Raw genomic sequence first — 71,663 nt, forward strand, 5'->3', positions numbered from 1 at the left:
TTTAATTAATGCTCAACACACATACTGGGAAACACTGGTGCCTTCACTAATCGATGTTGCTGTCTCTCTGCACAAACTTGGTTCGCTGAATTAAATAATGGCACTTTCTTTTCCTTTTCACAAAACCTTTTCAAACGGCTTTCCTCCTCATGACAGATGTGAGTTGAGAGATGCTTTCTGTGTAGTGTTCTTAAGTAGTTAAACGAAGGGCATTATCTTGATGCTTGCAGACCCCATTTTGCACAATGCTCCCAATCCATGACACCAGATGTGAGGTGCAAGATGCTTTTATATAGAGTGTTCTCTCCTAGCGTAAAGCAGGTGACACCTTACTTATGCATTCATGGACACTTTTGAAAAACTTGCCACCTTCCTAAGAGAAGACTTGACTTGGACAATGGTGTCTATTCGGTGTTCTGACTGAGATTTGTGAAAATTGCCCTTTCCTTAAGGTTCATAACACTTTTTGGAAAACTTGGGTGTGTTCATCGGTCCTGATGTTGGTTCGATGTTGCCTTCTATCAACACTGAGTTGGTTCTCACAACTACTTAGATAGGACCTCTCCTTCTGCTTTCACTTGCACTTCTGCAAGTACTTCTTCTTCATTACAGAAGATGTGAGTTGGAAGATCTTTCCCAAGGGTGTCCTTACCTGAGCATACAGCATGTTCCTTACGTTTTCATACACACTTTTGGAACATACATCCATCCTCATGAACGTAGATATGATTTGGAATGTTGTCTCTAGATGGTGCTCTTTCACATCTATGGCAGTTTCCTTAAGGTTCAACACATGTAATGGGAAACCCTGCTCTCTTCACTGATCAACGTTGCCGTCTCTCTACCCAAACTTGGTTCTCTGAACTGACTGATGGCACTTTCTTTTCGTGTTCACACAACCTTTTCTAATGGCTTTCCTCCTTTTCTTTGGAAATTTTGTTTGGAAATTTTAATATGCCTTTCTTAATATTTGATAGAGCAGACAAAACTCGGTCACAAATGTGACCTAATTGACGTCTATGGAACATTCGATAATAAGTGCAGAATACATTATTTTCCAGCGGTCATAGACTATTTACCCAAACAGATGATATGTTGGACCATGAATCATGTCTACATTTTAAAATACTGAAAATAACTAGATTTTATTCTTAGGCCTCCAAGGAATAGAGCCCGAGTCCTCATCAAAGAAGACCAGGCAGTCCCTCTATGTTTAAAAATTCAATGTAACTTTGCTGCATATCTTAAGGGTCAGAGAGGGGATCGCAGTGGATATTTGCCACCTTTTCTACATTAGGGCTCACACACAATGGCCCTTTGTCTCTGAAGAACACTGACTATCCTAACGTAGACAGGACTTAAGCCTCCTATCAGAGTTCTGCATGTGCCAGCCACACCTGGCAGCCTTGGCCTGGGCCCACCACCACCTCCCTCCAGCTTTCCTTCTTGGTGGCATTGAGTTAAGGGAGTCAGCATAGCCATATGGAGATGAGAAGCTCCCCGCTCCTAGTGATGATGGTGCTATTGTCCCCACCAGTCTATCAACATGATTTCTGAGAGAATTACGACACAATAGCAGCTTCTTGACCTTCCTTAAGGTTTAAAAATCATCTTGTGAGTCATCTTTTCAAAAAACGGTTTCACCATGTGTTCTTTTCTCTGGAAAAGAAATAGACCCAATGGTAATTATGGCTCCTGAGCACCTGCTCTTGGGAGAGTCCACACTGGCTCTGTGTAGCATTCTCCCTCTTAAACTTCTCAACTAGGGTGTATATAGAATGAGTCCCATTTCCTAGATGGATAGACAAGGGCTCAGAGATTATATGAATTACAGAGGATTTTAGTGTCAGAAACCTAAGTGGGATCTCCAAACTGACTCCAAAACCCTTGTTCTTCCATACAGGGTACCATTTCGCTCTTACCTCTGGTCTTGTTGATCTGGAAACCTAGGAAGTATTAGGATTTTCTTGTTGTGTGGCCAAATGGAACGAATTCGGCTGCCTTTTCACCTCTGCCCATCATGACCATGAAGATAATTATCTCAGTGGAGGACCTTTGAGTAAGAGACTTAAAGATCCCTTAGAATAGAGATACTATACTATTTTTTCTGATATTAAAGTGCCTGAAAGAACTATCCTTTTTTAATTGATGGAAGCTCTTGGTGGAAAGGTCGGAAAGACTATTTGAAAACACTCAGCCTCTTCTACAGAGTGAGACAATGCCTCTAAAGTTTGCTAAAATATTCCCTTACCTCTGATTATTTACTTCCCAACTATCGCAGTGTTTCTATGTTAGGATTACGATTTCCATGAGGCAAAAGTTGCGGAGAAAGAACTTAGTGTATCCAGGGGCACTTTCGTATTGTGACAGTGAGCTATTCTGTTGTATTCTGTAGTCCAAGGGAATGGTGCCAGACATCTCTAAGATGTCTAAAATTCTGACTGTAAATCTCTATTCTTCAGAGATTTGGGCAGGACAAGGGAGGAGTCCAGAGACCGTGAACGCCTCTATTACCTGTGTTGACCATCGAGCAGGTAACCTTCTGTAGGGGTCCTTTTGATGTCTCTGTACTATGGGAAAGGTGCTTTCATCTCAAGCTCCTCCATTTGGTAGTGGTGATAAGGATAAGAGTAATTTTTATCTCATACCATCTGTGGGCCCTGATCTTGACCTCCTAGGGAAACCCTCCTTTATCATTTCACCCAGCTCAAAATGACCAGGCAAACCCTCAAAGCATGGGCCCTATTTCTGCCCCCAGCACATATTGTCCATCTGTTTCAAAAAGAAAAAAGAGAACAAAAAAATGCCCTTGCCAACATCAAGGTGAGAACACAAAAGAACCTCTCTGTCCCCCGTAAGATTAAAGTCATACCGACTTGTACATACTGAAAAGATAAGAAAAGTCTGTCACTTTCTGGAATCTTCTGCCTCATCGTGATGGGTAACTGTACCTAACGCAAAACAAAACAAATATATAACCCTGCCCTAAATGTTCCTTCCCTGGAGCACTCCCTTCTTTGTGAAGACTGTGTCTCCCAGGCATCTGACCTGACTTGGGTTTGAATAAAACTCTCTTCATTTCTCTCTAAAATGTTTTAAAATGTTCCTTCCTTTAGTGTCGACAATAACACTATGTTTTCTTTTCAAGTGAAAAATAAATGTTCCTGGTTCACAACCATGACAGCACAGAAGGCCGGCTGTTCCTCCTGGCCCCTACCCTGCAGAACCAAGCATGTGTATATAGATTCCAGCACAAATGGGCTCATCCTAGAAGGATGCTTTGAAGGTCTGAGAAGCACTATCCACTCCATGGGTGAGACAAGAAGGCAAAGCTATTCCCGCTTGGAGCATTCCTTTTGGGGCTTAAAATTGCCTTGGACATGCATGAAAGCATTGCCATTTCCTAAAGCCCAAAGCTGGAACAGTCTGAGAGCAGCTGACCTAGCCAGAATCCAGGCACACACCTATAGGAAGGGTTGGTGCAGAAGGGAAGGGGCAGGGCTCTGAGGGTGTTCTGCAGCTAGAGGGGTCCGCGGAAGGGGCAGTGTATGTGTGTGTGTGTGTGTGTGCTTGGGGCCCTGCCCGTGATCACAGTCATGCCTGCGCTGGGCATTGAGCCAAGGAGGCAGGTCTTGGACCCCTTGCACTCCCAGAGTTGTGAGTCATGGGGCCGGTTGCCCCGCATTCAAGGGGCTGGAAACCGCACACTCCCAAACCAATCACCCCATGGGGGTGGAGCTACGTCTCTGTGGGCAAACCCAGAGCAGACCTAGGATGCAGACTGGGAATCAGGGAAGGGGAGCTCTGAGAGATTCAAAGTGTGGAGTTCCTGGCTGAGTGAATGCATGCTGTGTGCCTGTGTGGGGCATGGTCTGGGAGTAGGGGCACCCCGGGTGAGAGGTGGGGTTCTGGAAGGGCATGTGGAGGGAGTTCATTTGGAGATTCAGTTGAGTTTTCTTTTTCCCTTGATAGTCTCTTCTGCCTACTCTCTGTCAACTGGCCTTACATAGCAAACCCATGGACTCCAGGGCACCTGCTCAGCAGAGCTTTTGTGGTATTGGTCGCAGACATTCCAGGGTTTCACTTGTTCCCCAGGAAGAGCGAGAGTAAGGACCGCACGGTCCCCAACTTCAGTGTGGTGCCCCTGTCCCCCGACACAGTGCAGGTAATGGACCTTGAGCAGTTCCCCAAGTTCAGCAGGGTGTTCCCTGTTCCTTCAGGCACATGTGTGGCACTAGGAAACCCCAGAGCCGTTACCCAACTTCAGCATTGTGCTGCCTGTTCCCTGGGAATGGTGGCAATGGGCTGGAAGATAATTACTACTAAAAGACAAGTCTGTTTCCCCTTCTCCCAGAAACTGCAGCAGGCATGCTGGTTTTAGGTCCGAGGAGCCGCCTTCTCCCCACCTGACAACACTTCTCTTCTCTGGCTCTGCGAGACCCGAGGTTTTGAACGTCTGCATCTGAGTCGGTGAGGCAGCTTGACACAGGACACCAGCATTCAGAGAAAGCGGCAGGTCCATTTGGAGAAATGTCATATCCACGTCAGGACTGGAGGTAACACCTCTCATTAACCCACTATCTCCTGGGCTTTTCTCTTTTCTCTAGTTGAGCCATGAAGTAAAACTTAAGTAATATAGTTGTCAGTGTTCTGAATTTGGTGAAGGAGGTACTTAGTTTCTGAACTTAGAGCACTTTGCAGGGGATCCCATTTTCTCTGTTCATTGACTGCTTATGAATGTATTTTGAACAGCTGTTTCCTAGAAACACTCTTTCATTAGAAAGGGAAGGTTAGATTTACTCTTTGTGTATTTTTAAGATATACATCTAACATTGTTTATTCAGTTGGGCCTACGATATGGGTGAGTGGCCACCATTTAGGGTTAGATGGCTTTTTGTCGTCAGATACAGATATGGATGATGTCTTGTCATTTGTCAAAGGTGATGTTTCATCACTGATTAGTCTTTTCATCCCAAGAATTACAATGAGGGTCGAGGGAAAATTCAAAATTATTCAAAGCAGCCTTTTCCTGTTTAAAAGTTAAGCTTGACTGGGGCGCCTGGGTGGCACAGCGGTTAAGCGTCTGCCTTCGGCTCAGGGCGTGATCCCGGCGTTATGGGATCGAGCCCCACATCAGGCTCCTCTGCTATGAGCCTGCTTCTTCCTCTCCCACTCCCCCTGCTTGTGTTCCCTCTCTCGCTGGCTGTCTCTATCTCTGTCAAATAAATAAATAAAATCTTTAAAAAAAAAAAAAAGTTAAGCTTGACTATCTAGCTTTACTAGATGTATCAACTCAATATGTTGAGGTGCCATATTCTCTCTGTCATTTCTTTGGTGGTGCAGTCAGAAGGAGAGTCTTTGGGAATTCCTTTGGATAGAGTCATGCTGGTGGCTTCAAGGGGCCTGGTGACGGGAGCTCTGGGCTGAGTTCTGGAACTACTTGCTTGACGCTGGGTGAGTCAGGTTATCCCACAGAGTTTCTGTTTCCTCCTTATGAGATTGCTGGAAGGTGAAATAAGTCAAGCAGAGAAAGGCAATTTTGATACGGATTCACTCATTTATGGAACAGGAGAAATAGCAGGGAGCTCAGTAGGAGAAGGAAGGGAAGAATGAAGGGTGGGGTAAACAGAAGGGGGAATGAACCACGACAGACTGTGGACTCTGGGAAACAAACTGAGGGCTTCAGAGGGGTTTGGTGGGGGATTGGGATAGGCCGGTGATGGGTATTAAGGAGGGCACGTATTGCATGGAGCCCTGGGTGTTGTACGCAAACAATGAATCATGGAACACTACATCAAAAACTAAGGATGTAGTGTATGGTGACTAACATAACATAATAAAAAAAATTTTAAAAAGAAAATAAAGAAATTGATGGGAGGTCATATCTGTGGAAAGTCTTTTTACACAGAAACTGTTCTGCCTATTGAAGAGCAACTAAAAACGAGGTGATTTGGGCTCTATTATTCTGTAAATAATAATTTTAAAACTCCCTGTCCTAGGGATATGGTATTTTATTGCATAAGGAGGCCTGAGAAGGCTGCAATGAAAGATTGCGATCTCAGAACACGTTCATGTTCCATGCATACATCACTTAACAGTTTGCACAGGTAGGAAGGTAAGTGGAGATAAATATGAAAGAAAGGGAAAGAAGGTGTGAACCATTCATTAGGTACCCTTCTCCCTTTCTCAGGAAAGCCTTGGGCCAGTGTAATTTTGGGAAAGGAGGGGGAATCCTGGAGCTTTGCAGCAGATGGGGGTTCCAGGTCTGGGTAGAGGTGACGGGTCCCAGAGGAGAGCTGAGTGCATTCTGCAGCAGGGTATGGGCAGGGCGCGCTCCTGGGGTGGCTGTGGTCTCCCATGTGAACGTTGTGACAGGTGAGGGCTGTGAGCTGGTTCCTGGCTGAGGACAGTTGAGGCACAGGTGAAGAGCTGGCCGAGTCCCTTCTTCAGGGCCACCAGCCTCAGCCAGCACACACAGAATCATCGTTTGTCCCTGTCACTCCAATTCAGGCAGTCAGAGTTGCCAGGCCGAGATGTTTGCTGGAGCTTCTTTCCTTGCATGTGTGTGAAGTTTCAAACCTGAAGTGATGGACATGATGGGTCCTCAGAAAATCCGTAACTCTTTTATTTCCTGCTCTTATATCGACCAGTGAAGTGAATCGGACCGGCTAGTAGAAGGGGCTATCTGTGCGTTTTTATTTCCCAGTTTAATTAAAGAATGGGAAAACAGTCTTGTGAAATATTAAAAGAATCCTTTGTTGGTGTTCTTGTCCCCCCCGGGGTGGGGGTGCTTACCTGGAGACCCATCCAGGGCTCTGGAAGCTTGACCCGGTGAGTCACTTGCGACTTGAGCTGGGGAATTAATGAAGAAAACAGAATGAATGCTGGAGTTTGCCTGTATCGTTTGGACTCAGACACGCCCATGTAGCATCGGAACTCTTCACCCATGAGGCGTGTCGGGATCCCTGAGGTTGTGGGCTTTGCTTTATGGGCTGAGGTTTTGTCTTCATCCTTATCTGGACAAGAGCCATGCCATCTGGCAATGGAGATCCAAATCCTTAGGTGACCATATCATCATCATCATTATCATGATTATTAATTATTAATTATTATTATTATTTTAATAAGCAAGAGAGACATTGACTTTGAAATAAAATTATCAAAAGAAAGAACACAAGGTCAAATATATACGTGATGATTGAACTTGTGGTATCTCTCATTGGTGTGGGTCTTGTAGGGCTGCCCGAATGAGGAAGACCAAGGAATTCTATGTGGATAGAAGTGTGCTGTGCACAGGGAGTGTTTTATTCCATCATTTGACCTCTCTCTCTGAAGGGAAAATAGAGTGGTGACTGGAGCTTGGTTCTGATTGGAAGGCCTGGGAGGTCAGTGAATCGAAAGAGCAGTGTTCATGCTTACTTGGTTCTCAGTGCCCAGTGAGCGAAGTTTGGACGCTTGGACTCGGAAGCATTGGTGTTCAGGGAGGATGTTGTCCGAGTTTGCAGCACATCAAATCACTTGGCTGGTCTGCCTAATTGGGCCAGTTTCTGCCTTTCTAAGGGCAGCTTGAAAGTGGCTTGTAAACCTAGGACATTTGTGGAGTGTTCTGCATGGGACCACTGTGTGGGCCAGTGTAGACACAACCCAGGGAATTCCAGAGCTACCGATGAGCACGTTTGTGAGGCTGGAGTTTGCTTCTCTGTGAGAAGGATTGAGCTGGAGTGGAAAGAAGTCTCTGGGTCTTAGGACTCACTGAGCGGATCCAAGCCTGGCAGGGTGCTGAGATCAGATGTCTGTTTCCCAGGATTTTGGCCAGAGGGATATTTGGGCTCTAGGCAGCATCTCTGCTCAGGTTTCTTGGATGAGCACCTCAGGGAAGAGGAGTGAATGTGTGTGCTCACCTGTCATCGAGGAAGGTTTCTGGTTTCAGGTTTCGTGTACAGGTGAATTCCTCATATGGCTCCCTTACCTGATGGTGTTCAGGGTGCAGGAGGTGGATGGACCCCCTCGTCCCGGGCACCTTTTCCCCTGGACTTTGGACCAGGAAATTGGGAGCAGTAGGTGATGAAGCCATCAGTTGATGCCTCAGTTTCTTCCCTGCCAAGATGAACTGGAGATTAAAATAAGTGCTATGGAAATATAAAGGAGGAGACAGGACTGGGGGTGCTGAAGGGAAGGTGGGGGTGGTGTTTGGTATTCACATAGGGGTCAGGTGGTACTTCACTAGGAGGGTGATGCTTGAGTCAAGATCTAGGGAAGGTCAGTGATATCACATGAAGAGCATTCTAAACAGAATGGAAAGCATGTGCAAAGGCCCCAGGGAAGGAGCATACCAGGTGCATCCATGAGCTACAAGATGGCCCTGTGACCACAGGCGACAGCTTAGGACTTGCATCATCAAGGTGACAGAGTGACAGAAAGCCATAGCAGGGCTGTGACCCCATGGGACCCTGTTTCACTGGGTCATCCTGGCTGCAGGGTTGAGAGCAGATGACAGAGGGTTGAGGTTGGGCAAGGGAGGTCAATGATGACTCTTTTCCAGGAACTCAGGCAAGTGATGGGCTCCAGTGTGGTCCAGACAGGTGGCCTTGAAAGGAGTGGTGAGTCCTACGGTGAGTACGTCTTGAAGATGGAGCTCACAGGATTTGCCGACAGCTTAGATATTGAGGATGGGAGAAAGGAGGAACTGGGGTAGCTCCCAGCTGTTGTGGGTTGTCCTGAGCGAGGGGAAGGAGAAGGTATCTGGGGGTAGGAGGTAGTCCGCGTTCGGCATGCTGAGGAAGGTGCCTTTCTGGGTGGATCTGCTGAGGTTTGTTTCCAGGAGAAGCTTTCACATCTCCTCCCTCAGCAACGGTAAAGTATAAGTATTCCCCATTTTTTAAAAGTTCATGGGAAGACACTTGGCTTTTTGGAAAGATCTCCGTTATCACCTGGTTTCACTAATGGGAAGAAACCTGAAGAGGATGTTCCTTATGAAAAGAGTTGAACGGTGAGCTTTGCATTCAGCATCTGTTTGGGGAGAAGCACGACAGATGCAGCGTGCACCGTAACCAGCTCCTTCCTGTAAACCGCTCTCCGTGTCCAGCCACCAGCGCTTTGAATTCTGTTTGTGAGCATCTGCTGTGCTTTCTCTCCATTTATTTTCGGCATCCATTAGGAATTGTGTCCTGGGTCCTGAGAAATGCCAACAATAAGTAAATTTAGGAGTCTGAGCATGGTCACTAATTTTTCCATATTAATTAATGGTCATTCCTTCTTTACACCCTTTCTGCTCTGAAAGGTTTCCTAGGAGTACTGTACTTTCAAAGAGCTGGGGAACCTGTACCCCATCCTGCGGGGTTCACTTTAGTCTCCCTGCTGCACAGAACATTCCATGGCTGTTGGATTTTAACACACAAACCTGTATCTTTGACCACCTTCACCCTTCCCATCCTCCTCTGAATCAGGCACCCACAAATCTATTCTCCATATCTATGCGTTCAGTAATTTCTTTCCCCATGTTGTATGTACATGTGAGCATCTGTAATTGCCTTTCTGTGTCTGAGTTCTTCAGGAGGGAGCCCCATCAGTCATCTGATAGAACACTTTCATGGATCCCCTGTGAGGCAAGGATGATGCCCGGCCTTGGAGGGGGGCCACAGGTCCGCCCTCAGGATCCATGTCTCCCACTCCAGCCTTTTCAGAATGGACCTCTCACACCAAATCTAGGGTTAGGGGTAAGGCATAGGAGAATGAGAGTTCCAATAGGGTGGATGTATCCAGAATTTCCACGGTGGGGGCGGGGATTGATGGCATGGGTTGGGGTGAGTGTGAAGCAGTGAGTTTGTGCCCAGAGCCAGTGAATGCGGGGGATCGAGGGAATCAAGTACAGAAGTAATTAGGACTTCTCCCCCTCGACCTCCTTTCTGGAGTCCCAAATAAAACGGTCTCGCTCTGGGTGGCATACTGAGGCCTTAGGTATGACTCAGGCTTCTTCATCTCCGTATCTTTGGAGGCAGACCTCTGGGAGTGGACTACTCAGAATCCAACCTATGATTACTGTCATGGAGGGGAGGATGGAAAGCCCGATTGACCGGCTCTAAACAAACTGACCTGGGGGCTGAGGAGAGTGCCAGTGTCACGGATGAGGGCCTAGAGTTCCGCTGAAAGTGGAGATTCGCTGGGCTTAGGTCAGGTGTTCACTTAGGTTTCTTCTCGCAAAACTTTCTGGAGTCCCAAATGGCATATTTTAGTTCTGTGTGGCAGGCTACTGCCTAACATTGCTCAGTGGTACCTGATCCCTGTGCTTTGGAGTCAGGCGTATGGGAATAAACCTAACAGACCCCAAACTAGAATTAAGGCGTGGGTCTAGGGGCATGGCCCTAAAGATCAGCCAGCAGATGCGACCTTCCAGGGGCCAAGAGTAGGGCGTGATTTGGGTTGCATCTGAAACACAGCAGTTGCAGGCAGGGGGGCTTTGAATGTGGGGTTCGTTGGGTTTGGAACAGCTGGGAATTCATAACTTCTGCTCTGCATTCCTTCTGTGGGTCCAAATGGCACAGTTTCCATCTGCATGGCATGCTGATTTGCAGGTATGACTCAGGTTTCCCCAGTCGCTGTGTGTTTGCCTCCTGGAAAGACCTCTTGGAAGCCAACGGAACATTTGGCTTAGGGCTCAGGAGCCTGGGAGGGACCATCTCCTGGTTTTGAGCTCACCATTGCTGTGTCCTGATTTGAGTAGGTGGGTTGTGGAGAAGGGAAGGCTCAGGGTTTTGGTCCAAGGGGACCCTGAATGCGGGAGCCAGCTAGAATTGATTCAGTGGGATATGCAGATTTTTCAGCCCCCGAATACCTCTGCATCCCAGATGGTACGTTTTCTTTCTGTGTGGCATGCTGAGGACTCAGATAGGGCTCAGGTTTCCCAAATCCCTATATCTTTGTGCCATCTCTCTAGGAGTGGACCCCTGAGTACCCAAGCTATGGTGAGTGTCACGCCCTAGGAGGCTGCAAAGCCCAATCGACTGGCTCTGCCACCCTGTTGAGGCTCAGGAGAGTGGGCTGGAGAGACTGTCGGCACAGTGTTTAGGGGTCAGGAATCCACTGGAAGTGATTTTCTCTTTGCTTTGGTCAGGTGTTCCCTGAGGTTTCTCCTTCTCAGAGTGCTTTCTGGAGTCCCAGATGACAACCTTTCCTTCTGTGTGGCAGGCTTTGTGTCCTGACATTGCTCAGCAGTCCCCATTCCCTGGTCCTTGGAGCTAGATGTCTCGGAATGGACCTCACACTACTCAACGTGTAGTAAGGGCACGGGTCTAGGTGTATGGCTGTTCAGATGAGCCATCCGATGTGAGATTCCAGGGGCCTAAGAGGAGGGTGTGCTTTGGGTTGAATGTCAGACACAGGAGTTGTCCACAGGGGGTCTGTGGAAGTGGTGTCTCGCTGGGATTGGATCAGGTAGGCATTCTTATTTCTCTTCCTCTGCATTCCTCTGCAGGTCCAAATGGTACGGTTTCCCTCTCTGTGGCATGCTGATTCACCAATGTGGCTCAGGTTTCCCCAGTCCCTGTGTGTTTGGTGCTTGGCTCCTGGAATGGTCTCTGGGAACCCAACGGAGCATTTGGCTTAGGGCTCAGGAGCATGGGAAAGACCATATCTTGGTTTTGAACTCAGCATTGCCGTGTCCTGATTTGAGTAGGTGGGTTGTGGAGAAAGGAAGGCTCAGGGTTTTCATCCAAGGGTCTCCTGAATGCGGGAGCTGGACGGGATTGACTGTGGGATATGCAGATTTCTCCTGCTCCTAATAGCCTCTAGAGTCCCAGATGGCACTCTTTCTTTCTGTGTGGCATGCTTTGGCCCTAATCCGGCTCAGGCTTCCCCAATACCTATATCTTTGTGCTGTGTCTCTAGGAGTGAAGCCCTGAGAACCCAACCTAACGTTAATGTCAGGCCCTAGGAGGATGGAAATCTCAATTGGCTGGCTCTGCGACCCTATCGGGGCTGAGGAGAGTGGGTTGGGGAGACTGTCAGCACAGTGTTTAGGGGCCAGGAATCTGCTGGAATTGGTTTCGTCTGGGCTTGGGTCAGGTGTTCCCTGAGGTTTCTCTGTCTCAGAGTGCTTTCTGGAGTCCCAAATGGCAGCCATGTATAGTGTTGTGTCTTTCCTTGTATAGTGTTGTGTCTCAGAGATAAGTGTTTTTCATTTTCATCAGGCGTCCGTGACCAATTTGATGAATGCTTCCATATTCATGAATGATGATATTATGGGTAAGTGGGTTCCTGTACAATGTTCTTTCTTACCTATAAGTTTATGGCACTTTGGTTAGGTTGCTGCAATCACTTACGAGAGGGAGTCCACATTAACCAAAGATATTGTATGTTGTAAGATGGTTCCTGTACACTGTTGTTTCTTCTTACCCAATGGAACCATAACCACCTTGATTCATGCTTCCATCTTCAGAAGGCTGATGTGATTTGAAGGGCATTATCCTCACACCATTGTTTCTTAGCTATAAGTATGGGAAAATTTCCCTAGGCCTACACACACAATGTTGAATAGGCATCAGTATTGATTAGGCTGATGTTAGTTGAAGGTGTTTTCCTGTACACGGTGGTTCATTACCAATAAGGATGGGGAATAGTCCTCAAGATTCAAGAAACTATTCATTAATGCTTCCATATTCATGAAAGATGCTGTTAATTGTTAATGCTATTCTGTAAAGTGGTGTTGTCAAGGGATAGGTATGTGGTCCTTTTCTTCTGATTCTACCTCCTCCTTGGTTCATGTTTCCATATTCGTGAATGGTGATGTTCATTGTAAGGGGTTCTATCCTCTACACGGTTTTTTCTTAGATATATGTATGCGGTTTGGTGATTCATACACCCCCTATTTTCTGAAGGATTGTATAATCATGAGGGTGATTTTAGCTGAGGGCAGTCCCTATACACTGTTGTTTCTTACAGATATGTACTTAGACCTTTCCTAAAGCTTCGACAACCACTTTGAGTCATGCTTCCTTATTTCTAATCAGTGATATTATTGGTAGACATTACCCTGACACTGTTGTTTCCTAGAGAGAAGGGTGTGGTAATTTCCCTAGGACTGCAACACAATTTTGCGAAGGGATCCCTATGCAGGAGGTTGCTTTAATTGGAGGACGGTTGAAAGACACTGCTGTCTATTACGTACAAGAATGGGGCACAAATTTCATGTTTCAAGACCACTATGGTAAAATCTTCCTTACTCTTAAAAGATGATGTTCGTTGGTCTTTCCTTGTATAGTGTTGCGTCTCAGAGATAAGTTTTTGGCACTCTTGTCAGGCTTCCACAACCATTTTGGTTAATGCTTCCATATTCATGAATTTTGATATTAGGGCTAAGTGGGTTCCCGTACACTGTTGTTTCTTACAGATAAGTTTATGGCCTTTTCATTACATTGCCACAACCATTTACGATAAGGATGCCACATTAACCAAAGATATTGTACGTTGTAAGATGGCTCCTGTACACTGTTGTTTCTCAGCTTTATGTTCGTAGGCCTTACCAGAGGGTACCCTAGCGACCTTGACCGATGCTTCCATCTTTAGGAAGGCTGATGTGACTTGAAAAGCATTATCCTGACACTGTTGTTTCTTAGCTATAATTATGTGGACCTTTCCCTAGGCGTACACACCCAATCTTGAATAGGGATCAGTGTTGAGGAGGCTGACATTAGTTGAAGGTGTTTTCCTGTATACGGTGGTATATTACCAATAAGGTTGGGGCACGGTCCTCAAGATTTACAAACTTTTCATTAGGGGCGCCTGGGTGGCACAGCGGTTAAGCGTCTGCCTTCGGCTCTGGGCATGATCCTGGCATTATGGGATCGAGCCCCACATCAGGCTCCTCTGCTATGAGCCTGCTTCTTCCTCTCCCACTCCCCCTACTTGTGTTCCCTCTCTCGCTGGTTGTCTCTATCTCTGTCGAATAAATAAATAAAATCTTTAAAAAATAAAAATAAAAAATAAAAACTTTTCATTAATGTTTCCATATTCGTGAAAGATGATGTTAATTGTTAATGCTATTCTCTAAAGTGGTATTGTCTTGGGATATGTATGTGGTCCTTTCCCTCTAATTCCACCTCCACTTTGGATCATGTTTCCATATGCATGAATGCTGATATCCATTGTAAGGGGTTCTTTCCTGTACACTGTTGTTTCTTAGATATATGTATGCGTGCCTTTGGTGATTCATAACCCCCTATTTTCTTTTTTTTAGTGTTTTTTTTTTATTATTTTATGTTATTCACCATACAGTATATCCCTTGTTTTTGATGTAAAGTTCAATGATTCATTAGTTGCGTATAACACCCAGTGCACCATGGAATACATGCCCTCCCCACCACCCAGCACCAGCCTATCCCATTCCACCATACCCCTCCCCTCTGAAGCCTTCAGTTTGTTTCTCAGAGTCCATAGTCTCTCATATTTCATTCCCCCTTCTGATTACCCCCCCTTTCTTTATCCCTTTCTTCTCCTACCAATCTTCCTAGTTCTTATGTTCCACAGATGTGAGAAACCACATGATAATTGTCTTTCACTGCTTGACTCATTTCACTTAGCATTATCTCTTCCAGTGCCATCCATGTTGCAGCAAATGTTGAGAAATCGTTCTTCTTGAAAGCTGAGTAATATTCCATTGTATATATGGACCACAACTTCTTAATCCAGTCATCTGTTGAAGGGCATCTCAGCTCCTTCCACGATTTAGCAATTGTAGACAAAGCTTCTATGAACATTGGGGCATACACCCCCTATTTTCTGAAGGGATGTTGAATCATGAGGGTGATGTTAGTTGAGGGCGGTTCCATACAGTGTTGTTTCTTACAGATATGCAGCTAGACCTGTCCTAATGCTTCCACAACCACCTTGATACATGCTTCCCTGTACATAATCATTGATGTTATTGGTGGACTTAATCTTGGCACCATTGTTTCCAAGAGATAAGGGTGTGGTTGTTTCCCTAGGATTTCAAATCCAATGTTGAGAAGGGATCCCTATGTATGAGGGTGCTTTAGTTGAAGGACGGTTCCTAGACACTGTTATCTATTACATATAAGAATGTGGCACAATGTTCATGTTTCCAAAACACTTTGGTGAACTCTTCCTTACTCATAAAAGATGATGTTCATTGGTCTTTCCTATTGATTGATTGATTGATTGATCGATTGATTGATTTATTATTTTCTTAATATATTAAATTCGTCACCATACATTACATCCCTGGTTTTTGATGATGTAAAGTTCGATGGTTCATTACTTGCAATAACACCCAGTGCACCATACAATACGTACCCTCCTTAATGCCCATCACCAGCCTCTCCCATTCCCTCACCCCTCACCCCTCTGAAACCCTCAGTTTCTATCTCAGAGTCCATTATCTGCCATGCTTTATTCTCCCTTCTCATTACCCCTCCTTTTTATCCCTTTCTTCTCTTACCGATCTTCCTAGTTCTTATGTTCCATAATTGAGAGAAAAAATATGATAATTGTCTTTCTCTGCTTGACTTATTTCACTTAGCATTACCTCCTCCAGTACCGTCCATGTTGCAGCAAATGTTGAGAAATCATTGGTCTTTCCTTGTATACTGTTGTGTCTCAGAGATAAGTTTTTGGCACTTTCGTAAGGCTCCACGACCACGTTGGTGAATGCTTCCATACTCATTATTAATGATGTTAGGGCTAAGTGGGTTCCCGTACACTGTTGTTTCTTACAGATAAATTTTTGGCATTGTAGTTATGTTGCCAGAACCACTTACAAAAAATTGTACGTTGTAATATATTTCCTGTACACTGTGGTTTCTCAGGTATATTTCAGTAGGCTTTTCCTAATGGTACTATAACCACCTAGATTCCTGCTTCCATCTTCAGGAAGGCTGATGTAACTTGAAGGGCATTATCCTGACACCGTTGTTTCTTAGCTATAAGTATGTGGACCTTTACCTAGGCCTACAGAGCCAAAATTGAATCGGGATCAGTGTTGAGGAGGCTGATGTGAGTTGAAGGTGTCTTCCTGTACACAGTGGTTCATTAGCAATAAGGATTGGGCAGAGTCCCCGAGATTCCAGAACCTTTTCATTAATTCTTCCTTACTTGTGAAGGATTATGTTCATTGGTCTTTCCTTGTATAGTGTTGTGTCTCAGAGATAAGTGTTTGGCACTTTAGTCAGGCTTCCACGTCCAATTTGGTTACTGCTTCCATATTCACGAAGGATGATGTTAGGGCTAAGCGGGTTCCTGTACACTGTTGTTTCATATAAAAAAGCTTAAGGATTTTCTTTACGATGCCACAACCACTTACGATAGAGATTCCACATTAACCAAAGATACTGTATGTTGTAAGAGGGTTCCTGTACACTGTTTTTTCTCAGCTTTATGTTCGTAGGCCTTTCCTAACGGTACCATAACCACCTTGATTCCTCCTTCCATCTTCAGGAAGTCTGATGTGACTTGAAGGGAATTATCCTGACACCGTTGTTTCTTATCTCTAAGTATGTGGACATTTCCCTAGGCCAACACACCCAGTGTTGAGTTGGGATCACTATTGAGGAGGTTGATATGAGTTGAAGGTGTTTTCCTGTACACGGTGGTTTATTACCTAAAGGATGGGGCAAAGTCTTGGTAATTCCAGAACCTTTTCATTCATGCTTCCATAATCATGAAAGATGGTGTTCATTGGTCTTTCCTTGTATAGTGTTGTCTCTCAGAGATACGTGTTTCGCACTTTTGTAGGCTTCCACGACCATTTTCGTTAATGCTTCCATGTTCACGAATGATGGTGTTAGGGCTAATTTGTTCTTGTACACTGTTGTTTCTTACAGATTAGTTTATGGCATGTTCTTTACGTTGCCACAACCACTTACGATAGGAATTCTACACTGAGCAAAGATACTGTACGTTATTTGTTATTTTTTTACTTTAATTTCTGCCAGATTTGGTCTCATTTCTGCCCTTAGAGATTCTATATTCTCATCAATATTTTCGTTAATACTTTTTCAAGTCTACACATCATCTTCACCTTTGTTACTCTGAATTCCATTTCTGATAATTTGGTTATGTCCATATCCATTAGTTCTGTGGCAGAAGCCACAGACTCATTTTCTTTTCTTTGCTGGGGCGGATTTCTCCTTCTAGACATTCTAATGAGAAGTTGTGGGTTTGTCCAGAGCCCAAATTATTGACTGGGACCCAGGCCATGAGCCCTTGTTTTATGGGGATCTTAGGGATGTGGGCTTCTTGATTTTTCAGCCTGCCTTCTGGGGGAGGGGCCTGCCAAGCCGATATTAAGGTTAACCCTGTTTGGGTATAGTCTCCGTGTCCCCTGCAAGGGGGGATGGGGATGGGCACAGAGTGATTCGGTATTTCCAGGCTTTTGTTCTCTGGTGGCTTTCCCTGGTGTTTTGCTGTGCCTCTTCTGAGAGCCAGAGCAGCAGTGGCCGAATTTCATCCTCTGTCTCAGAGGGATTGCGGACAGTTCTCCACTGATGTTCTGGCCACTTTAACTCTGTTTCTGTTGGTGCTGCTCAACCCTGCACTGTCCGGGATGTGAGCCCCACACCTGGCATCCCAGCTCTCACCTACAGGGCCAGTGTGTCTCTGTCCTTTGTGTTTCTAACACCGCCAGCCACCAGCGGCCCCTGAATGCTCCAGGAGCATTATGTGTCTCTTTCTTACACACTTTTGCACATGCTTCCGTTTTCATGACAGAGGACTGTGAGGTGCCAGATGGTTTCTCTACGGTGTTCCTTCATTGATTCAGTATATGGCACTTTCCTTATGTTTTCTTAGGCACCTGTACAAACGGTTTCATCCTCACCACCGAAGACGTGACTTCAAAGATGGCTTTGGTACAATGTTCTTTCCTAAGATTGGTTCACGTCCCTTTCCTTATGCTTTTATTCCCAATCAGACACATGCTTCCATCATCATGACAGTTTATGGGACTTGGAAAACCCTTTCCATACCCTCTTCTTCCTGAGATTACGTCTATGGCTGTTTCCTTAAGGTTCAACACACGTATTGGTAAACCCTGGTGTTTTCACTGATCAACGTTGCCTTGTCTCTACAAAAACATGGTTCGCTGAATTGACTGATGGCACTTTCCTTTCGTTTTCACACAACCTTTTTGAAGGGCTTTCCTCCTCATGACTGATGTGAGTTGAGAGATGCTTTCTGTGTAGTGTTCTTACGTCGTTAAATGAAGGGCATTATCTTGATGCTTGCAGACACCGTTTGGCACAATGCTCCCACTTCATGACACCAGATGTGAGGTGCAAGATGCTTTCACATAGAGTGTTCTGTCCTTGAGTAAAGTAGGTGACCCTTTCCCTATGCATTCGTAGACACTTTTGAAACTCTTGCCATCTTCCTAACAGAAGATGTGCCAAAGAAGATGGTGTCCTTTCAATGTTCTGACTGAGATTTGTGTATATTGCCCTTTCTTTAAGGTTCAACGCACGTATTGGACAACGCGTGTATATTCATGGGTCACCATGTTAGTTTGATGTTGCCTTCTATCAACACAGACTTGGTTCTCACAACTACTTAGATAGGACGTCTCCTTATGCTTTCACTCACACTTCTGCAAGTACTTTCATCTTCATTAAGAAGATGTGAGTTGAAAGATTTTTTCCAAGGGTGTTCTTACCTGAGCATACAGCATGTTCCTTAGGTTTCATCCAGACTTTTGGAACATACATCCACCCTCATGAACGTAGATGTGATTTGGAAGGTTGTCTCTAGATTGTGCTCTTTCATAGTGTTAAGCGTATGGCACTTCTTTTACCGTTCAACACAGATATTTGAAAATCTTCTCTCTTCATGCATCAGGATGTTTGAAGTTTCATTCTCTATACAGAACCTTGGTGCTCAGAGTTGAGTAAACGTCATTTCTTTACAAGTTCCTTTACCCTTGAGCCAATGCTTTCAACCTCATGAGAAAAGATCTGAGTTTCAGAGAGTGTCCTACGGAGTTCCCTCATAAAGTTAAGCATACGATAATTCCCTTATGCTGAGAAACACTTCTGAGAATGCTTCCAACTTCGTAAAAGAAGACGAGCCTTGAAGGATGGATTCGGTACGGTCCTTTCTTGAAGCTAAGTCTCTGCCACTTTCCTTATGCTTTCAGGGCAATGATGCAAACGTTTGTCTTCACGACAGAATTTGTTGGTTGAAAGATGCTATCTTCCCAGTGCTCTCACCTACTATTAAGTTTATGGCACTTTCGTTAAGGTTCAACACACAGGAAAGAAACCCCGGTTGATCCATTTGTCAGGAGGTTGGTTTGATATTGTTTTCTATCTACACAGATTTGGTTCTTAGAATTAAGTAGACAGCACTTCTTTATGAGGTTGCACACATTCTTACCAAGGCTTTCATCTTCACTACAGGAGCTGTGAGTTGAGACATGGTGTCTGTACAGTGTTCCTGTATAGAGTGAAACAATGCACTTTATGCGTCTGTTTTCATACACAGTTTTGCACATACTTCCGTTTTTATGACAGAAGACTGTGAGATGCAAGATGCTTTCTCTATGGTGTTCTTTCGTGGACTTCAGTATATGGCACTTTCCTTATGTTTTCTTAGACACCTGTGCCAATAGTTTCATCTTCACGACCGAAGATGTGAGGTGAAAGATGGCTTTGATACAATGTTCTTCCTTGAAGATTGGTTAGTGGCCCTTATGCTTTCATTCCCACTCTGCAACATGCTTCCATCATCATGACAGAGGATGGGAGTTGGAAGACCCTTACCATGCTCTTCTTACTGAGAGTTACGTCTATGACAGTTTCCTTAAGGTTCAACACACATATTGGAAAACCCTGGTGTCTTCAGTGATCAACGTTACCGTCTCTCTGCACAAACCTGATTCACTGAATGGAGTGATGGCACTCTTTTCGTTTTCACACAACATTTTTGATCGGCATCCTCTTTTTTTGGAAATTTTGTTTGGAAATTTTAATATGCCTTTCTCAATATCTGATCGAAAAAGCAGACAAAACATTGGTAACAAATGTGACCTAATTGACGTCTATGTAATATTGCATAATACGTGCAGAATACATTACTTCCAGTGGTCATAGACTATTTACCCAAACAGATGATATGTTGTTCCATGAATCATGTCTACATTTTAACATCCTGAAACTAACTAGATTCTATTCTTAGGCCTCCAAGGAATAGAGCCCGAGTCCTCATCAAAAGAAGACCAGGCAGTCCCTCTATGTTTAAAAATTCAATGTAACTTTGCTGCATATCCTAAGGGTCAGAGAGGGGATCACAATGGACAATTGCCACCTTTTCTACATCAGGGCTCACACACAATGGCCCTTTGTCTCTGAAGAGCACTGACTATCCTAACGTAGACAGGACTTAAGCCTCCTATCAGAGTTCTGCATGTGCCAGCCACACCTGGCAGCCTTGGCCTGGGCCCACCACCACCTCCCTCCAGCTTTCCTTTCTGGTGGCATTGTGTTAAGGGAGTCAACATAGCCATATGGAGATGAGAAGCTCCCCGCTCCTAGTGATGATGGTGCTATTGTCCCCACCAGGCTAATAACATGATTTCTGAGAGAATTACAACACAATAGCAGCTTCTTGACCTTCCTGAAGGTGTGAAAATCATCTTGTGAGTCATCATTTTGAAACACGGTTTCACCATGTGATCTTTTTTCTGGAAAAGAAATAGACCCAATGGTAATTATGGCTCCTGAGCACCTGCTCTTGGGAGAGTCCACACTGGCTCTGTGTAGCATTCTCCCTCTTAAACTTCTCAACTGGGGTGTAGATAGAATGAGTCCCATTTCCTAGATGGATAGACAAAGGCTCAGAAATAATATGAATTACAGAGGATTTTAGTGTCAGAAACCTAAGTGGGATCTCCAAACTGACTCCAAATCCCTTGTTCTTCCATACAGGGAACCATTTCGCTCTTACCTCTGGTCTTGTCGATCTGGAAACCTAGGAAGTATTAGGATTTTCTTGTTGTGTGGCCAAATGGAATGAATTCGGCTGCCTTTTCACCTCTGCCCATCATGATCATGAAGATAATTATCTCAGTGGAGGACCTTTGAGTCGGAGTCTTAAAGATCCCTAGGAATAGAGATACTATACTATTTTTCTGATATTAAAGTGACTGAAAGAACTATCCTTTTTTAATTGATGGAGGCTCTGCTCTGTTCAGAGTGTGCTGTAAGGTCGGAAATAGTATTTAAAGCAGTTAGCCTCTTCTACAGAGTGAGACAATGCCTCTAAAGATTGCTGAAATATTCCCTTACCTCTGATTATTTACTTCCCAACCATCATAGTGTTTCTATGTTAGGATTGTGATTTCCATGAGGCCAAAGTTGCAGAGAAAGAACTAAGTGTATCCAGGGACACTTTCGTGCTCTGACAGTGAGCTATTCTGTTGTATTCTGTAGTCCAAGGGAATGGTGCCAGACATCTCTAAGATGTCTAAAATTCTGACTGTAAATGATCTCTATGCTTCAGAGATTTGGGCAGGACAAGGGGAGGAGTCCAGAGACCATGAACGCCTCTATTACCTGTGTTGACCATGGAGCAGGTAACCTTCTGTAGGGGTCCTTTGATGTCTCTGTACTATGGGAAAGGTGCTTTCATCTCAAGTTCCTCCATTTGGTAGTGATGATAAGGATAAGAGTAATTTTTATGTCATACCATCTGTGAGACCTGATCTTGGCTTCCCAGGAAAGCTCTCCTTTAACATTTTACCCAGCTCAAAATAGACAAAACCTCAAAGCATAGGCCCTATTTCTGCCCCCAGCACATATTGTCCATATGCATCAAAAAGAAAAAGAGAACCAAAAAATGCCTTTGCCAACATCAAGGTGAGAACACAAAAGAACCTCTCTGGCTCCTATAAGATTAAAGTCATACTGACTTGTACGTACTGAAAACATAAGAAAAAGTCTGCACTTTCTGGAATGTTCTTCCTTATCGTGATGTGTAACTGTATGTAGCAGAACTCAGAACAAATATATGACCCTGCCCTAAATGTTCCTTCCCTGGAGCACTCCCTTCTTTGTGAAGACTGTGTCTCCCAGGCAGCTGTCCTTGACTTGGGTTTGAATAAAACTCTCTTCCTTCCTCTCTAAAATGTTTTAAAAGGTTCCTTCCTTTAGTGTCGACAATAACACTATGTTTTCTTTTCAAGTGAAAAATAAATGTTCCTGGTTCACAACCGTGACAGAGGCCGGCTTTTCCTCCTGGCCCCTTCCCTGTAGAACTAAGCATGTGTATATAGATTGCAACACAAATGGGCTCATCCTAGAAGGATGCTTTGAAGGTCTGAGAAGCACTATACACTCCATGGGTGAGACAAGAAGGCAAAGCTATTCCCGCTTGGAGCATTCCTTTTGGGGCTTAAAATTGCCTTGGATATGCATAAAAGCATTGCATTTCCTAAAGCCCAAGGCTGGAACAGTCTGAGAGCAGCTGACCTTGCCAGGAACCAGGCACACCCTTGCAGGAAGGGTTGGTGCAGAAGGGAAGGGGCAGGGCTCTGAGGGTGGTCTGCAGCTAGAGGGGTCCGCGAAAGGGGCCGTGTGTGTGTGTGTGTGTGTGTGTGTGTGTGTGTGTGTGTGTGTGTGATTGCAGCCCTGCCCATGATCCCCGTCATGCCTGCTCAGGGCGTTTAGCCAAGGAGGTGCCTCCTGGACCTCTGCACTCCCAGAGTTGTGAGTCATGGGGCCGGTTGCCTGGCATTCAAGGAGTTGGAAGCATTATACTCCCCAAGCAATCACCCCATGGGGGTGGAGCTACGTCTCTGTGTGCAGATCCGGAGCAGCCCAAGGACGCAGACCAGGAGCCAAGGAAGTGGAGTTTTGAGAGAGTGGACCTGTGGAGTTCCTGGCTGGGTGAGTGCATGCTGTGTGGCCATAGGTGGGCTTTCTGGGAGTAGGGGCACCCCGGGTAAGAGGCGGGGTTCTGGAAGGGCATGTTGAGAGAGTTCATGGAGACTCAGGTTTCTTTCCTTTTTCCCTTGAAAGTCTCTTCTGCCTAGTCTCCGTCAACTGGCCATAAACCCCAGACCCAGGAACTCCAGGGCACCCGCTCAGCAAAGCTTTTGTGGGATGGTTCGCAGACATTCCAGGGCTTCCCGTGTTCCCCAGGAAGAGCGAGAGAAAGGACCGCACAGTCCCCAACTTCAGTGCGGTGCCCCTGTCCCCCGACACAGTGCAGGTAATGGACCTTGAGCAGTTCCCCGAGTTCAGCAGGGTATTCCCTGTTCCCTCAGGCACAGGTGTGGCACTAGGAAGGCCCAGAGCCGTTACCCAACTTCAGCATTGTGCTAGCTGTTTCCTGGGAATGGTGGCAATGGGCTGGGAGATAATTACTACTAAAAGACAAGTCTATGTTTCCCCATTCTCCCAGAAACCACAGCAGGTGTGCAGGCTTTAGGTCCGAGGAGCTGCTTCTCCCCATCTGACAACACTTCTCTGCTCTGGCTCCGCGAGACCCGACGTTCTGAACGTCTGCGTCTGAGTCAGTGAGGTAGTTTGACACGGGATCCAGCATTCAGAGAAAGCTGCAGGTCCATTTGGAGAAATGTCATATCCACATCAGGACTGGAAGTAAAACCTCTCATTAACCCACCATCTCCTGGGTTTTTCTCTTTTCTCTAGTTGAGCCATGAAGTAAAACTTAAGTAATAGTTGTCAGCGTTTTGAATTTGGTGAAGGAGGTACTTAGTTTCTGAGCTTGGAGCACTTTGCAGGGTATCCCATTTTCTCTGTTCATTGACTGCTTGTGAAAGTATTTTGAACAGCTGTTTCCTAGAAACACTCTTTCATTAGAAAGGGAAGGTGAGGTTTACTCTTTCTGTATTTTTAAGATATACGTTTGACAGTGTTTATACAGTTGGGCCTATATATGGGTGAGTGGGCACCATTTAGCGTTAGATGGCCATTTGTCGTCACATACAAATATGGATGATGTCTTTCCAATTGTCAAAGGTGATGTTTCATCACTGATTAGTCTTTTCATCCCAAGAGTTACAATGGGAGTCGAGGGAAAATTCAAAATTATTCAGAACAGCATTTTCCTGTTTAAAATATAGGCTGGTGATGGGTAGTAAGGAGGGCACATATTGCAGGGTGCACTGGGTGTTATATGCAACTAATGTATCGTCGAAATTTACTGTACTGTATGGAGACTATAACATTATGTAATAAAAAACAAAAAAATAAAGGTAAACCTTGTGTATCTAACTTTACTAGATGTATCATCTCGATATTTTGAAGTGCCATATTATCTCTGCTGTTTCTTTGGTGGTGGAGTCAGAGGAGAGTCTTTGGGAATTCCTTTCGATAGAGGCATGGTGGTGGCTTCAATTGGCTAGGCGACAGGGGCCCTGGGCTGAGTTCTGGAACTGCTTTCCTGATGCTGGGTGAGTCAGGTTATGCCAAAGAGTTTCTGTTTCTTCCCTATGAGATGGACAAAAACCGGATTCCAACGGAAAAATCTTTCGTAACGTGCAAACATGCTCACAAGTGCCTTTGGCAAGGTGAAGTAAATGCCATACACTGACCTGGAAGAGACCACAGGGCCCAGGCACAGTCTGAGCCCTTCCCTCATCCCGGCGGTTATGCTAGCAGGAGTTCCACCCCAACGAACACAGCCCGGAGACCCCTGGGGCAAAAACGGCTTCCAACGAACAATAGGTACTTGCTGTGGAAAACCTATCCCAAGTGGGGGTAGCCAGGTAAACAAAATACCCCACACTCAGGTGTAAGAAACAACATTACCCAGGCATGGTCTGAGCCCCTCACCTCGTCCCTGTGCTTTGGGGAGCCGGAGGGACACCCGAGGCCCACGGCCCTGAGACCCGTTTCGCAAAAAGCCGGCTTCCCACGGAAACAGCTTTCCTGAGGTGCAGACCCTATCACAAGTGTTGTGGCAAGGTAAAGCAAATGCCCTCCACTTCTCTAGAAGAAATCCACAGTGCCCAGCCATGTTCTAAGCCCTCCCATCCTCCTTGGGCTTCTGGCAGCAGGAGTGAAAAGAGAGGAGAACAGCACTGGGACCCGTTTGACAAAAACGGGCTTCCCACGGGAAAGTCTTTCTCCACATGCAGACATGGTCCCAGGTGCCCGTGGAAAGGTGAAGGAAATGCCGTACACTGACCTGGAAGAGACCACAGGGCCCAGGCACAGTCTGAGCCCTTCCCTCATCCCGGCGGTTTTGCTAGCAGGAGTTCCACCCCAACCAACACAGCCTGGAGACCCCTGGGGCAGAAACGGCTTCCGAGGAACAATAGGTCCTTGCTATGGAAAACCTATCGCAAGTGGGGGTAGCCAGGTAAATAAAATGCCACACACCCAGGTGTAAGAAACATCATTGTCCAGGCATGGTCTGAGCCCCTCACCTCGTCCCGTGCTTTGGGGAGCCGGACGGACACCCGAGGCCCACGGCCCTGAGACCCGTTTCGCAAAAAGCCGGCTTCCCACGGAAACAGCTTTCCTGAGGTGCAGACCCTATCACAAGTGTTGTGGCAAGGTAAAGCAAAAGCCCTCCACTTCGTTGGAAGAAACCACAGTGCCCAGCCATGTTCTAAGCCCTCCCATCCTCCCTGGGCTTCTGGCAGCAGGAGTGAAAAGAGTGGAGAACAGCACTGGGACCCGTTTGACAAAAACCGGCTTCCCACGGGAAAGTCTTTCTCCACGTGCAGACGTGCTCCCAGGTGCCTGGGCAAGGTGAAGGAAATGCCATACACTGACCTGGAAGAGACCACAGGGCCCAGGCACAGTCTGAGCCCTTCCCTCATCCCGGCGGTTTTGCTAGCAGGAGTTCCACCCCAACCAACACAGCCCGGAGACCCCTGGGGGAGAAACGGCTTCCGACGAACAATAGGTGCTTTCTGTGGAAAACCTATCCCAAGTGGGGGTAGCCAGGTAAACAAAATGCCACACATCCAGGTGTAAGAAAAACATTGCCCAGGCATGGTCTAAGCCCCTCACCACGTCCCTGTGCTTTGGGGAGCCGGAGGGACACCCGAGGCCCACGGCCCTGAGACCCGATTGGCCAAAAGCCGGCTTCCCACGGAAACAGCTTTCCTGAGGTGCAGACCCTATCACAAGTGGTTGTGGCAAAGTAAAGCAAATGCCCTCCACTTCTCTAGAAGAAATCCACAGTGCCCAGCCATGTTCTAAGCCCTCCCATCCTCCTTGGGCTTCTGGCAGCAGGAGTGAAAAGAGAGGAGAACAGCACTGGGACCCGTTTGACAAAAACGGGCTTCCCACGGGAAAGTCTTTCTCCACGGGCACACATGGTCCCAGGTGCCCGTGGCAAGTTGAAGGAAATGCCATACACTGACCTGGAAGAGACCACAGGGCCCAGGCACAGTCTGAGCCCTTCCCTCATCCCGGCGGTTTTGCTAGCAGGAGTTCCACCCCAACCAACACAGCCCGGAGACCCCTGGGGCAGAAACGGCTTCCGAGGAACAATAGGTCCTTGCTATGGAAAACCTATCGCAAGTGGGGGTAGCCAGGTAAATAAAATGCCACACACCCAGGTGTAAGAAACATCATTGTCCAGGCATGGTCTGAGCCCCTCACCTCGTCCCGTGCTTTGGGGAGCCGGACGGACACCCGAGGCCCACGGCCCTGAGACCCGTTTCGCAAAAAGCCGGCTTCCCACGGAAACAGCTTTCCTGAGGTGCAGACCCTATCACAAGTGTTGTGGCAAGGTAAAGCAAAAGCCCTCCACTTCGTTGGAAGAAACCACAGTGCCCAGCCATGTTCTAAGCCCTCCCATCCTCCCTGGGCTTCTGGCAGCAGGAGTGAAAAGAGTGGAGAACAGCACTGGGACCCGTTTGACAAAAACCGGCTTCCCACGGGAAAGTCTTTCTCCACGTGCAGACGTGCTCCCAGGTGCCTGGGCAAGGTGAAGGAAATGCCATACACTGACCTGGAAGAGACCACAGGGCCCAGGCACAGTCTGAGCCCTTCCCTCATCCCGGCGGTTTTGCTAGCAGGAGTTCCACCCCAACCAACACAGCCCGGAGACCCCTGGGGGAGAAACGGCTTCCGACGAACAATAGGTGCTTTCTGTGGAAAACCTATCCCAAGTGGGGGTAGCCAGGTAAACAAAATGCCACACATCCAGGTGTAAGAAAAACATTGCCCAGGCATGGTCTAAGCCCCTCACCACGTCCCTGTGCTTTGGGGAGCCGGAGGGACACCCGAGGCCCACGGCCCTGAGACCCGATTGGCCAAAAGCCGGCTTCCCACGGAAACAGCTTTCCTGAGGTGCAGACCCTATCACAAGTGGTTGTGGCAAAGTAAAGCAAATGCCCTCCACTTCTCTAGAAGAAATCCACAGTGCCCAGCCATGTTCTAAGCCCTCCCATCCTCCTTGGGCTTCTGGCAGCAGGAGTGAAAAGAGAGGAGAACAGCACTGGGACCCGTTTGACAAAAACGGGCTTCCCACGGGAAAGTCTTTCTCCACGGGCACACATGGTCCCAGGTGCCCGTGGCAAGTTGAAGGAAATGCCATACACTGACCTGGAAGAGACCACAGGGCCCAGGCACAGTCTGAGCCCTTCCCTCATCCCGGCGGTTTTGCTAGCAGGAGTTCCACCCCAACCAACATAGCCCGGAGACCCCTGGGGCAAAAACAGTTTCCGACGAACAATAAGTCCTTGCTGTGGAAAACCTATCCCAAGTGGGGGTAGCCAGGTAAACAAAATGCCACACACCCAGGTGTAAGAAACAACATTGCCCAGGCATGGTCTAAGGCCCTCACCTCGTCCCTGTGCTTTGGGGAGCCGGAGGGACACCCGAGGCCCACGGCCCTGAGACCCCTTTGCAAAAAGCCGACTTCCCACGGAAACAGTTTTCCTGAAGTGCAGACCCTCTCACAAGTGGTTGGGGCAAGGTAAAGCAAGTGCTCTCCACTTCTCGGGAAAAACCACAGTGCCCAGCCATGTTCTAAGCCCTCCCATCCTCCCTGGGCTTCTGGCAGCAGGAGTGAAAAGACAGGAGCACAGCACTGGGACCCGTTTGACAAAAACGGGCTTCCCACCGGAATGTCTTTCTCCACGTGCAGACATGCTCCCAGGTGCCTGTGGCAAGGTGAAGGAAATGCCATACACTGACCTGGAAGAGACCACAGGGCCCAGGCACAGTCTGAGCCCTTACCTCATCCCGGCGGTTTTGCTAGCAGGAGTTCCACCCCAACAAACACAGCCCGGAGACCCCTGGGGCAGAAACGGCTTCCCACGAACAATAGGTGCTTGCTATGGAAAACCTATCGCAAGTGGGGGTAGCCAGGTAAACAAAATGCCACACACCCAGGTGTAAAAAACATCATTGTCTAGGCATGGTCTGAGCCTCTCACCCCGCCCCTGTGTTTTGGGGAGCCTGAGGACACCCGAGGCCCACGGACCTGAGACCCGTTTCGCAAAAAGCCGGCTTCCCACGGAAACAGCTTTCCTGAGGTGCAGACCCTATCACAAGTGGTTGTGGCAAGGTAAAGCAAATGCCCTCCACTTCTCTGGAAGAAACCACAGTGCCCAGCCGTGTTCTAAGCCCACTATCCTCCCTGGGCTTCTGGCAGCAGGAGTGAAAAGAGAGGAGCACAGCACTGGGACCCGTTTGACAAAAACCGGCTTCCCAAGGGAAAGTCTTTCTCCACGTGCAGACATGCTCCCAGGTGCCTGTGGCAAGGTGAAAGAAATGGCATACACTGACCTGGAAGAGACCACAGGGCCCAGGCACAGTCTGAGCCTTTCCCACATCCCGGCAGTTTTGCTAGCAGGAGTTCTACCCCAACCAACACAGCCCGGAGACCCCTGGGGCAGAAACGGCTTCCGAGGAACAACATGCTCTTGCTGTGGAAAACCTATCCCAAGTGGGGGTAGCCAGGTAAACAAAAGACCACACACCCAGGTGTAAGAAACAACATTGCCCAGGCATGGTCTAAGCCCCTCACCACGTCCCTGTGCTTTGGGGAGCCGGAGGGACACCCGAGGCCCACGGCCCTGAGACCCGATTGGCCAAAAGCCGGCTTCCCACGGAAACAGCTTTCCTGAGGTGCAGACCCTATCCCAAGTGGCTGTGGCAAAGTAAAGCAAATGCCCTCCACTTCTCTAGAAGAAATCCACAGTGCCCAGCCATGTTCTAAGCCCTCCCATCCTCCTTGGGCTTCTGGCAGCAGGAGTGAAAAGAGAGGAGAACAGCACTGGGACCCGTTTGACAAAAACGGGCTTCCCACGGGAAAGTCTTTCTCCACGTGCACACATGGTCCCAGGTGCCCGTGGCAAGTTGAAGGAAATGCCGTACGCTGACCTGGAAGAGACCACAGGGCCCAGGCACAGTCTGAGCCCTTCCCTCATCCCGGCGGTTTTGCTAGCAGGAGTTCCACCCCAACTAACACAGCCCGGAGACCCCTGGGGCAGAAACGGCTTCCGACGAACAATAGGTGCTTGCTATGGAAAACCTTTCGCAAGTGGGGGTAGCCAGGTAAATAAAATGCCACACACCCAGGTGTAAGAAACATCATTGTCCAGGCATGGTCTGAGCCCCTCACCTCGTCCCTGTTTTTTGGGGAGCCTGAGGTACCCGAGGCCCACGGCCCTGAGACCCGTTTCGCAAAAAGCCGGCTTCCCATGGAAACAGCTTTCCTGAGGTGCAGACCCTATCACAAGTGGCTGTGGCAAGGTAAAGCAAAAGCACTCCACTTCGTTGGAAGAAACCACAGGGCCCAGCCATGTTCTAAGCCCTCCCATCCTCCCTGAGCTTCTGGCAGCAGGATTGAAAAGAGTGGAGCACAGCACTGGGACCCGTTTGACAAAAAACCGGCTTCCCACGGGAAAGTCTTTCTCCACGTGCAGACGTGCTCCCAGGTGCCTGGGCAAGGTGAAGGAAATGCCATACAGTGACCTGGAAGAGACCACAGGGCCCAGGCACAGTCTGAGCCCTTCCCTCATCCCGGCGGTTTTGCTAGCAGGAGTTCCACCCCAACCAACACAGCCCGGAGACCCCTGGGGGAGAAACGGCTTCCGACGAACAATAGGTGCTTTCTGTGGACAACCTATCCCAAGTGGGGGTAGCCAGGTAAACAAAATGCCACACATCCAGGTGTAAGAAAAACATTGCCCAGGCATGGTCTAAGCCCCTCACCACGTCCCTGTGCTTTGGGGAGCCGGAGGGACACCCGAGGCCCACGGCCCTGAGCCCCCTTTGCAAAAAGCCGTCTTCCCACGGAAACAGTTTTCCTGAAGTGCAGACCCTCTCACAAGTGGTTGGGGCAAGGTAAAGCAAGTGCTCTCCACTTCTCTGGAAAAACCACAGTGCCCAGCCATGTTCTAAGCCCTCCCATCCTCCCTGGGCTTCTGGCGACAGGAGTGAAAAGACAGGAGCACAGCACTGGGACACGTTTGACAAAAACGGGCTTCCCACCGGAATGTCTTTCTCCACGTGCAGACATGCTCCCAGGTGCCTGTGGCAAGGTGAAGGAAATGCCATACAGTGACCTGTAAGAGACCACAGGGCCCAGGCACAGTCTGAGCCCTTACCTCATCCCGGCGGTTTTGCTAGCAGGAGTTCCACCCCAACAAACATAGCCCGGAGACCCCTGGGGCAGAAACGGCTTCCCACGAACAATAGGTGCTTGCTATGGAAAACCTATCGCAAGTGGGGGTAGCCAGGTAAACAAAATGCCACACACCCAGGTGTAAAAAACATCATTGTCTAGGCATGGTCTGAGCCTCTCACCTCGTCCCTGTGTTTTGGGGAGCCTGAGGACACCCGAGGCCCACGGACCTGAGACCCGTTTCGCAAAAAGCCGACTTCCCACGGAAACAGCTTTCCTGAGGTGCAGACCCTATCACAAGTGGTTGTGGCAAGGTAAAGCAAATGCCCTCCACTTCTCTGGAAGAAACCACAGTGCCCAGCCATGTTCTAAGCCCACTATCCTCCCTGGGCTTCTGGCAGCAGGAGTGAAAAGAGAGGAGCACAGCACTGGGACCCGTTTGACAAAAACCGGCTTCCCAAGGGAAAGTCTTTCTCCACGTGCAGACATGCTCCCAGGTGCCTGTGGCAAGGTGAAGGAAATGGCATACACTGACCTGGAAGAGACCACAGGGCCCAGGCACAGTCTGAGCCCTTCCCTCATCCCGGCGGTTTTGCTAGCAGGAGTTCCACCCCAACCAACACAGCCCGGAGACCCCTGGGGCAGAAACGGCTTCCGACGAACAATAGGTGCTTTCTGTGGACAACCTATCCCAAGTGGGGGTAGCCAGGTAAACAAAATGCCACACATCCAGGTGTAAGAAAAACATTGCCCAGGCATGGTCTAAGCCCCTCACCACGTCCCTGTGCTTTGGGGAGCCGGAGGGACACCCGAGGCCCACGACCCTGAGACCCGATTGGCCAAAAGCCGGCTTCCCACGGAAACAGCTTTCCTGAGGTGCAGACCCTATCACAAGTGGTTGTGGCAAAGTAAAGCAAATGCCCTCCACTTCTCTAGAAGAAATCCACAGTGCCCAGCCATGTTCTAAGCCCTCCCATCCTCCTTGGGCTTCTGGCAGCAGGAGTGAAAAGAGAGGAGAACAGCACTGGGACCCGTTTGACAAAAACGGGCTTCCCACGGGAAAGTCTTTCTCCACGTGCACACATGGTCCCAGGTGCCCGTGGCAAGTTGAAGGAAATGCCGTACACTGACCTGGAAGAGACCACAGGGCCCAGGCACAGTCTGAGCCCTTCCCTCATCCCGGCGGTTTTGCTAGCAGGAGTTCCACCCCAACTAACACAGCCCGGAGACCCCTGTGGCAGAAACGGCTTCCGACGAACAATAGGTGCTTGCTATGGAAAACCTTTCGCAAGTGGGGGTAGCCAGGTAAATAAAATGCCACACACCCAGGTGTAAGAAACATCATTGTCCAGGCATGGTCTGAGCCCCTCACCTCGTCCCTGTTTTTTGGGGAGCCTGAGATACCCGAGGCCCACGGCCCTGAGCCCCCTTTGCAAAAAGCCGTCTTCCCACGGAAACAGCTTTCCTGAGGTGCAGACCCTATCACAAGTGGTTGTGGCAAAGTAAAGCAAATGCCCTCCACTTCTCTGGAAGAAACCACAGTGCCCAGCCACGTTCTCAGCCCTCCCATCCTCCCTGGGCTTCTGGCAGTAGGAGTGAAAAGAGAGGAGCACAGCACTGGGACCCGTTTGACAAAAACCGGTTTCCCACGGGAAAGTCTTTCTCCACGTGCAGACATGCTCCCAGGTGCCTGTGGCAAGGTGAAGGAAATGCCATACACTGACCTGGAAGAGACCACAGGGCCCAGGCACAGTCTGAGCCTTCCCTCATCCCGGCGGTTTTGCTAGCAGGAGTTCCACCCCAACCAACACAGCCCGGAGACCCCTGGGGCAGAAACGGCTTCCCACGAACAATAGGTGCTTGCTATGGAAAACCTATCGCAAGTGGGGGTAGCCAGGTAAACAAAATGCCACACACCCAGGTGTAAAAAACATCATTGTCTAGGCATGGTCTGAGCCTCTCACTTCGTCCCTGTGTTTTGGGGAGCCTGAGGACACCCGAGGCCCACGGACCTGAGACCCGTTTCGCAAAAAGCCGACTTCCCACGGAAACAGCTTTCCTGAGGTGCAGACCCTATCACAAGTGGTTGTGGCAAGGTAAAGCAAATGCCCTCCACTTCTCTGGAAGAAACCACAGTGCCCAGCCATGTTCTAAGCCCACTATCCTCCCTGGGCTTCTGGCAGCAGGAGTGAAAAGAGAGGAGCACAGCACTGGGACCCGTTTGACAAAAACCGGCTTCCCAAGGGAAAGTCTTTCTCCACGTGCAGACATGCTCCCAGGTGCCTGTGGCAAGGTGAAGGAAATGGCATACACTGACCTGGAAGAGACCACAGGGCCCAGGCACAGTCTGAGCCCTTCCCTCATCCCGGCGGTTTTGCTAGCAGGAGTTCCACCCCAACCAACACAGCCCGGAGACCCCTGGGGCAGAAACGGCTTCCGACGAACAATAGGTGCTTTCTGTGGACAACCTATCCCAAGTGGGGGTAGCCAGGTAAACAAAATGCCACACATCCATGTGTAAGAAAAACATTGCCCAGGCATGGTCTAAGCCCCTCACCACGTCCCTGTGCTTTGGGGAGCCGGAGGGACACCCGAGGCCCACGACCCTGAGACCCGATTGGCCAAAAGCCGGCTTCCCACGGAAACAGCTTTCCTGAGGTGCAGACCCTATCACAAGTGGTTGTGGCAAAGTAAAGCAAATGCCCTCCACTTCTCTAGAAGAAATCCACAGTGCCCAGCCATGTTCTAAGCCCTCCCATCCTCCTTGGGCTTCTGGCAGGAGGAGTGAAAAGAGAGGAGAACAGCACTGGGACCCGTTTGACAAAAACGGGCTTCCCACGGGAAAGTCTTTCTCCACGTGCACACATGGTCCCAGGTGCCCGTGGCAAGTTGAAGGAAATGCCGTACACTGACCTGGAAGAGACCACAGGGCCCAGGCACAGTCTGAGCCCTTCCCTCATCCCGGCGGTTTTGCTAGCAGGAGTTCCACCCCAACTAACACAGCCCGGAGACCCCTGTGGCAGAAACGGCTTCCGACGAACAATAGGTGCTTGCTATGGAAAACCTTTCGCAAGTGGGGGTAGCCAGGTAAATAAAATGCCACACACCCAGGTGTAAGAAACATCATTGTCCAGGCATGGTCTGAGCCCCTCACCTCGTCCCTGTTTTTTGGGGAGCCTGAGATACCCGAGGCCCACGGCCCTGAGCCCCCTTTGCAAAAAGCCGTCTTCCCACGGAAACAGCTTTCCTGAGGTGCAGACCCTATCACAAGTGGTTGTGGCAAAGTAAAGCAAATGCCCTCCACTTCTCTGGAAGAAACCACAGTGCCCAGCCACGTTCTCAGCCCTCCCATCCTCCCTGGGCTTCTGGCAGTAGGAGTGAAAAGAGAGGAGCACAGCACTGGGACCCGTTTGACAAAAACCGGTTTCCCACGGGAAAGTCTTTCTCCACGTGCAGACATGCTCCCAGGTGCCTGTGGCAAGGTGAAGGAAATGCCATACACTGACCTGGAAGAGACCACAGGGCCCAGGCACAGTCTGAGCCTTCCCTCATCCCGGCGGTTTTGCTAGCAGGAGTTCCACCCCAACCAACACAGCCCGGAGACCCCTGGGGCAGAAACGGCTTCCCACGAACAATAGGTGCTTGCTATGGAAAACCTATCGCAAGTGGGGGTAGCCAGGTAAACAAAATGCCACACACCCAGGTGTAAAAAACATCATTGTCTAGGCATGGTCTGAGCCTCTCACCTCCTCCCTGTGTTTTGGGGAGCCTGAGGACACCCGAGGCCCACGGACCTGAGACCCGTTTCGCAAAAAGCCGGCTTCCCACGGAAACAGCTTTCCTGAGGTGCAGACCCTATCACAAGTGGTTGTGGCAAGGTAAAGCAAATGCCCTCCACTTCTCTGGAAGAAACCACAGTGCCCAGCCATGTTATAAGCCCACTATCCTCCCTGGGCTTCTGGCAGCAGGATTGAAAAGAGTGGAGCACAGCACTGGGACCCGTTTGACAAAAACCGGCTTCCCAAGGGAAAGTCTTTCTCCACGTACAGACATGCTCCCAGGTGCCTGTGGCAAGGTGAAGGAAATGGCATACACTGACCTGGAAGAGACCACAGGGCCCAGACACAGTCTGAGCCTTTCCCACATCCCGGCAGTTTTGCTAGCAGGAGTTCTACCCCAACCAACACAGCCCGGAGACCCCTGGGGCAGAAACGGCTTCCGAGGAACAACATGTTCTTGCTGTGGAAAACCTATCCCAAGTGGGGGTAGCCAGGTAAACAAAAGACCACACACCCAGGTGTAAGAAACAACATTGCCCAGGCATGGTCTAAGCCCCTCACCACGTCCCTGTGCTTTGGGGAGCCGGAGGGACACCCGAGGCCCACGGCCCTGGGACCCGATTGGCCAAAAGCCGGCTTCCCACGGAAACAGCTTTCCTGAGGTGCAGACCCTATCACAAGTGGTTGTGGCAAAGTAAAGCAAATGCCCTCCATTTCTCTAGAAGAAATCCACAGTGCCCAGCAATGTTCTAAGCCCTCCCATCCTCCTTGGGCTTCTGGCAGCAGGAGTGAAAAGAGAGGAGAACAGCACTGGGACCCGTTTGACAAAAACGGGATTCCCACGGGAAAGTCTTTCTCCACGTGCACACATGGTCCCAGGTGCCCATGGCAAGTTGCAGGAAATGCCGTACACTGACCTGGAAGAGACCACAGGGCCCAGGCACAGTCTGAGCCCTTCCCTCATCCCGGCGGTTTTGCTAGCAGGAGTTCAACCCCAACCAACACAGCCCGGAGACCCCTGGGGCAGAAACGGCTTCCGACGAACAATAGGTGCTTGCTATGGAAAACCTATCGCAAGTGGGGGTAGCCAGGTAAATAAAATGCCACACACCCAGGTGTAAGAAACATCATTGTCCAGGCATGGTCTGAGCCCCTCACCTCGTCCCTGTGCTTTGGGGAGCCGGAGGGACACCCGAGGCCCACGGCCCTGAAACCCGTTTCGCAAAAAGCCGGCTTCCCACGGAAACAGCTTTCCTGAGGTGCAGACCCTATCACAAGTGTTGTGGCAAGGTAAAGCAAATGCCCTCCACTTCTCTGGTGAAACCACAGTGCCCAGCCATGCTCTAAGCCCTCCCATCCTCCCTGGGCTTCTGGCAGCAGGAGTGAAAAGAGAGGAGCACAGCACTGGGACCCGTTTGACAAAAAACGGCTTCCCACGGGAAAGTCTTTCTCCACGTGCAGACATGGTCCCAGGTGCCTGTGGCAAGGTGAAGGAAATGCCATAAACTGACCTGTAAGAGACCACAGGGCCCAGGCACAGTGAGAGCCCTTCCCACATCCCGGCAATTTTGCTAGCAGGAGTTCCACCCCAACCAACACAGCCCGGAGACCCCTGGGGCAGAAACGGCTTCCGAGGAACAATAGGTGCTTGCTGTGGAAAACCTATCCCAAGGGGGGTAGCCAGGTAAACAAAATGCCACACACCCAGGTGTAAGAAACAACATTGCCCAATCATGGTCTAAGCCCCTCACCTCGTCCCTGTGCTTTGGGGAGCCGGAGGGACACCCGAGGCCCACGGCCCTGAGACCCGTTGCGCAAAAAGCCGGCTTCCCACGGAAACAGTTTTCCTGAGGTGCAGAGCCTCTCACAAGTGGTTGTGGCAAGGTAAAGCAAATGCCCTCCACTTCTCTGGAAGAATCCACAGTGCCCAGCCATGTTCTAAGCCCTCCCATCCTCCCTGGGCTTCTGGCAGCAGGAGTGAAAAGAGAGGAGCACAGCACTGGGACCCGTTTGACAAAAAACGGCTTCCCACGGGAAAGTCTTTCTCCACGTGCAGACATGCTCCAAGGTGCCTGTGGCAAGGTGAAGGAAATGGCATACACTGACCTGGAAGAGACCACAGGGCCCAGGCACAGTCTAAGCCCTTCCCTCATCCCGGCGGTTTTGCTAGCAGGAGTTCCACCCCAACCAACACAGCCCGGAGACCCGTGGGGCAAGAACGGCTTCCGAGGAACAATATGCTCTTGCTGTGGAAAACCTATCCCAAGTGGGGGTAGCCAGGTAAACAAAATGCCACACACCCAGGTGTAAGAAACAACATTGCCCAGGCATGGTCTGAGCCCCTCACCTCGTCCCTGTGCTTTGGGGAGCCGGAGGGACACCCGAGGCCCACGGCCCTGAGACCCGTTGCGCAAAAAGACGGCTTCCCACGGAAACAGGTTCCCTGAGGGGCAGACCCTCTCACAAGTGGTTGTGGCAAGGCAAAGCAAATGCCCTCCACTTCTCTGGAAGAAACCACAGTGCCCAGCCATGTTCTAAGCCCTCCCATTCTCCCTGGGCTTCTGGCAGCAGGAGTGAAAAGAGAGGAGCACAGCACTGGGACCCGTTTGACAAAAAACGGCTTCCCACGGGAAAGTTTTTCTCCACGTGCAGACATGGTCCCAGGTGCCTGTGGCAAGGTGAAGGAAATGCCATACACTGACCTGGAAGAGACCACAGGGCCCAGGCACAGTGTGAGCCCATCCCACATCCCGGCAGTTTTGCTAGTAGGAGTTCCTCCCCAACCAACACAGCCCGGAGACCCCTGTGGCAGAAACGGCTTCCGACGAACAATAGGTGCTTGCTGTGGAAAACCTATCCCAAGTGGGGGTAGCCAGGTAAACAAAATGCCCCACACTCAGGTGTAAGAAACAACATTACCCAGGCATGGTCTAAGCCCCTAACCTCCTCCCTGTGCTTTGGGGAGCCGGAGGGACACCCGAGGCCCACGGCCCTGAGACCCGTTGGGCAAAAAGGCGGCTTCCCACGGAAACAGCTTTCCTGAGGTGCAGACCCTCTCACAAGTAGTTGTGTCAAGGTAAAGCAAATGCCCTCCACTTCTCTGGAAGAAACCACAGTGCCCAGCCATGTTCTAAGCCCTCCCATCCTCCCTGGGCTTCTAGCAGTAGGAGTGAAAAGAGAGGAGCACAGCACTGGGACCCGTTTGACAAAAACCGGATTCCCAAGGGAAAGTCTTTCTCCACGTGCAGACATGCTCCCAGGTGCCTGGGCAAGGTGAAGGAAATGCCATACAGTGACCTGGAAGAGGCCACAGGGCCCAGGCACAGTCTGAGCCCTTCCCTCATCCCGGCGGTTTTGCAAGCAGGAGTTCCACCCCAACCAACACAGCCCGGAGTCCCCTGGGGCAGAAACGGCTTCCGAAGAACAATAGGTACTTGCTGTGGAAAACCTATCCCAAGTTGGGGTAGCCAGGTAAACAAAATGCCACACACCCAGGTGTAAGAAACATCATTGTCCAGGCATGGTCTGAGCCCCTCACCTCGTCCCTGTGCTTTGGGGAGCCGGAGGGACACCCGAGGCCCACGGCCCTGAGACCCGTTTCGCAAAAAGCCGGCTTCCCATGGAAACAGCTTTCCTGAGGTGCAGACCCTATCACAAGTGTTGTGGCAAGGTAAAGCAAATGCCCTCCACTTCTCTAGAAGAAATCCACAGTGCCCAGCCATGTTCTAAGCCCTCCCATCCTCCTTGGGCTTCTGGCAGCAGGAGTGAAAAGAGAGGAGAACAGCACTGGGACCCGTTTGACAAAAACGGGCTTCCCACGGGAAAGTCTTTCTCCACATGCAGACATGGTCCCAGGTGCCTGTGGCAAGGTGAAGGAAATGCCATACACTGACCTGGAAGAGACCACAGGGCCCAGGCACAGTCTGAGCCCTTCCCTCATCCCGGCGGTTTTGCTAGCAGGAGTTCCACCCCAACCAACACAGCCCGGAGACCCCTGGGGCAGAAACGGCTTCCGAGGAACAACATGCTCTTGCTGTGGAAAGCCTATCCCAAGTGGGGGTAGCCAGGTAAACAAAATGCCACACACCCAGGTGTAAGAAACAACATTGCCCAGGCATGGTCTAAGCCCCTCACCACGTCCCTGTGCTTTGGGGAGCCGGAGGGACACCCGAGGCCCACGGCCCTGAGACCCGATTGGCCAAAAGCCGGCTTCCCACGGAAACAGCTTTCCTGAGGTGCAGACCCTATCACAAGTGGTTGTGGCAAAGTAAAGCAAATGCCCTCCACTTCTCTAGAAGAAATCCACAGTGCCCAGCCATGTTCTAAGCCCTCCCATCCTCCTTGGGCTTCTGGCAGCAGGAGTGAAAAGAGAGGAGAACAGCAGTGGGACCCGTTTGACAAAAACGGGCTTCCCACGGGAAAGTCTTTCTCCACGGGCACACATGGTCCCAGGTGCCCGTGGCAAGTTGAAGGAAATGCCGTACACTGACCTGGAAGAGACCACAGGGCCCAGGCACAGTCTGAGCCCTTCCCTCATCCCGGCGGTTTTGCTAGCAGGAGTTCCACCCCAACCAACATAGCCCGGAGACCCCTGGGGCAAAAACGATTTCTGACGAACAATAAGTGCTTGCTGTGGAAAACCTATCCCAAGTGGGGGTAGCCAGGTAAACAAAATGGCACACACCCAGGTGTAAGAAACAACATTGCCCAGGCATGGTCTAAGCCCCTCACCTCGTCCCTGTGCTTTGGGGAGCCGGAGGGACACCCGAGGCCCACGACCCTGAGCCCCCTTTGCAAAAAGCCGTCTTCCCACGGAAACAGTTTTCCTGAAGTGCAGACCCTCTCACATGTGGTTGGGGCAAGGTAAAGCAAGTGCTCTCCACTTCTCTGGAAAAACCACAATGCCCAGCCATGTTCTAAGCCCTCCCATCCTCCCTGGGCTTTTGGCAGCAGGAGTGAAAAGACAGGAGCACAGCACTGGGACCCGTTTAACAAAAACGGGCTTCCCACCGGAATGTCTTTCTCCAAGTGCAGACATGCTCCCAGCTGCCTGTGGCAAGGTGAAGGAAATGCCATACAGTGACATGTAAGAGACCACAGGGCCCAGGCACAGTCTGAGCCCTTCCCTCATCCCGGCGGTTTTGCTAGCAGGAGTTCCACCCCAACCAACACAGCCCGGAGAACCCTGGGGCAGAAACGGCTTCCGACGAACAATAGGTGCTTGCTATGGAATACCTATCGCAAGTGGGGGTAGCCAGGTAAATAAAGTGCCACACACCCAGGTGTAAGAAACATCATTGTCCAGGCATGGTCTGGGCTCCTCACCTCGTCCCTGTTTTTTGGGGAGCCTGAGGTACCGGAGGCCCACGGCCCTGAGACCCGTTTCGCAAAAAGCCGGCTTCCCATGGAAACAGCTTTCCTGAGGTGCAGACCCTATCACAAGTGGCTGTGGCAAGGTAAAGCAAAAGCCCTCCACTTCGTTGGAAGAAACCACAGTGCCCAGCCATGTTCTAAGCCCTCCCATCCTCCCTGAGCTTCTGGCAGCAGGATTGAAAAGAGTGGAGAACAGCACTGGGACCCGTTTGACAAAAACCGGCTTCCCAAGGGAAAGTCTTTCTCCACGTGCAGACGTGCTCCCAGGTGCCTGGGCAAGGTGAAGGAAATGCCATACAGTGACCTGGAAGAGACCACAGGGCCCAGGCACAGTCTGAGCCCTTCCCTCATCCCGGCGGTTTTGCTAGAAGGAGTTCCACCCCAACCAACACAGTCCGGAGACCCCTGGGGCAGAAACGGCTTCCGACGAATAATAGGTGCTTTCTGTGGAAAACGTATCCCAAGTGGGAGTAGCCAGGTAAACAAAATGCCACACATCCAGGTGTAAGAAAAACATTGCCCAGGCATGGTCTAAGCCCCTCACCTCATCCCTGTGCTTTGTGGAGCCGGAGGGACACCCAAGGCCCACGGCCCTGAGACCCGTTTGGTAAAAAGCCGGCTTCCCATGGAAACAGTTTTCCTGAAGTGCAGACCCTCTCACAAGTGGTTGGGGCAAGGTAAAGCAAATGCCCTCCACTTCTCTGGAAGAATCCGCAGTGCCCAGCCATGTTCTAAGCCCTCCCATCCTCCCTGGGCTTCTGGCAGCAGTAGTGAAAAGAGAGGAGTTCAGCACTGGGACCCGATTGACAAAAACGGGCTTCCCAAGGGAAAGTCTTTCTCTACGTGCAGCCATGCTCCCAGGTGCCTGTGGCAAGGTGAAGGAAATGGCATACACTGACCTGGAAGAGACCACAGGGCCCAGGCACAGTCTGAGCCCTTCCCACATCCCGGCAGTTTTGCTAGCAAGAGTTCCACCCCAACCAACACAGCCCGGATACCACTGGGGCAGAAACGGCTTCCGAGGAACAATATGCTCTTGCTGTGGAAAACCTATCCCAAGTGGGGGTAGCCAGGTAAACAAAATGCCCCACACTCAGGTGTAAGAAACAACATTACCCAGGCATGGTCTGAGCCCCTCACCTCGTCCCTGTGCTTTGGGGAGCCGGAGGGACACCCGAGGCCCACGGCCCTGTGACACGATTGGCACAAAGCCGGATTCCCACGGAAACAGTTTTCTGAGGTGCAGACCCTATCACAAGTGGTTGTGGCAAAGTAAAGCAAATGCCCTCCACTTCTCTAGAAGAAATCCACAGTGCCCAGCCATGTTCTAAGCCCTCCCATCCTCCTTGGGCTTCTGGCAGCAGGAGTGAAAAGAGAGGAGAACAGCACTGGGACCCGTTTGACAAAAACCGGCTTCCCAAGGGAAAGTCTTTCTCCCCGTGCAGACATGCACCCAGGTGCCTGGGCAAGGTGAAGGAAATGCCATACAGTGACCTGGAAGAGGCCACAGGGCCCAGGCACAGTCTGAGCCCTTCTCTCATCCCGGCGGTTTTCCTAGCAGGAGTTCCACCCCAGCCAACACAGCCCGGAGACCACTGTGGCAGAAAAGGCTTCCGACGAACAATAGGTGCTTTCTGTGGAAAACCTATCGCAAGTGGGGGTAGCCAGGTAAATAAAATGCCACACACCCAGGTGTAAGAAACATCATTGTCCAGGCATGATCTGAGCCCCTCACCTCGTACCTGTGTTTTGGGGAGCTTGAGGACACCCGAGGCCCACGGACCTGAGACCCGTTTCGTAAAAAGCCGGCTTCCCACGGAAACAGCTTTCCTGAGGTGCAGACCCTATCACAAGTGGTTGTGGCAAGGTAAAGCAAATGCCCTCCAGTTCTTTGTTAGAAACCACAGTGCCCAGCCATGTTCTAAGCCCACTATCCTCCCTGGGCTTCTGGCAGCAGGAGTGAAAAGAGAGGAGCACAGCACTGGGACCCGTTTGACAAAAACCGGCTTCCCACGGGAAAGTCTTTTCCACGTACAGACATGCTCCCAGGTGCCTGTGGCAAGGTGAAGGAAATGCCATACACTGACCTGGAAGAGACCACAGGGCCCAGGCACAGTCTGAGCCCTTCCCACATCCCGGCAGTTTTGCTAGCAGGAGTTCCACCCCAACCAACACAGCCCGGATACCACTGGGGCAGAAACGGCTTCCGAGGAACAATATGCTCTTGCTGTGGAAAACCTATCCCAAGTGGGGGTAGCCAGGTAAACAAAATGCCACACACCCAGGTGTAAGAAACAACATTGCCCAGGCATGGTCTAAGCCCCTCACCTCGTCCCTGTGCTTTGGGGAGGCGGAGGGACACCCGAGGCCCACGGCCCTGAGACCCGTTGGGCAAAAAGGCGGCTTCCCACGGAAACAGCTTTCCTGAGGTGCAGACCCTCTCACAAGTAGTTGTGTCAAGGTAAAGCAAATGCCCTCCACTTCTCTGGAAGAAACCACAGTGCCCAGCCATGTTCTAAGCCCTCCCATCCTCCCTGGGCTTCTAGCAGTAGGAGTGAAAAGAGAGGAGCACAGCACTGGGACCCGTTTGACAAAAACCGGATTCCCAAGGGAAAGTCTTTCTCCACGTGCAGACATGCTCCCAGGTGCCTGGGCAAGGTGAAGGAAATGCCATACAGTGACCTGGAAGAGGCCACAGGGCCCAGGCACAGTCTGAGCCCTTCCCTCATCCCGGCGGTTTTGCAAGCAGGAGTTCCACCCCAACCAACACAGCCCGGAGTCCCCTGGGGCAGAAACGGCTTCCGAAGAACAATAGGTACTTGCTGTGGAAAACCTATCCCAAGTTGGGGTAGCCAGGTAAACAAAATGCCACACACCCAGGTGTAAGAAACATCATTGTCCAGGCATGGTCTGAGCCCCTCACCTCGTCCCTGTGCTTTGGGGAGCCGGAGGGACACCCGAGGCCCACGGCCCTGAGACCCGTTTCGCAAAAAGCCGGCTTCCCATGGAAACAGCTTTCCTGAGGTGCAGACCCTATCACAAGTGTTGTGGCAAGGTAAAGCAAATGCCCTCCACTTCTCTAGAAGAAATCCACAGTGCCCAGCCATGTTCTAAGCCCTCCCATCCTCCTTGGGCTTCTGGCAGCAGGAGTGAAAAGAGAGGAGAACAGCACTGGGACCCGTTTGACAAAAACGGGCTTCCCACGGGAAAGTCTTTCTCCACATGCAGACATGGTCCCAGGTGCCTGTGGCAAGGTGAAGGAAATGCCATACACTGACCTGGAAGAGACCACAGGGCCCAGGCACAGTCTGAGCCCTTCCCTCATCCCGGCGGTTTTGCTAGCAGGAGTTCCACCCCAACCAACACAGCCCGGAGACCCCTGGGGCAGAAACGGCTTCCGAGGAACAACATGCTCTTGCTGTGGAAAGCCTATCCCAAGTGGGGGTAGCCAGGTAAACAAAATGCCACACACCCAGGTGTAAGAAACAACATTGCCCAGGCATGGTCTAAGCCCCTCACCACGTCCCTGTGCTTTGGGGAGCCGGAGGGACACCCGAGGCCCACGGCCCTGAGACCCGATTGGCCAAAAGCCGGCTTCCCACGGAAACAGCTTTCCTGAGGTGCAGACCCTATCACAAGTGGTTGTGGCAAAGTAAAGCAAATGCCCTCCACTTCTCTAGAAGAAATCCACAGTGCCCAGCCATGTTCTAAGCCCTTCCATCCTCCTTGGGCTTCTGGCAGCAGGAGTGAAAAGAGAGGAGAACAGCAGTGGGACCCGTTTGACAAAAACGGGCTTCCCACGGGAAAGTCTTTCTCCACGGGCACACATGGTCCCAGGTGCCCGTGGCAAGTTGAAGGAAATGCCGTACACTGACCTGGAAGAGACCACAGGGCCCAGGCACAGTCTGAGCCCTTCCCTCATCCCGGCGGTTTTGCTAGCAGGAGTTCCACCCCAACCAACATAGCCCGGAGACCCCTGGGGCAAAAACGATTTCTGACGAACAATAAGTGCTTGCTGTGGAAAACCTATCCCAAGTGGGGGTAGCCAGGTAAACAAAATGGCACACACCCAGGTGTAAGAAACAACATTGCCCAGGCATGGTCTAAGCCCCTCACCTCGTCCCTGTGCTTTGGGGAGCCGGAGGGACACCCGAGGCCCACGACCCTGAGCCCCCTTTGCAAAAAGCCGTCTTCCCACGGAAACAGTTTTCCTGAAGTGCAGACCCTCTCACATGTGGTTGGGGCAAGGTAAAGCAAGTGCTCTCCACTTCTCTGGAAAAACCACAATGCCCAGCCATGTTCTAAGCCCTCCCATCCTCCCTGGGCTTTTGGCAGCAGGAGTGAAAAGACAGGAGCACAGCACTGGGACCCGTTTAACAAAAACGGGCTTCCCACCGGAATGTCTTTCTCCAAGTGCAGACATGCTCCCAGCTGCCTGTGGCAAGGTGAAGGAAATGCCATACAGTGACATGTAAGAGACCACAGGGCCCAGGCACAGTCTGAGCCCTTCCCTCATCCCGGCGGTTTTGCTAGCAGGAGTTCCACCCCAACCAACACAGCCCGGAGAACCCTGGGGCAGAAACGGCTTCCGACGAACAATAGGTGCTTGCTATGGAATACCTATCGCAAGTGGGGGTAGCCAGGTAAATAAAGTGCCACACACCCAGGTGTAAGAAACATCATTGTCCAGGCATGGTCTGGGCTCCTCACCTCGTCCCTGTTTTTTGGGGAGCCTGAGGTACCGGAGGCCCACGGCCCTGAGACCCGTTTCGCAAAAAGCCGGCTTCCCATGGAAACAGCTTTCCTGAGGTGCAGACCCTATCACAAGTGGCTGTGGCAAGGTAAAGCAAAAGCCCTCCACTTCGTTGGAAGAAACCACAGTGCCCAGCCATGTTCTAAGCCCTCCCATCCTCCCTGAGCTTCTGGCAGCAGGATTGAAAAGAGTGGAGAACAGCACTGGGACCCGTTTGACAAAAACCGGCTTCCCAAGGGAAAGTCTTTCTCCACGTGCAGACGTGCTCCCAGGTGCCTGGGCAAGGTGAAGGAAATGCCATACAGTGACCTGGAAGAGACCACAGGGCCCAGGCACAGTCTGAGCCCTTCCCTCATCCCGGCGGTTTTGCTAGAAGGAGTTCCACCCCAACCAACACAGTCCGGAGACCCCTGGGGCAGAAACGGCTTCCGACGAATAATAGGTGCTTTCTGTGGAAAACGTATCCCAAGTGGGAGTAGCCAGGTAAACAAAATGCCACACATCCAGGTGTAAGAAAAACATTGCCCAGGCATGGTCTAAGCCCCTCACCTCATCCCTGTGCTTTGTGGAGCCGGAGGGACACCCAAGGCCCACGGCCCTGAGACCCGTTTGGTAAAAAGCCGGCTTCCCATGGAAACAGTTTTCCTGAAGTGCAGACCCTCTCACAAGTGGTTGGGGCAAGGTAAAGCAAATGCCCTCCACTTCTCTGGAAGAATCCGCAGTGCCCAGCCATGTTCTAAGCCCTCCCATCCTCCCTGGGCTTCTGGCAGCAGTAGTGAAAAGAGAGGAGTTCAGCACTGGGACCCGATTGACAAAAACGGGCTTCCCAAGGGAAAGTCTTTCTCTACGTGCAGCCATGCTCCCAGGTGCCTGTGGCAAGGTGAAGGAAATGGCATACACTGACCTGGAAGAGACCACAGGGCCCAGGCACAGTCTGAGCCCTTCCCACATCCCGGCAGTTTTGCTAGCAAGAGTTCCACCCCAACCAACACAGCCCGGATACCACTGGGGCAGAAACGGCTTCCGAGGAACAATATGCTCTTGCTGTGGAAAACCTATCCCAAGTGGGGGTAGCCAGGTAAACAAAATGCCCCACACTCAGGTGTAAGAAACAACATTACCCAGGCATGGTCTGAGCCCCTCACCTCGTCCCTGTGCTTTGGGGAGCCGGAGGGACACCCGAGGCCCACGGCCCTGTGACACGATTGGCACAAAGCCGGATTCCCACGGAAACAGTTTTCTGAGGTGCAGACCCTATCACAAGTGGTTGTGGCAAAGTAAAGCAAATGCCCTCCACTTCTCTAGAAGAAATCCACAGTGCCCAGCCATGTTCTAAGCCCTCCCATCCTCCTTGGGCTTCTGGCAGCAGGAGTGAAAAGAGAGGAGAACAGCACTGGGACCCGTTTGACAAAAACCGGCTTCCCAAGGGAAAGTCTTTCTCCCCGTGCAGACATGCACCCAGGTGCCTGGGCAAGGTGAAGGAAATGCCATACAGTGACCTGGAAGAGGCCACAGGGCCCAGGCACAGTCTGAGCCCTTCTCTCATCCCGGCGGTTTTCCTAGCAGGAGTTCCACCCCAGCCAACACAGCCCGGAGACCACTGTGGCAGAAAAGGCTTCCGACGAACAATAGGTGCTTTCTGTGGAAAACCTATCGCAAGTGGGGGTAGCCAGGTAAATAAAATGCCACACACCCAGGTGTAAGAAACATCATTGTCCAGGCATGATCTGAGCCCCTCACCTCGTACCTGTGTTTTGGGGAGCTTGAGGACACCCGAGGCCCACGGACCTGAGACCCGTTTCGTAAAAAGCCGGCTTCCCACGGAAACAGCTTTCCTGAGGTGCAGACCCTATCACAAGTGGTTGTGGCAAGGTAAAGCAAATGCCCTCCAGTTCTTTGTTAGAAACCACAGTGCCCAGCCATGTTCTAAGCCCACTATCCTCCCTGGGCTTCTGGCAGCAGGAGTGAAAAGAGAGGAGCACAGCACTGGGACCCGTTTGACAAAAACCGGCTTCCCACGGGAAAGTCTTTTCCACGTACAGACATGCTCCCAGGTGCCTGTGGCAAGGTGAAGGAAATGCCATACACTGACCTGGAAGAGACCACAGGGCCCAGGCACAGTCTGAGCCCTTCCCACATCCCGGCAGTTTTGCTAGCAGGAGTTCCACCCCAACCAACACAGCCCGGATACCACTGGGGCAGAAACGGCTTCCGAGGAACAATATGCTCTTGCTGTGGAAAACCTATCCCAAGTGGGGGTAGCCAGGTAAACAAAATGCCACACACCCAGGTGTAAGAAACAACATTGCCCAGGCATGGTCTAAGCCCCTCACCTCGTCCCTGTGCTTTGGGGAGGCGGAGGGACACCCGAGGCCCACGGCCCAGAGACCCGATTGCCAAAAAGCCGGCTTCCCACGGAATCAGTTTTCCTGAGGTGCAGACCGGATCACAAGTGTGGCAAAGTAAAGCAAATGCCCTCCACTTCTCTGGAAGAAATCCACAGTGTCCAGCCATGTTCTAAGCCCTCCCATCCTCCCTGAGCTTCTGGCACCAGGATTGAAAAGAGTGGAGAGCAGCACTGGGACCCGTTTGACAAACCCGGCTTCCCACGGGAAAGTCTTTCTCCACGTGCAGACATGCTCCCAGGTGCCTGTGGCAAGGTGAAGGAAATGCCATAGAGTGACCTGGAAGAGACCACAGGGCCCAGGCACAGTCTGAGCCCTTCCCTCATCCCGGCGGTTTTGGTAGCAGGAGTTCCACCCCAACCAACACAGCCCAGATACCACTGGGGCAGAAACGGCTTCCGAGGAACAATAGGTGCTTGCTGTGGAAAACCTAGCCCAAGTGGGGATAGCCAGGTAAACAAAATGCCACACAACCACCTGTAAGAAACAACATTGCCCAGGCATGGTCTAAGCCCCTCACCTCGTCCCTGTGCTTTGGGGAGCCGGAGGGACACCCGAGGCCCATGGCCCTGAGACACGATTGGCACAAAGCCGGATTCCCACGGAAACACCTTTCCTGATGTGCAGACCCTCTCACAAGTGGTTGTGGCAAGGTAAAGCAAATGCCCTCCACTTCTTTGGAAGAAACCACAGTGCCCAGCCATGTTCTAAGCCCACCATCCTCCCTGGGCTTATGGCAGCAGGAAAGAAAAGAGAGGAGCAGAGCACTGGGACCCGTTTGACAAAAACCGGCTTTCCACGGGAAAGTCTTTCTCCACGTGCAGACTTGCTCCCAGGTGCCTGTGGCAAGGTGAAGGAAACGCCATACACTGACCTGGAAGAGACCACAGGGCCCAGGCACAGTCTGAGCCCTTCCCACATCCTGGCAGTTTTGCTAGCAGGAGTTCCACCCCAACCAACACAGCCCGGATACCACTGGGGCAGAAACGGCTTCCGAGGAACAATATGCTCTTGCTGTGGAAAACCTATCCCAAGTGGGGGTAGCCAGGTAAAGAAAATGCCACACACCCAGGTGTAAGAAACAACATTGCCCAGGCATGGTCTGAGCCCCTCACCTCGTCCCTGTGCTTTGGGGAGCCGGAGGGACACCCGAGGCCCACGGCCCTGAGACACGATTGGCACAAAGCCGGATTCCCACGGAAACAGTTTTCCTGAAGTGCAGATACTCTCACAAGTGGTTCGGCAAGGTAAAGCAAATGCCCTCCACTTCTCTGGAAGAAACCACAGTGCCCAGCCATGTTCTTAGCCCTCCCATCCTCCCTGGTCTTCTGGCAGCAGGAGTGAAAAGAGAGGAGCACAGCACTGGGACGCGTTTGACAAAAACGGGCTTCCCAAGGGAAAGTCTTTCTCTACGTGCAGCCATGCTCCCAGGTGCCTGTGCCAAGGTGAAGGAAATGGCATACACTGACCTGGAAGAGACCACAGGGCCCAGGCACAGTCTGTGCCCTTCCCACATCCCTGCAGTTTTGCTAGCAGGAGTTCCACCCCAACCAACACAGCCCGGATACGACTGGGGCAGAAACGGCTTCCGAGGAACAATAGGTGCTTGCTGTGGAAAACCTATCCCAAGTGGGGGTAGCCAGGTAAACAAAATGCCCCACACTCAGGTGTAAGAAACAACATTACCCAGGCATGGTCTGAGCCCCTCACCTCGTCCCTGTGCTTTGGGGAGCCGGAGGGACACCCGAGGCCCACGGCCCTGAGACACGATTGGCACAAAGCCGGATTCCCACGGAAACAGTTTTCTGAGGTGCAGACCCTATCACAAGTGGTTGTGGCAAAGTAAAGCAAATGCCCTCCACTTCTCTAGAAGAAATCCACAGTGCCCAGCCATGTTCTAAACCCTCCCATCCTCCTTGGGCTTCTGGCAGCAGGAGTGAAAAGAGAGGAGAACAGCACTGGGACCCGTTTGACAAAAACCGGCTTCCCAAGGGAAAGTCTTTCTCCACGTGCAGACATGCTCCCAGGTGCCTGTTGCTAGGTGAAGGAAATGCCATACAGGGACCTGGAAGAGGCCACAGGGCCCAGGCACAGTCTGAGCCCTTCTCTCATCCCGGCGGTTTTCCTAGCAGGAGTTCCACCCCAACCAACACAGCCCGGAGACCACTGGGGCAGAAACGGCTTCCGACGAACAATAGGTGCTTTCTGTGGAAAACCTATCGCAAGTGGGGGTAGCCAGGTAAATAAAATGCCACACACCCAGGTGTAAGAAACATCATTGTCCAGGCATGGTCTGAGCCCCTCACCTCGTACCTGTGTTTTGGGGAGTTTGAGGACACCCGAAGCCCACGGACCTGAGACCCGTTTCGTAAAAAGCCGGCTTCCCACGGAAACAGCTTTCCTGAGGTGCAGACCCTATCAAAAGTGGTTGTGGCAAGGTAAAGCAAATGCCCTACAGTTCTTTGTTAGAAACCACAGTGCCGAGCCATGTTCTAAGCCCACTATCCTCCCTGGGCTTCCGGCAGCAGGAGTGAAAAGAGAGGAGCACAGCACTGGGACCCGTTTGACAAAAACCGGCTTCCCAAGGGAAAGTCTTTCTCCACGTGCAGACATGCTCCCAGGTGCCTGTGGCAAGGTGAAGGAAATGGCATACACTGACCTGGAAGAGACCACAGGGCCCAGGCACAGTCTGAGCCCTTCCCACATCCCGGCAGTTTTGCTAGCAGGAGTTCTACCCCAACCAACACAGCCCAGATACCACTGGGGAAGAAACGGCTTCCGAGGAACAACATGCTCTTGCTGTGGAAAACCTATCCCAAGTGGGGGTAGCCAGGTAAACAAAAGACCACACACCCAGGTGTAAGAAACAACATTGCCCAGGCATGGTCTAAGCCCCTCACCACGTCCCTGTGCTTTGGGGAGCCGGAGGGACACCCGAGGCCCACGGCCCTGAGACCCGATTGGCCAAAAGCCGGCTTCCCACGGAAACAGCTTTCCTGAGGTGCAGACCCTATCACAAGTGGTTGTGGCAAAGTAAAGCAAATGCCCTCCACTTCTCTAGAAGAAATCCACAGTGCCCAGCCATGTTCTAAGCCCTCCCATCCTCCTTGGGCTTCTGGCAGCAGGAGTGAAAAGAGAGGAGAACAGCACTGGGACCCGTTTGACAAAAACGGGCTTCCCACGGGAAAGTCTTTCTCCACGTGCACACATGGTCCCAGGTGACCGTGGCAAGTTGAAGGAAATGCCGTACACTGACCTGGAAGAGACCACAGGGCCCAGGCACAGTCTGAGCCCTTCCCTCATCCCGGCGGTTTTGCTAGCAGGAGTTCCACCCCAACCAACACAGCCCGGAGACCCCTGGGGCAGAAACGGCTTCCGACGAACAATAGGTGCTTGCTATGGAAAACCTTTCGCAAGTGGGGGTAGCCAGGTAAATAAAATGCCACACACCCAGGTGTAAAAAACATCATTGTCCAGGCATGGTCTGAGCCCCTCACCTCGTCCCTGTTTTTTGGGGAGCCTGAGGTACCCGAGGCCCACGGCCCTGAGACCCGTTTCGCAAAAAGCCGGCTTCCCATGGAAAGAGCTTTCCTGAGGTGCAGACCCTATCACAAGTGGCTGTGGCAAGGTAAAGCAAAAGCCCTCCACTTCGTTGGAAGAAACCACAGGGCCCAGCCATGTTCTAAGCCCTCCCATCCTCCCTGAGCTTCTGGCAGCAGGATTGAAAAGAGTGGAGCACACCACTGGGACCCGTTTGACAAAAAACCGGCTTCCCACGGAAAAGTCTTTCTCCACGTGCAGACGTGCTCCCAGGTGCCTGGGCAAGGTGAAGGAAATGCCATACAGTGACCTGGAAGAGACCACAGGGCCCAGGCACAGTCTGAGCCCTTCCCTCAACCCGGCGGTTTTGCTAGCAGGAGTTCCACCCCAACCAACACAGCCCGGAGACCCCTGGGGCAGAAACGGCTTCCGACGAATAATAAGTGCTTTCTGTGGAAAGCCTATCCCAAGTGGGAGTAGCCAGGTAAACAAAATGCCACACATCCAGGTGTAAGAAAAACATTGCCCAGGCATGGTCTAAGCCCCTCACCTCATCCTTGTGCTTTGGGGAGCCGGAGGGACACCCAAGGCCCACGGCCCTGAGACCCGTTTGGTAAAAAGCCGGCTTCCCATGGAAACAGTTTTCCTGAAGTGCAGACCCTCTCACAAGTGGTTGGGGCAACGTAAAGCAAATGCCTTCCACTTCTCTGGAAGAATCCGCAGTGCCCAGCCATGTTCTAAGCCCTCCCATCCTCCCTGGGCTTCTGGCAGCAGTAGTGAAAAGAGAGGAGTTCAGCACTGGGACCCGTTTGACAAAAACGGGCTTCCCAAGGGAAAGTCTTTCTCTACGTGCAGCCATGCTCCCAGGTGCCTGTGGCAAGGTGAAGGAAATGGCATACACTGACCTGGAAGAGACCACAGGGCCCAGGCACAGTCTGAGCCCTTCCCACATCCCGGCAGTTTTGCTAGCAAGAGTTCCACCCCAACCAACACAGCCCGGATACCACTGGGGCAGAAACGGCTTCCGAGGAACAATATACTCTTGCTGTGGAAAACCTATCCCAAGTGGGGGTAGCCAGGTAAACAAAATGCCCCACACTCAGGTGTAAGAAACAACATTACCCAGGCATGGTCTGAGCCCCTCACCTCGTCCCTGTGCTTTGGGGAGCCGGAGGGACACCCGAGGCCCACGGCCCTGTGACACGATTGGCACAAAGCCGGATTCCCACGGAAACAGTTTTCTGAGGTGCAGACCCTATCACAAGTGGTTGTGGCAAAGTAAAGCAAATGCCCTCCACTTCTCTAGAAGAAATCCACAGTGCCCAGCCATGTTCTAAGCCCTCCCATCCTCCTTGGGCTTCTGGCAGCAGGAGTGAAAAGAGAGGAGAACAGCACTGGGACCCGTTTGACAAAAACCGGCTTCCCAAGGGAAAGTCTTTCTCCCCGTGCAGACATGCACCCAGGTGCCTGGGCAAGGTGAAGGAAATGCCATACAGTGACCTGGAAGAGGCCACAGGGCCCAGGCACAGTCTGAGCCCTTCTCTCATCCCGGCGGTTTTCCTAGCAGGAGTTCCACCCCAACCAACACAGCCCGGAGACCACTGTGGCAGAAAAGTCTTCCGACGAACAATAGGTGCTTTCTATGGAAAACCTATCGCAAGTGGGGGTGGCCAGGTAAATAAAATGCCACACACCCAGGTGTAAGAAACATCATTGTCCAGGCATGATCTAAGCCCCTCACCTCGTACCTGTGTTTTGGGGAGCTTGAGGACACCCGAGGCCCACGGACCTGAGACCCGTTTCGTAAAAAGCCGGCTTCCCACGGAAACAGCTTTCCTGAGGTGCAGACCCTATCACAAGTGGTTGTGGCAAGGTAAAGCAAATGCCCTCCAGTTCTTTGTTAGAAACCACAGTGCCCAGCCATGTTCTAAGCCCTCCCATCCTCCTTGAACTTCTGGCAACAGGATTGAAAAGAGTGGAGAGCAGCACTGGGACCCGTTTGACAAACCCGGCTTCCCACGGGAAAGTCTTTCTCCACGTGCAGATGTGCTCCCAGGTGCCTGTGGCAAGGTGAAGGAAATGCCATACAGTGACCTGGAAGAGAGCACAGGGCCCAGGCACAGTCTGAGCCCTTCCCTCATCCCGGCGGTTTTGCTAGCAGGAGTTCCACCCCAACCAACACAGCCCGGATACCACTGGGGCAGAAACGGCTTCCGAGGAACAATAGGTGCTTGCTGTGGAAAACCTATCCCAAGTGGGGGTAGCCAGGTAAACAAAATGCCACACACCCAGCTGTAAGAAACAACATTGCCCAGGCATGGTCTAAGCCCCTCACCTCGTCCCTGTGCTTTGGGGAGCCGGAGGGACACCCGAGGCCCATGGCCCTGAGACACGATTGGCACAAAGCCGGATTCCCACGGAAAAAGCTTTCCTGAGGTGCAGACCCTCTCACAAGTGGTTGTGGCAAGGTAAAGCAAATGCCCTCCACTTCTTTGGAAGAAACCACAGTGCCCAGCCATGTTCTAAGCCCACCATCCTCCCTGGGCTTATGGCAGCAGGAAAGAAAAGAGAGGAGCAGAGCACTGGGACCCGTTTGACAAAAACCGGCTTCCCACGGGAAAGTCTTTCTCCACGTGCAGACATGCTCCCAGGTGCCTGTGGCAAGGTGAAGGAAATGCCATACACTGACCTGGAAGAGACCACAGGGCCCAGGCACAGTCTGAGCCCTTCCCACATCCTGGCAGTTTTGCTAGCAGGAGTTCCACCCCAACCAACACAGCCCGGATACCACTGGGGCAGAAACGGCTTCCGAGGAACAATATGCTCTTGCTGTGGAAAACCTATCCCAAGTGGGGGTAGCCAGGTAAACAAAATGCCACACACCCAGGTGTAAGAAACAACATTGCCCAGGCATGGTCTGAGCCCCTCACCTTGTCCCTGTGCTTTGGGGAGCCGGAGGGACACCCGAGGCCCACGGCCCTGAGACACGATTGGCACAAAGCCGGATTCCCACGGAAACAGTTTTCTGAGGTGCAGACCCTATGACAAGTGGTTGTGGCAAGGTAAAGCAAATGCCCTCCCCTTCTCTAGAAGAAATCCACAGTGCCCAGCCATATTCTAAACCCTCCCATCCTCCTTGGGCTTCTGGCAGCAGGAGTGAAAAGAGAGGAGAACAGCACTGGGACCCGTTTGACAAAAACGGGCTTCCCACGGGAAAGTATTTCTCCACGGGCATACATGGTCCCAGGTGCCCGTGGCAAGGTGAAGGAAATGCCATACACTGACCTGGAAGAGACCACAGGGCCCAGGCACAGTCTGAGCCCTTCCCTCATCCCGGCGGTTTTGCTAGCAGGAGTTCCACCCCAACCAACATAGCCCGGAGACCCCTGGGGCAAAAACGGTTTCCGACGAAAAATAAGTGCTTGCTGTGGAAAACCTATCCCAAGTGGGGGTAGCCAGGTAAACAAAATGCCACACACCCAGGTGTAAGAAACAACATTGCCCAGGCATGGTCTAAGCCCCTCACCTCGTCCCTGTGCTTTGGGGAGGCGGAGGGACACCCGAGGCCCACGGCCCTGAGCCCCCTTTGCAAAAAGCCGACTTCCCACGGAAACAGTTTTCCTGAAGTGCAGACCCTCTCACAAGTGGTTGGGGCAAGGTAAAGCAAATGCCCTCCACTTCTCTGGAAGAAACCACAGTGCCCAGCCATGTTCTAAGCCCTCCCATCCTCCCTGGGCTTCTGGCAGCAGGAGTGAAAAGAGAGGAGCACAGCACTGGGACCCGTTTGACAAAAACCGGCTTCCCACGGGAAAGTCTTTTCCACGTACAGACATGCTCCCAGGTGCCTGTGGCAAGGTGAAGGAAATGCCATTCACTGACCTGGAAGAGACCACAGGGCCCAGGCACAGTCTGAGCCCTTCCCACATCCCGGCAGTTTTGCTAGCAGGAGTTCCACCCCAACCAACACAGCCCGGATACCACTGGGGCAGAAACGGCTTCCGAGGAACAATATGCTCTTGCTGTGGAAAACCTATCCCAAGTGGGGGTAGCCAGGTAAACAAAATGCCACACACCCAGGTGTAAGAAACAACATTGCCCAGGCATGGTCTAAGCCCCTCACCTCGTCCCTGTGCTTTGGGGAGCCGGAGGGACACCCGAGGCCCACGGCCCAGAGACCCGATTGCCAAAAAGCCGGCTTCCCACGGAATCAGTTTTCCTGAGGTGCAGACCGGATCACAAGTGTGGCAAAGTAAAGCAAATGCCCTCCACTTCTCTGGAAGAAATCCACAGTGTCCAGCCATGTTCTAAGCCCTCCCATCCTCCCTGAGCTTCTGGCACCAGGATTGAAAAGAGTGGAGAGCAGCACTGGGACCCGTTTGACAAACCCGGCTTCCCACGGGAAAGTCTTTCTCCACGTGCAGACATGCTCCCAGGTGCCTGTGGCAAGGTGAAGGAAATGCCATAGAGTGACCTGGAAGAGACCACAGGGCCCAGGCACAGTCTGAGCCCTTCCCTCATCCCGGCGGTTTTGCTAGCAGGAGTTCCACCCCAACCAACACAGCCCGGATACCACTGGGGCAGAAACGGCTTCCGAGGAACAATAGGTGCTTGCTGTGGAAAACCTAGCCCAAGTGGGGGTAGCCAGGTAAACAAAATGGCACACACCCAGGTGTAAGAAACAACATTGCCCAGGCATGGTCTAAGCCCCTCACCTCGTCCCTGTGCTTTGGGGAGCCGGAGGGACACCCGAGGCCCATGGCCCTGAGACACGATTGGCACAAAGCCGGATTCCCACGGAAACACCTTTCCTGATGTGCAGACCCTCTCACAAGTGGTTGTGGCAAGGTAAAGCAAATGCCCTCCAGTTCTTTGGAAGAAACCACAGTGCCCAGCCATGTTCTAAGCCCACCATCCTCCCTGGGCTTATGGCAGCAGGAAAGAAAAGAGAGGAGCAGAGCACTGGGACCCGTTTGACAAAAACCGGCTTTCCACGGGAAAGTCTTTCTCCACGTGCAGACTTGCTCCCAGGTGCCTGTGGCAAGGTGAAGGAAACGCCATACACTGACCTGGAAGAGACCACAGGGCCCAGGCACAGTCTGAGCCCTTCCCACATCCTGGCAGTTTTGCTAGCAGGAGTTCCACCCCAACCAACACAGCCCGGATACCACTGGGGCAGAAACGGCTTCCGAGGAACAATATGCTCTTGCTGTGGAAAACCTATCCCAAGTGGGGGTAGCCAGGTAAACAAAATGCCACACACCCAGGTGTAAGAAACAACATTGCCCAGGCATGGTCTGAGCCCCTCACCTCGTCCCTGTGCTTTGGGGAGCCGGAGGGACACCCGAGGCCCACGGCCCTGAGACACGATTGGCACAAAGCCGGATTCCCACGGAAACAGTTTTCCTGAAGTGCAGATACTCTCACAAGTGGTTCGGCAAGGTAAAGCAAATGCCCTCCACTTCTCTGGAAGAAACCACAGTGCCCAGCCATGTTCTAAGCCCTCCCATCCTCCTTGGGCTTCTGGCAGCAGGAGTGAAAAGAGAGGAGCACAGCACTGGGACGCGTTTGACAAAAACGGGCTTCCCAAGGGAAAGTCTTTCTCTACGTGCAGCCATGCTCCCAGGTGCCTGTGCCAAGGTGAAGGAAATGGCATACACTGACCTGGAAGAGACCACAGGGCCCAGGCACAGTCTGTGCCCTTCCCACATCCCGGCAGTTTTGCTAGCAGGAGTTCCACCCCAACCAACACAGCCCGGATACGACTGGGGCAGAAACGGCTTCCGAGGAACAATATGCTCTTGCTGTGGAAAACCTATCCCAAGTGGGGGTAGCCAGGTAAACAAAATGCCCCACACTCAGGTGTAAGAAACAACATTACCCAGGCATGGTCTGAGCCCCTCACCTCGTCCCTGTGCTTTGGGGAGCCGGAGGGACACCCGAGGCCCACGGCCCTGCGACACGATTGGCACAAAGCCGGATTCCCACGGAAACAGTTTTCTGAGGTGCAGACCCTATCACAAGTGGTTGTGGCAAAGTAAAGCAAATGCCCTCCACTTCTCTAGAAGAAATCCACAGTGCCCAGCCATGTTCTAAGCCCTCCCATCCTCCTTGGGCTTCTGGCAGCAGGAGTGAAAAGAGAGAACAGCACTGGGACCCGTTTGACAAAAACCGGCTTCCCAAGGGAAAGTCTTTCTCCACGTGCAGACATGCTCCCAGGTGCCTGTTGCTAGGTGAAGGAAATGCCATACAGGGACCTGGAAGAGGCCACAGGGCCCAGGCACAGTCTGAGCCCTTCTCTCATCCCGGCGGTTTTCCTAGCAAGAGTTCCACCCCAACCAACACAGCCCGGAGACCACTGGGGCAGAAACGGCTTCCGACGAACAATAGGTGCTTTCTGTGGAAAACCTATCGCAAGTGGGGGTAGCCAGGTAAATAAAATGCCACACACCCAGGTGTAAGAAACATCATTGTCCAGGCATGGTCTGAGCCCCTCACCTCGTACCTGTGTTTTGGGGAGTTTGAGGACACCCGAAGCCCACGGACCTGAGACCCGTTTCGTAAAAAGCCGGCTTCCCACGGAAACAGCTTTCCTGAGGTGCAGACCCTATCAAAAGTGGTTGTGGCAAGGTAAAGCAAATGCCCTCCAGTTCTTTGTTAGAAACCACAGTGCCGAGCCATGTTCTAAGCCCACTATCCTCCCTGGGCTTCTGGCAGCAGGAGTGAAAAGAGAGGAGCACAGCACTGGGACCCGTTTGACAAAAACCGTCTTCCCAAGGGAAAGTCTTTCTCCACGTGCAGACATGCTCCCAGGTGCCTGTGGCAAGGTGAAGGAAATGGCATACACTGACCTGGAAGAGACCACAGGGCCCAGGCACAGTCTGAGCCCTTCCCACATCCCGGCAGTTTTGCTAGCAGGAGTTCTACCCTAACCAACACAGCCCAGATACCACTGGGGCAGAAACGGCTTCCGACGAACAATAGGTGCTTGCTATGGAAAACCTTTCGCAAGTGGGGGTAGCCAGGTAAATAAAATGCCACACACCCAGGTGTAAAAAACATCATTGTCCAGGCATGGTCTGAGCCCCTCACCTCGTCCCTGTTTTTTGGGGAGCCTGAGGTACCCGAGGCCCACGGCCCTGAGACCCGTTTCGCAAAAAGCCGGCTACCCATGGAAACAGCTTTCCTGAGGTGCAGACCCTATCACAAGTGGCTGTGGCAAAGTAAAGCAAATGCCCTCCACTTCTCTAGAAGAAATCCACAGTGTCCAACCATGTTCTAAGCCCTCCCATCCTCCTTGGGCTTCTGGCAGCAGGAGTGAAAAGAGAGGAGAACAACACTGGGACCCGTTTGACAAAAACCGGCTTCCCAAGGGAAAGTCTTTCTCCCCGTGCAGACATGCACCCAGGTGCCTGGGCAAGGTGAAGGAAATGCCATACAGTGACCTGGAAGAGGCCACAGGGCCCAGGCACAGTCTGAGCCCTTCTCTCATCCCGGCGGTTTTCCTAGCAGGAGTTCCACCCCAACCAACACAGCCCGGAGACCACTGTGGCAGAAAAGGCTTCCGACGAACAATAGGTGCTTTCTGTGGAAAACCTATCGCAAGTGGGGGTGGCCAGGTAAATAAAATGCCACACACCCAGGTGTAAGAAACATCATTATCCAGGCATGATCTGAGCCCCTCACCTCGTACCTGTGTTTTGGGGAGCTTGAGGACACCCGAGGCCCACGGACCTGAGACCCGTTTCGTAAAAAGCCGGCTTCCCACGGAAACAGCTTTCCTGAGGTGCAGACCCTATCACAAGTGGTTGTGGCAAGGTAAAGCAAATGCCCTCCAGTTCTTTGTTAGAAACCACAGTGCCCAGCCATGTTCTAAGCCCACTATCCTCCCTGGGCTTCTGGCAGCAGGAGTGAAAAGAGAGGAGCACAGCACTGGGACCCGTTTGACAAAAACCGGCTTCCCACGGGAAAGTCTTTTCCATGTGCAGACATGCTCCCAGGTGCCTGTGGCAAGGTGAAGGAAATGCCATACACTGACCTGGAAGAGACCACAGGGCCCAGGCACAGTCTGAGCGCTTCCCACATCCCGGCAGTTTTGCTAGCAGGAGTTCCACCCCAACCAACACAGGCCGGATACCACTGGGGCAGAAACGGCTTCCGAGGAACAACAGGCTCTTGCTGTGGAAAACCTATCCCAAGTGGGGGTAGCCAGGTAAACAAAATGCCACACACCCAGGTGTAAGAAACAACATTGCCCAGGCATGGTCTAAGCCCCTCACCTCGTCCCTGTGCTTTGGGGAGCCGGAGGGACACCCGAGGCCCACGGCCCAGAGACCCGATTGGCAAAAAGCCGGCTTCCCACGGAATCAGTTTTCCTGAGGTGCAGACCCTATCACAAGTGGTTGGGGCAAAGTAAGGCAAATGCCCTCCACTTCTCTGGAAGAAATCCACAGTGCCCAGCCATGTTCTAAGCCCTCCCATCCTCCCTGAGCTTCTGGCAGCAGGATTGAAAAGAGTGGAGCACAGCACTGGGACCCGTTTGACAAAAAACCGGCTTCCCACGGGAAAGTCTTTCTCCACGTGCAGACGTGCTCCCAGGTGCCTGGGCAAGGTGAAGGAAATGCCATACAGTGACCTGGAAGAGACCACCGGGCCCAGGCACAGTCTGAGCCCTTCCCTCATCCCGGCGGTTTTGCTAGCAGGAGTTCCACCCTAACCAACACAGCCCGGAGAACTCTGGGGCAGAAACGGCTTCCAACGAACAATAGGTGCTTGCTATGGAAAACCTATCGCAAGTGGGGGTAGCCAGGTAAATAAAATGCCACACACCCAGGTGTAAGAAACATCATTGTCCAGGCATGGTCTGAGCTCCTCACCTCGTCCCTGTTTTTTGGGGAGCCTGAGGTACCCGAGGCCCACGGCCCTGAGACCCGTTTCGCAAAAAGCCGGCTTCCCATGGAAACAGCTTTCCTGAGGTGCAGACCCTATCACAAGTGGCTGTGGCAAGGTAAAGCAAAAGCCCTCCACTTCGTTGGAAGAAACCACAGTGCCCAGCCATGTTCTAAGCCCTCCCATCCTCCCTGAGCTTCTGGCAGCAGGATTGAAAAGAGTGGAGAACAGCACTGGGACCCGTTTGACAAAAACCGGCTTCCCACGGGAAAGTCTTTCTCCACGTGCAGACGTGATCCCAGGTGCCTGGTCAAGGTGAAGGAAATGCCATACAGTAACCTGGAAGAGACCACAGGGCCCAGGCACAGTCTGAGCCCTTCCCTCATCCCGGCGGTTTTGCTAGCAGGAGTTCCACCGCAACCAACACAGCCCGGAGACCCCTGGGGCAGAAACGGCTTCCGACGAACAATAGGTGCTTTCTGTGGAAAACTTTTCCCAAGTGGGAGTAGCCAGGTAAACAAAATGCCACACATCCAGGTGTAAGAAAAACATTGCCCAGGCACGGTCTAAGCCCCTCACCACATCCCTGTGCTTTGGGGAGCCGGAGGGACACCCAAGGCCCACGGCCCTGAGACCCGTTTGTTAAAAAGCCGGCTTCCCACAGAAACAGTTTTCCTGAAGTGCAGACCCTCTCACAAGTGGTTGGGGCAAGGTAAAGCAAATGCCCTCCACTTCTCTGGAAGAATCCGCAGTGCCCAGCCATGTTCTAAGCCCTCCCATCCTCCCTGGGCTTCTGGCAGCAGGAGTGAAAAGAGAGGAGCACAGCACTGGGACCCGTTTGACAAAAACGGGCTTCCCAAGGGAAAGTCTTTCTCTACGTGCAGCCATGCTCCCAGGTGCCTGTGGCAAGGTGAAGGAAATGGCATACACTGACCTGGAAGAGACCATAGGGCCCATGCACAGTCTGAGCCCTTCCCACATCCCGGAGTTTTGCTAGCAAGAGTTCCACCCCAACCAACACAGCCCGGATACCACTGGGGCAGAAACGGCTTCCGAGGAACAATATGCTCTTGCTGTGGAAAACCTATCCCAAGTGGGGGTAGCCAGGTAAACAAAATGCCCCACACTCAGGTGTAAGAAACAACATTACCCAGGCATGGTCTGAGCCCCTCACCTCGTCCCTGTGCTTTGTGGAGCCGGAGGGAAAACCCGAGGCCCACGGCCCTGAGACACGATTGGCACAAAGCCGGATTCCCACGGAAACAGTTTTCTGAGGTGCAGACCCTATCACAAGTGGTTGTGGCAAAGTAAAGCAAATGCCCTCCACTTCTCTAGAAGAAATCCACAGTGTCCAGCCATGTTCTAAGCCCTCCCATCCTCCTTGGGCTTCTGGCAGCAGGAGTGAAAAGAGAGGAGAACAACACTGGGACCCGTTTGACAAAAACCGGCTTCCCAAGGGAAAGTCTTTCTCCCCGTGCAGACATGCACCCAGGTGCCTGGGCAAGGTGAAGGAAATGCCATACAGTGACCTGGAAGAGGCCACAGGGCCCAGGCACAGTCTGAGCCCTTCTCTCATCCCGGCGGTTTTCCTAGCAGGAGTTCCACCCCAACCAACACAGCCCGGAGACCACTGTGGCAGAAAAGTCTTCCGACGAACAATAGGTGCTTTCTATGGAAAACCTATCGCAAGTGGGGGTGGCCAGGTAAATAAAATGCCACACACCCAGGTGTAAGAAACATCATTGTCCAGGCATGATCTAAGCCCCTCACCTCGTACCTGTGTTTTGGGGAGCTTGAGGACACCCGAGGCCCACGGACCTGAGACCCGTTTCGTAAAAAGCCGGCTTCCCACGGAAACAGCTTTCCTGAGGTGCAGACCCTATCACAAGTGGTTGTGGCAAGGTAAAGCAAATGCCCTCCAGTTCTTTGTTAGAAACCACAGTGCCCAGCCATGTTCTAAGCCCTCCCATCCTCCTTGAACTTCTGGCAACAGGATTGAAAAGAGTGGAGAGCAGCACTGGGACCCGTTTGACAAACCCGGCTTCCCACGGGAAAGTCTTTCTCCACGTGCAGATGTGCTCCCAGGTGCCTGTGGCAAGGTGAAGGAAATGCCATACAGTGACCTGGAAGAGAGCACAGGGCCCAGGCACAGTCTGAGCCCTTCCCTCATCCCGGCGGTTTTGCTAGCAGGAGTTCCACCCCAACCAACACAGCCCGGATACCACTGGGGCAGAAACGGCTTCCGAGGAACAATAGGTGCTTGCTGTGGAAAACCTATCCCAAGTGGGGGTAGCCAGGTAAACAAAATGCCACACACCCAGCTGTAAGAAACAACATTGCCCAGGCATGGTCTAAGCCCCTCACCTCGTCCCTGTGCTTTGGGGAGCCGGAGGGACACCCGAGGCCCATGGCCCTGAGACACGATTGGCACAAAGCCGGATTCCCACGGAAAAAGCTTTCCTGAGGTGCAGACCCTCTCACAAGTGGTTGTGGCAAGGTAAAGCAAATGCCCTCCACTTCTTTGGAAGAAACCACAGTGCCCAGCCATGTTCTAAGCCCACCATCCTCCCTGGGCTTATGGCAGCAGGAAAGAAAAGAGAGGAGCAGAGCACTGGGACCCGTTTGACAAAAACCGGCTTCCCACGGGAAAGTCTTTCTCCACGTGCAGACATGCTCCCAGGTGCCTGTGGCAAGGTGAAGGAAATGCCATACACTGACCTGGAAGAGACCACAGGGCCCAGGCACAGTCTGAGCCCTTCCCACATCCTGGCAGTTTTGCTAGCAGGAGTTCCACCCCAACCAACACAGCCCGGATACCACTGGGGCAGAAACGGCTTCCGAGGAACAATATGCTCTTGCTGTGGAAAACCTATCCCAAGTGGGGGTAGCCAGGTAAACAAAATGCCACACACCCAGGTGTAAGAAACAACATTGCCCAGGCATGGTCTGAGCCCCTCACCTTGTCCCTGTGCTTTGGGGAGCCGGAGGGACACCCGAGGCCCACGGCCCTGAGACACGATTGGCACAAAGCCGGATTCCCACGGAAACAGTTTTCTGAGGTGCAGACCCTATGACAAGTGGTTGTGGCAAGGTAAAGCAAATGCCCTCCCCTTCTCTAGAAGAAATCCACAGTGCCCAGCCATATTCTAAACCCTCCCATCCTCCTTGGGCTTCTGGCAGCAGGAGTGAAAAGAGAGGAGAACAGCACTGGGACCCGTTTGACAAAAACGGGCTTCCCACGGGAAAGTATTTCTCCACGGGCATACATGGTCCCAGGTGCCCGTGGCAAGGTGAAGGAAATGCCATACACTGACCTGGAAGAGACCACAGGGCCCAGGCACAGTCTGAGCCCTTCCCTCATCCCGGCGGTTTTGCTAGCAGGAGTTCCACCCCAACCAACATAGCCCGGAGACCCCTGGGGCAAAAACGGTTTCCGACGAAAAATAAGTGCTTGCTGTGGAAAACCTATCCCAAGTGGGGGTAGCCAGGTAAACAAAATGCCACACACCCAGGTGTAAGAAACAACATTGCCCAGGCATGGTCTAAGCCCCTCACCTCGTCCCTGTGCTTTGGGGAGGCGGAGGGACACCCGAGGCCCACGGCCCTGAGCCCCCTTTGCAAAAAGCCGACTTCCCACGGAAACAGTTTTCCTGAAGTGCAGACCCTCTCACAAGTGGTTGGGGCAAGGTAAAGCAAATGCCCTCCACTTCTCTGGAAGAAACCACAGTGCCCAGCCATGTTCTAAGCCCTCCCATCCTCCCTGGGCTTCTGGCAGCAGGAGTGAAAAGAGAGGAGCACAGCACTGGGACCCGTTTGACAAAAACCGGCTTCCCACGGGAAAGTCTTTTCCACGTACAGACATGCTCCCAGGTGCCTGTGGCAAGGTGAAGGAAATGCCATTCACTGACCTGGAAGAGACCACAGGGCCCAGGCACAGTCTGAGCCCTTCCCACATCCCGGCAGTTTTGCTAGCAGGAGTTCCACCCCAACCAACACAGCCCGGATACCACTGGGGCAGAAACGGCTTCCGAGGAACAATATGCTCTTGCTGTGGAAAACCTATCCCAAGTGGGGGTAGCCAGGTAAACAAAATGCCACACACCCAGGTGTAAGAAACAACATTGCCCAGGCATGGTCTAAGCCCCTCACCTCGTCCCTGTGCTTTGGGGAGCCGGAGGGACACCCGAGGCCCACGGCCCAGAGACCCGATTGCCAAAAAGCCGGCTTCCCACGGAATCAGTTTTCCTGAGGTGCAGACCGGATCACAAGTGTGGCAAAGTAAAGCAAATGCCCTCCACTTCTCTGGAAGAAATCCACAGTGTCCAGCCATGTTCTAAGCCCTCCCATCCTCCCTGAGCTTCTGGCACCAGGATTGAAAAGAGTGGAGAGCAGCACTGGGACCCGTTTGACAAACCCGGCTTCCCACGGGAAAGTCTTTCTCCACGTGCAGACATGCTCCCAGGTGCCTGTGGCAAGGTGAAGGAAATGCCATAGAGTGACCTGGAAGAGACCACAGGGCCCAGGCACAGTCTGAGCCCTTCCCTCATCCCGGCGGTTTTGCTAGCAGGAGTTCCACCCCAACCAACACAGCCCGGATACCACTGGGGCAGAAACGGCTTCCGAGGAACAATAGGTGCTTGCTGTGGAAAACCTAGCCCAAGTGGGGGTAGCCAGGTAAACAAAATGGCACACACCCAGGTGTAAGAAACAACATTGCCCAGGCATGGTCTAAGCCCCTCACCTCGTCCCTGTGCTTTGGGGAGCCGGAGGGACACCCGAGGCCCATGGCCCTGAGACACGATTGGCACAAAGCCGGATTCCCACGGAAACACCTTTCCTGATGTGCAGACCCTCTCACAAGTGGTTGTGGCAAGGTAAAGCAAATGCCCTCCACTTCTTTGGAAGAAACCACAGTGCCCAGCCATGTTCTAAGCCCACCATCCTCCCTGGGCTTATGGCAGCAGGAAAGAAAAGAGAGGAGCAGAGCACTGGGACCCGTTTGACAAAAACCGGCTTTCCACGGGAAAGTCTTTCTCCACGTGCAGACTTGCTCCCAGGTGCCTGTGGCAAGGTGAAGGAAACGCCATACACTGACCTGGAAGAGACCACAGGGCCCAGGCACAGTCTGAGCCCTTCCCACATCCTGGCAGTTTTGCTAGCAGGAGTTCCACCCCAACCAACACAGCCCGGATACCACTGGGGCAGAAACGGCTTCCGAGGAACAATATGCTCTTGCTGTGGAAAACCTATCCCAAGTGGGGGTAGCCAGGTAAACAAAATGCCACACACCCAGGTGTAAGAAACAACATTGCCCAGGCATGGTCTGAGCCCCTCACCTCGTCCCTGTGCTTTGGGGAGCCGGAGGGACACCCGAGGCCCACGGCCCTGAGACACGATTGGCACAAAGCCGGATTCCCACGGAAACAGTTTTCCTGAAGTGCAGATACTCTCACAAGTGGTTCGGCAAGGTAAAGCAAATGCCCTCCACTTCTCTGGAAGAAACCACAGTGCCCAGCCATGTTCTAAGCCCTCCCATCCTCCTTGGGCTTCTGGCAGCAGGAGTGAAAAGAGAGGAGCACAGCACTGGGACGCGTTTGACAAAAACGGGCTTCCCAAGGGAAAGTCTTTCTCTACGTGCAGCCATGCTCCCAGGTGCCTGTGCCAAGGTGAAGGAAATGGCATACACTGACCTGGAAGAGACCACAGGGCCCAGGCACAGTCTGTGCCCTTCCCACATCCCGGCAGTTTTGCTAGCAGGAGTTCCACCCCAACCAACACAGCCCGGATACGACTGGGGCAGAAACGGCTTCCGAGGAACAATATGCTCTTGCTGTGGAAAACCTATCCCAAGTGGGGGTAGCCAGGTAAACAAAATGCCCCACACTCAGGTGTAAGAAACAACATTACCCAGGCATGGTCTGAGCCCCTCACCTCGTCCCTGTGCTTTGGGGAGCCGGAGGGACACCCGAGGCCCACGGCCCTGCGACACGATTGGCACAAAGCCGGATTCCCACGGAAACAGTTTTCTGAGGTGCAGACCCTATCACAAGTGGTTGTGGCAAAGTAAAGCAAATGCCCTCCACTTCTCTAGAAGAAATCCACAGTGCCCAGCCATGTTCTAAGCCCTCCCATCCTCCTTGGGCTTCTGGCAGCAGGAGTGAAAAGAGAGAACAGCACTGGGACCCGTTTGACAAAAACCGGCTTCCCAAGGGAAAGTCTTTCTCCACGTGCAGACATGCTCCCAGGTGCCTGTTGCTAGGTGAAGGAAATGCCATACAGGGACCTGGAAGAGGCCACAGGGCCCAGGCACAGTCTGAGCCCTTCTCTCATCCCGGCGGTTTTCCTAGCAAGAGTTCCACCCCAACCAACACAGCCCGGAGACCACTGGGGCAGAAACGGCTTCCGACGAACAATAGGTGCTTTCTGTGGAAAACCTATCGCAAGTGGGGGTAGCCAGGTAAATAAAATGCCACACACCCAGGTGTAAGAAACATCATTGTCCAGGCATGGTCTGAGCCCCTCACCTCGTACCTGTGTTTTGGGGAGTTTGAGGACACCCGAAGCCCACGGACCTGAGACCCGTTTCGTAAAAAGCCGGCTTCCCACGGAAACAGCTTTCCTGAGGTGCAGACCCTATCAAAAGTGGTTGTGGCAAGGTAAAGCAAATGCCCTCCAGTTCTTTGTTAGAAACCACAGTGCCGAGCCATGTTCTAAGCCCACTATCCTCCCTGGGCTTCTGGCAGCAGGAGTGAAAAGAGAGGAGCACAGCACTGGGACCCGTTTGACAAAAACCGTCTTCCCAAGGGAAAGTCTTTCTCCACGTGCAGACATGCTCCCAGGTGCCTGTGGCAAGGTGAAGGAAATGGCATACACTGACCTGGAAGAGACCACAGGGCCCAGGCACAGTCTGAGCCCTTCCCACATCCCGGCAGTTTTGCTAGCAGGAGTTCTACCCTAACCAACACAGCCCAGATACCACTGGGGCAGAAACGGCTTCCGACGAACAATAGGTGCTTGCTATGGAAAACCTTTCGCAAGTGGGGGTAGCCAGGTAAATAAAATGCCACACACCCAGGTGTAAAAAACATCATTGTCCAGGCATGGTCTGAGCCCCTCACCTCGTCCCTGTTTTTTGGGGAGCCTGAGGTACCCGAGGCCCACGGCCCTGAGACCCGTTTCGCAAAAAGCCGGCTACCCATGGAAACAGCTTTCCTGAGGTGCAGACCCTATCACAAGTGGCTGTGGCAAAGTAAAGCAAATGCCCTCCACTTCTCTAGAAGAAATCCACAGTGTCCAACCATGTTCTAAGCCCTCCCATCCTCCTTGGGCTTCTGGCAGCAGGAGTGAAAAGAGAGGAGAACAACACTGGGACCCGTTTGACAAAAACCGGCTTCCCAAGGGAAAGTCTTTCTCCCCGTGCAGACATGCACCCAGGTGCCTGGGCAAGGTGAAGGAAATGCCATACAGTGACCTGGAAGAGGCCACAGGGCCCAGGCACAGTCTGAGCCCTTCTCTCATCCCGGCGGTTTTCCTAGCAGGAGTTCCACCCCAACCAACACAGCCCGGAGACCACTGTGGCAGAAAAGGCTTCCGACGAACAATAGGTGCTTTCTGTGGAAAACCTATCGCAAGTGGGGGTGGCCAGGTAAATAAAATGCCACACACCCAGGTGTAAGAAACATCATTATCCAGGCATGATCTGAGCCCCTCACCTCGTACCTGTGTTTTGGGGAGCTTGAGGACACCCGAGGCCCACGGACCTGAGACCCGTTTCGTAAAAAGCCGGCTTCCCACGGAAACAGCTTTCCTGAGGTGCAGACCCTATCACAAGTGGTTGTGGCAAGGTAAAGCAAATGCCCTCCAGTTCTTTGTTAGAAACCACAGTGCCCAGCCATGTTCTAAGCCCACTATCCTCCCTGGGCTTCTGGCAGCAGGAGTGAAAAGAGAGGAGCACAGCACTGGGACCCGTTTGACAAAAACCGGCTTCCCACGGGAAAGTCTTTTCCATGTGCAGACATGCTCCCAGGTGCCTGTGGCAAGGTGAAGGAAATGCCATACACTGACCTGGAAGAGACCACAGGGCCCAGGCACAGTCTGAGCGCTTCCCACATCCCGGCAGTTTTGCTAGCAGGAGTTCCACCCCAACCAACACAGCCCGGATACCACTGGGGCAGAAACGGCTTCCGAGGAACAACAGGCTCTTGCTGTGGAAAACCTATCCCAAGTGGGGGTAGCCAGGTAAACAAAATGCCACACACCCAGGTGTAAGAAACAACATTGCCCAGGCATGGTCTAAGCCCCTCACCTCGTCCCTGTGCTTTGGGGAGCCGGAGGGACACCCGAGGCCCACGGCCCAGAGACCCGATTGGCAAAAAGCCGGCTTCCCACGGAATCAGTTTTCCTGAGGTGCAGACCCTATCACAAGTGGTTGGGGCAAAGTAAGGCAAATGCCCTCCACTTCTCTGGAAGAAATCCACAGTGCCCAGCCATGTTCTAAGCCCTCCCATCCTCCCTGAGCTTCTGGCAGCAGGATTGAAAAGAGTGGAGCACAGCACTGGGACCCGTTTGACAAAAAACCGGCTTCCCACGGGAAAGTCTTTCTCCACGTGCAGACGTGCTCCCAGGTGCCTGGGCAAGGTGAAGGAAATGCCATACAGTGACCTGGAAGAGACCACAGGGCCCAGGCACAGTCTGAGCCCTTCCCTCATCCCGGCGGTTTTGCTAGCAGGAGTTCCACCCTAACCAACACAGCCCGGAGAACTCTGGGGCAGAAACGGCTTCCAACGAACAATAGGTGCTTGCTATGGAAAACCTATCGCAAGTGGGGGTAGCCAGGTAAATAAAATGCCACACACCCAGGTGTAAGAAACATCATTGTCCAGGCATGGTCTGAGCTCCTCACCTCGTCCCTGTTTTTTGGGGAGCCTGAGGTACCCGAGGCCCACGGCCCTGAGACCCGTTTCGCAAAAAGCCGGCTTCCCATGGAAACAGCTTTCCTGAGGTGCAGACCCTATCACAAGTGGCTGTGGCAAGGTAAAGCAAAAGCCCTCCACTTCGTTGGAAGAAACCACAGTGCCCAGCCATGTTCTAAGCCCTCCCATCCTCCCTGAGCTTCTGGCAGCAGGATTGAAAAGAGTGGAGAACAGCACTGGGACCCGTTTGACAAAAACCGGCTTCCCACGGGAAAGTCTTTCTCCACGTGCAGACGTGATCCCAGGTGCCTGGTCAAGGTGAAGGAAATGCCATACAGTAACCTGGAAGAGACCACAGGGCCCAGGCACAGTCTGAGCCCTTCCCTCATCCCGGCGGTTTTGCTAGCAGGAGTTCCACCGCAACCAACACAGCCCGGAGACCCCTGGGGCAGAAACGGCTTCCGACGAACAATAGGTGCTTTCTGTGGAAAACTTTTCCCAAGTGGGAGTAGCCAGGTAAACAAAATGCCACACATCCAGGTGTAAGAAAAACATTGCCCAGGCACGGTCTAAGCCCCTCACCACATCCCTGTGCTTTGGGGAGCCGGAGGGACACCCAAGGCCCACGGCCCTGAGACCCGTTTGTTAAAAAGCCGGCTTCCCACAGAAACAGTTTTCCTGAAGTGCAGACCCTCTCACAAGTGGTTGGGGCAAGGTAAAGCAAATGCCCTCCACTTCTCTGGAAGAATCCGCAGTGCCCAGCCATGTTCTAAGCCCTCCCATCCTCCCTGGGCTTCTGGCAGCAGGAGTGAAAAGAGAGGAGCACAGCACTGGGACCCGTTTGACAAAAACGGGCTTCCCAAGGGAAAGTCTTTCTCTACGTGCAGCCATGCTCCCAGGTGCCTGTGGCAAGGTGAAGGAAATGGCATACACTGACCTGGAAGAGACCATAGGGCCCATGCACAGTCTGAGCCCTTCCCACATCCCGGAGTTTTGCTAGCAAGAGTTCCACCCCAACCAACACAGCCCGGATACCACTGGGGCAGAAACGGCTTCCGAGGAACAATATGCTCTTGCTGTGGAAAACCTATCCCAAGTGGGGGTAGCCAGGTAAACAAAATGCCCCACACTCAGGTGTAAGAAACAACATTACCCAGGCATGGTCTGAGCCCCTCACCTCGTCCCTGTGCTTTGTGGAGCCGGAGGGAAAACCCGAGGCCCACGGCCCTGAGACACGATTGGCACAAAGCCGGATTCCCACGGAAACAGTTTTCTGAGGTGCAGACCCTATCACAAGTGGTTGTGGCAAAGTAAAGCAAATGCCCTCCACTTCTCTAGAAGAAATCCACAGTGTCCAGCCATGTTCTAAGCCCTCCCATCCTCCTTGGGCTTCTGGCAGCAGGAGTGAAAAGAGAGGAGAACAACACTGGGACCCGTTTGACAAAAACCGGCTTCCCAAGGGAAAGTCTTTCTCCCCGTGCAGACATGCACCCAGGTGCCTGGGCAAGGTGAAGGAAATGCCATACAGTGACCTGGAAGAGGCCACAGGGCCCAGGCACAGTCTGAGCCCTTCTCTCATCCCGGCGGTTTTCCTAGCAGGAGTTCCACCCCAACCAACACAGCCCGGAGACCACTGTGGCAGAAAAGTCTTCCGACGAACAATAGGTGCTTTCTATGGAAAACCTATCGCAAGTGGGGGTGGCCAGGTAAATAAAATGCCACACACCCAGGTGTAAGAAACATCATTGTCCAGGCATGATCTAAGCCCCTCACCTCGTACCTGTGTTTTGGGGAGCTTGAGGACACCCGAGGCCCACGGACCTGAGACCCGTTTCGTAAAAAGCCGGCTTCCCACGGAAACAGCTTTCCTGAGGTGCAGACCCTATCACAAGTGGTTGTGGCAAGGTAAAGCAAATGCCCTCCAGTTCTTTGTTAGAAACCACAGTGCCCAGCCATGTTCTAAGCCCTCCCATCCTCCTTGAACTTCTGGCAACAGGATTGAAAAGAGTGGAGAGCAGCACTGGGACCCGTTTGACAAACCCGGCTTCCCACGGGAAAGTCTTTCTCCACGTGCAGATGTGCTCCCAGGTGCCTGTGGCAAGGTGAAGGAAATGCCATACAGTGACCTGGAAGAGAGCACAGGGCCCAGGCACAGTCTGAGCCCTTCCCTCATCCCGGCGGTTTTGCTAGCAGGAGTTCCACCCCAACCAACACAGCCCGGATACCACTGGGGCAGAAACGGCTTCCGAGGAACAATAGGTGCTTGCTGTGGAAAACCTATCCCAAGTGGGGGTAGCCAGGTAAACAAAATGCCACACACCCAGCTGTAAGAAACAACATTGCCCAGGCATGGTCTAAGCCCCTCACCTCGTCCCTGTGCTTTGGGGAGCCGGAGGGACACCCGAGGCCCATGGCCCTGAGACACGATTGGCACAAAGCCGGATTCCCACGGAAAAAGCTTTCCTGAGGTGCAGACCCTCTCACAAGTGGTTGTGGCAAGGTAAAGCAAATGCCCTCCACTTCTTTGGAAGAAACCACAGTGCCCAGCCATGTTCTAAGCCCACCATCCTCCCTGGGCTTATGGCAGCAGGAAAGAAAAGAGAGGAGCAGAGCACTGGGACCCGTTTGACAAAAACCGGCTTCCCACGGGAAAGTCTTTCTCCACGTGCAGACATGCTCCCAGGTGCCTGTGGCAAGGTGAAGGAAATGCCATACACTGACCTGGAAGAGACCACAGGGCCCAGGCACAGTCTGAGCCCTTCCCACATCCTGGCAGTTTTGCTAGCAGGAGTTCCACCCCAACCAACACAGCCCGGATACCACTGGGGCAGAAACGGCTTCCGAGGAACAATATGCTCTTGCTGTGGAAAACCTATCCCAAGTGGGGGTAGCCAGGTAAACAAAATGCCACACACCCAGGTGTAAGAAACAACATTGCCCAGGCATGGTCTGAGCCCCTCACCTTGTCCCTGTGCTTTGGGGAGCCGGAGGGACACCCGAGGCCCACGGCCCTGAGACACGATTGGCACAAAGCCGGATTCCCACGGAAACAGTTTTCTGAGGTGCAGACCCTATGACAAGTGGTTGTGGCAAGGTAAAGCAAATGCCCTCCCCTTCTCTAGAAGAAATCCACAGTGCCCAGCCATATTCTAAACCCTCCCATCCTCCTTGGGCTTCTGGCAGCAGGAGTGAAAAGAGAGGAGAACAGCACTGGGACCCGTTTGACAAAAACGGGCTTCCCACGGGAAAGTATTTCTCCACGGGCATACATGGTCCCAGGTGCCCGTGGCAAGGTGAAGGAAATGCCATACACTGACCTGGAAGAGACCACAGGGCCCAGGCACAGTCTGAGCCCTTCCCTCATCCCGGCGGTTTTGCTAGCAGGAGTTCCACCCCAACCAACATAGCCCGGAGACCCCTGGGGCAAAAACGGTTTCCGACGAAAAATAAG

The sequence above is a fragment of the Ursus arctos genome, unplaced genomic scaffold, assembly GCF_023065955.2.
Source record: "Ursus arctos isolate Adak ecotype North America unplaced genomic scaffold, UrsArc2.0 scaffold_36, whole genome shotgun sequence".
NCBI classification, from domain to species: Eukaryota; Metazoa; Chordata; class Mammalia; order Carnivora; family Ursidae; genus Ursus; species Ursus arctos.